Source organism: Musa acuminata, chromosome BXJ1-7 (genome assembly GCF_036884655.1).
Source record: "Musa acuminata AAA Group cultivar baxijiao chromosome BXJ1-7, Cavendish_Baxijiao_AAA, whole genome shotgun sequence".
In the NCBI taxonomy this organism is placed as follows: Eukaryota; Viridiplantae; Streptophyta; class Magnoliopsida; order Zingiberales; family Musaceae; genus Musa; species Musa acuminata.
This window is the reverse complement of record NC_088333.1, coordinates 36622078-36694166: the sequence shown is the minus strand read 5'-3', so window position 1 is coordinate 36694166 and position 72089 is coordinate 36622078. Positions and strand designations below refer to the sequence as shown.

The 72089-nt window shown below is 35.9% G+C and overlaps 3 protein-coding genes across 3 annotated transcripts; all 3 read right to left on the bottom strand.

The window, feature by feature from the left end:
* Positions 1-37555: 37555 nt before the first annotated feature.
* Positions 37556-48377, bottom strand: LOC135679722 (alpha-humulene synthase-like). The gene is made up of 7 exons (XM_065193704.1): positions 48268-48377; positions 40664-40967; positions 39575-39969; positions 39176-39394; positions 38842-38977; positions 38407-38655; positions 37556-37926 (listed from the first exon to the last, which is right to left on the bottom strand). The coding sequence occupies exons 1-7, from the start codon at positions 48375-48377 to the stop codon at positions 37633-37635; spliced, it is 1707 nt and encodes a 568-aa protein (XP_065049776.1). The 3' UTR covers positions 37556-37632.
* A 6374-nt stretch (positions 48378-54751) lies between these two features.
* On the bottom strand, positions 54752-56452 carry LOC103992319 (premnaspirodiene oxygenase-like). The gene is made up of 2 exons (XM_065193991.1): positions 55538-56452; positions 54752-55439 (listed from the first exon to the last, which is right to left on the bottom strand). The coding sequence occupies exons 1-2, from the start codon at positions 56438-56440 to the stop codon at positions 55353-55355; spliced, it is 990 nt and encodes a 329-aa protein (XP_065050063.1). The 5' UTR covers positions 56441-56452; the 3' UTR covers positions 54752-55352.
* On the bottom strand, positions 54816-55334 carry LOC135679721 (cytochrome P450 CYP71D312-like). The gene has a single exon (XM_065193703.1). The coding sequence runs from the start codon at positions 55332-55334 to the stop codon at positions 54816-54818; it is 519 nt and encodes a 172-aa protein (XP_065049775.1).
* Positions 56453-72089: the final 15637 nt, after the last annotated feature.

Below are 72089 nucleotides of genomic sequence, written 5' to 3'. Positions count from 1 at the left end.
CAACACTTTTATGCAAAAAGGGGTGGGGTATTTATAGGCCCCAATGACTTTAAAAATATAGCCAAAAAGTATCTCATCCCGGGTTTCTAGGATACTAGTGGTACCACTATCATTATTGAGTAGTACCATTGCCCAATCTAGGTGGCATGATTACTTGATAGAGCATCGGAGACCGGGCTCAAGCAGTACAATTGCCTGGCAGCATTAACTTTTGATAGTACCACCGCCCAGATCACCTAAGAGGCTGAGCATCAAGCGGTACCACCACCCAATCTGGGCAGTACCATTGCCTAGTCTGGGCGATGTCATCGCTTGATGTAGCTCCAAGTGGCCGAATGGGCCATCCAATCGGCCCAATTCAACCTTGTTAAAGGCCCGATTGGCTCTATTTGAGTTAGTATGATTTATCCAAAAAATAACTCAATTTTAGGTCCTAACTATGATAATTAAGGCTAAAATAATTAAAATACAAGCAACCTAATTTGTCTGGCACATCAATTGTTTAGTCGAACTTTCGATGAACTTCCGACGAACTCCTAACGAACTTCTAGTGAGCTTTCACTGCATCGTCCGATCCTTCAGTGTATCTCCCAATTCATCCGGCCCGATGGCCCGATCATTGACTCTGGCCTAACTTTGATTCTTCTTTAATCATTTTTGTCTTTCTTACGATCGTAGTTAGTCTTGCATCACTTATCTCAACACATGTATTATATCATTAATTCACCAATCGATTTTATCATCAAAATCCGAGATTCAACATATTTCACTTTATCATCTCACCCATGATTAAGTTAGATATAAGAACTATCCTCATCATAATAACTTTTTAGATTATGGACCACTTAGTTAGAACTATTTATAACATAGTCAGAACTATTTATAATATAACAACTATAGAGATAACTACTTATGAATCAATTCTCAACACTTTCTCTTGATTCATAATAACATACACTGATTTGAGATATGAAATAAACATGCTTCTAAAATATAAGTGATGGTGAGAATATATGTAACTTGTTCATTTGTGCTATAATACTTCACTATTATGACTCTACTTGCTACAAAATCTCGGATGAAATGATAATCTCTATATGCTTTATTTTTTCATGAAAGGTTGGATTCTTCGTTATTGCAATTGTGGCTTTGTTGTCACAAAATATTTTAGTTGCATCTTTTTATTCTTGATGAAGTTCTTTAAAAAGTCTTCTAAACCATATTGCTTAATAAGCTGTTGATGTTGCAATTACATATTTTGCTTCCGATGATAATAGTGTAGTTGTTACTTGCTACTTTGAACTCTAAGATATGGCTAATAATCTAAGGCTAAAAATATTGCCTAAAATAGTTATAAATATACTACTTTGCCTTTCTATAAGTGTCTTGAATTTTTAAAAATTATTAAATATTTTATATTTTAATTTAAGAAAATATACCCAACTCATGTGGCTATAATCATATATAAACAATAAAAAATATTAATTTTTACCAAATAATTTTATATTCATAAATCCATATAAATCAGCATGAATTAATTTAAGATAATTAGATGCTCTCCATGCTTTTTCAATAGGAAATGGTTTCTTACTTTGTTTATTATAAATGTATCATTCATATATATCTAGTGTATTAATTTTAGACAATAAAAAAATTATTATTATTTATTTAATAATCTTAAACCCTTAATGTTAATATGTCCATATCTTAAATGCTATAAATTAAACTCTTTCTTTTGAGTTATAATAAGAGCATTCATTTCAATATTTGAAATATTAAGTGTAAACATGTTGTTTTATATCATACAAGCATTTACTATAATCAAACTAGATTTTTTAACTTTAATAGTATATAAACCATCATCAAATATAATTAAATATCTATTATCTATCAATTATCCAACACTCAACAAGTTATGTGATAAATTAGAAAAAAAATATATTATCAATGTGTTTTACCTTCCTTTGACTTATCGTCACTTCAATTATTTCTTTCCTTTCCACTTGGATTTGCTTGTTATCTTCAAGTCTAACTTTTAACTAGTGAGTTTTATCAATAGCTTTAAACATTGATCTTATACCTGACATATAATTAAAATATCTACTATCCACAAACCAAATATAATTTGAGATATTATTAACTTGTGAATTTATCATGAACAACTTATTATTTTCTTTATTTTATAGTTTATTTGATTTTCTCTTTTCCAACAATCATTTTATTGTTATCAAACTTTTTATAATAATGACATTGAATTCCACTATTATATTTTTTTTTTTCAAGTGACTTGTTTAACTTTGCTTTATGTTCTTATTAGTTCATCAAATGAAATGGTAAATAATTCTTTTAACTCCTCAATTACAATAATAACATTATCAAAATTTGGAGTTAAGCTTCTCAAAACTTTTGTAATAATTATATGATCATGAAGATGTTCAATATAAGATTTCATTTGACTAGCAATTTCAATCACTCAAGAAAGAAAATATAATATCGATTCATTGCTTTTTATAAACAAAATTTTAAACTCATAATAAAGGGATTAAAGTTTTATCCAACCTAGTTTCTTCATCTCGATCTGCATATTCATTCTCTATTCCCAAAGATCATGAGACTTGAATAGAGTCTTCATCTTGATATACCAAAATTTATAGCATTTGTCCGAAAAATTTGGGAATAAGAGGTTGAGACATAGAATTGTTATTGAAAGCCATAATACCTAGTTTAGATTGAACTTAGCTTTGATACTACAAACGTTAGGGATGAAGGAGCAGGAAAATAATAAAAAAAGAATACTATGATGTAATTAAAAGAGAATACATTCAATCATAAAAACCAAAGTAGCATTAACAAGAGGTAAAACTAAGAATACTTGCAAAACATTCCCAAGTGCACACACCTTACTTCATTAACCACGATGCTATTTATGGGACCTAACGATAACTACCTCACCTATAATTAAATTAGGTGAAGGAATTACCCCTATGATAATAACTTTTTAGATCATGGGATACTTAGGTAGAACTACCTAGAACATAATTAGAACTATCTAAAACATGACAACTACTTAGATAATTACCTATGAATTAATTATCAACACCAGGACTCAATCCCCCCATATTAGAGTTGAGGATTTAAAGTAATATTAGTATAAGAATTAGAGTTGAATAAATATACAAGCAAAACATCATTGGCAAACCTAAAGTGTGAAGCAATAATATCTTTGATTTTGAAGAAGGTAAGTTGGCTCTGGAAACAAAAGATCCAATCAAAATAGAGAACACTTGTTGTGTGACGATGAAGAGATAGAAAGAAAGAGGCTCTCTTTGTCTGACACACCTCCTCCCTTTAAACCAAGAGAGAACTTACCGTTAATGAAGCAAGAGAACGAATGATATAGGATACAGGCAGAGATTCAGTTGATGAATTTGGATAGAAAAATTATTTTCCAAAGGATAAGAATGATGCTTCCAAGGAGATTGAGTCCAAATCATTTTTCCAAGTTAAATTTTAGGAGAACGAGAGGAGTCTTTCCTTATTGACTAGAACTTGGATATTATTTTGCAAATGATACTACAAAGGATAAAGGGTCTATGATCTATGATCATGGTGGCATTGATATTTTTGGGAATGAAGGTTTTCTCCCAACTGGGTGAAATGTAACAACCATTGTGAAAGCTAGAAAATACCTATTGAATCAAGAATTTTAATTCATTCTAGAACCCATGGTATATTTTTTGTTTGGTCACTCTTGCCGAGGCCAATTGGTTGAGAGCAATAATAATCTCATCCAATAATATAGGAAAAAGATGAGATAAAGTTAGTTTTGCATCCATCCTAGTAATAGAAACTATAAATCATGTATATATTCGTATATTAAATTTTATTATAAACTCTAAATAGTGTCAAACTCATCGTATCAGACAAAGTCTACTCACTCTCAAACAATAAATAATATTATATAAACTTTAGTTTAACTTTCAACATTGTTTTCCATGCATGTGTTAATCAAACTCTCTTTTAATTTAAAGGGTTAAATTTCTTTCAAAATCTATCTACATATTCTGGTAGAAGTGATTCAAGATAAAAAGAATAGAAGATAAGAAGAATTATTGAAGAAGCTTTATTGAAGTAGCTTTAGCTTAAATAGTCCCTCTCCTATTTATACAGATTAGGAGGAAGGATTTCCCTCAACAGAATAGAGATTTTCCTTAACAGAATAAAGAGATTTCCTTGTATAGTTGGGGAAATCTTATTTTCTATCAAAGATGAAAAAGAAACCAATATAATTACTACTGAAGATGATATTATTATTATTATTTGTGATAACGGTTGTGTCAATCTTGCAGCTCAAGGCAATAATTGGATAATTGACTCTGGTGTTTCATTTCATATTACTTCTCATTATAATTATTTTAGATTTTACACTACTGGTGATTTTGGTAATGTCAGAATGGAAAATAGTGGTACATTTAAGATTGTGGGTATAAGAGATATTTGCTTGGAGACTAGTAATGAGAGCAAATTGATACTCAAATACGTCATACATGTTCCAGATATTCGTTAACTTGATATCTATAGGCACACTTGTTGATGAGAGATTTATACACTATTTTGGTGAAAGCAAATGGAAACTCACTAGTTCTCTAATTATAACGAAAGGAAAGAAGCTAAACTCTTTCTATGTCATGGAAGCTAAACTACACAAAAAAAGAGATCAATACAATTCAAAAGGGTGAAAGCATAAATCTTTGGCACAAGAGACTTGGTCATATCAGTGAGAAGAGACTTCAAACTCTTGCTAGAAATCAGTTCTTACTGGAATGACAAGGTACATCTTATAAATCTTGTGGTCATTGCTTAGTTGAAAAAACTCTTTGAGATGCTCTTTATTTTATTATTTTCAATGATAACCATTCTAGAAAAGTTTAGGCTTTTGCTTTGAAATTTAAAGACTAGGTACTCAATATTTTTAAAGAATTTCATGTTAGTGTTGAAAAAGAAACTAGCAGAAAACTAAAGTATATTCGAATAGATAATGGTGGCAAGTATAGGGGTCCTTTTGAAAATTATTACAGGTTTCATGGTATTAGGCCTGAGAAAAAAGTTCCTAAAACTCCTCTACAAAACAGTATGGTAAAAAGGATGAATAGAACCATTGAAGAAATGATTAGGTATATGTTTTCCCTTGCTAAGTTACCTAATTTATTTTGGGCGGAGGCTATGAGAACTACAATTGTCTTGATAAATCTTTCTCTATCAGTTCTTCTGAAAGATGATGTTCCAGAGAGAGAATGATAAAGCAAAAATGTATCTTATAATTATTTGAGAGTCTTTGGATATAAAATATTTGTTCATATTTCCAAAGATGAGAGATTCAAGCTTTAAATATGGCAAAAGAATGTATTTTCTTGGGGTATAGTCATAAAGAGTTTGAGTACATATTATGAGATCCAGTAAATAAGAAGATTATTAGAAGCAAGGATGTTGTGTTTCTTGAAGACCAATTGTTTGATGAAAGTGACAATGTTGAGAAGCCAAAAATCTCTATTTATATTCCTTAGAGTTTGGGTCCAATCCCTTCACCTGTAGTTTATGATAATTGTGGGAGAGATGAATAAGAAGATTATGGTGAGAATGTTAATGATGATGCTCCTACAATTGATGATGTTGAATCAACTAAATAAGAACTTTCACTACTAATTAAGATTCCAATGAGAAGATCCACAAGAGACCGACAACCATTTACTAGATATTCTCCATATGAGTATGTTATACTTATTGATGGGGGAGAGCTAGAAACTTACTAAGAAATATTCTACATGAGCACAAGAATGAGTGGGCTAAAGCCATGCAAAAAGAGATGAGATCCTTATTTAAAAATCACACATATGACTTGGTAAAGTTACCCAAAGGAATGAATGCTCTAAAAAATAAATAAGTTTACAAATTGAAGATTGAAAATAATAGCTCACAACAAAGATACAAGTCACGACTAGTTGTGAAAGGATTTAGTCAAAAGAAAGATATTGACTTTTAAGAAATATTGTTTGCCCACTTGAATTTAGAAGTTGAGCAACTTGATGTGAAAACAGCATTTCTTCATGGTGGCTTAGAAGAAAAAATTTACATGGTACAACCAGATGATTTCAAAATCAAAGAAAATCTAGTGTGCAATTTTAGGAAAACCTTATATGGACTCAAACAAGCACCTACACAGTGGTACAAGAAGTTTGATTCCTTTATAATTAGTCAAGGGTACAATAGAATCACATCTGATCATTGTGTGTATACAAAGAAGTTTTCAGATAATGATTTTATTATTCTCCTACTATATATTGATTATATGCTGATTGTTGGTCATGATACTAGTAAAATTGAGAAGCTTAAAAGAGAGCTAAGCATTTTGCCATGAAAGATTTAGGATCAACAAAATAAATACTTAGAATGAAGATTATTCGTGATAAGAAGAAAGGAAAGATCTGGTTATCTTAGGAGACTTAAATTGAAAAGGTTTTTGAAAGATTCAACATAAGTAAAGCCAACACAGTTTATTCTCCATTTATAGGTCATTTCAAGTTTAGTTCAAAATAATATCCTACAAGTGAGAAAGAAAAAGAAGAAATGTCCAAAGTATCTTACTCATCTGCAATAGGTAATTTGATGTATGCTATGGTTTGTACTAGGCCAGATATTGCTCATGCAGTTGGAGTTGTCAACCAATTTCTCTCTAATCCCGATAAAGAACATTGGGCAATAATGAAATGGATATTAAGATATCTAAGAGGTACTTCCAAATTATGTTTATGTTTTGGCAGTGATAAACTTGTGCTAAAATGGTACACAGATATAGAAATGGTAGATGATATTGATTCTAGGAAGTCCACATCATGATTTTTGATGACGTTTGCAGAGGAGTGGTCTCTTGGTAGTCTAAGTTATAGAATTGTATTGCTCTATCAACCATAGAAGCATAATATATAGTAATTACTGAAGCTTGAAAAGAAGCTTTGTGGGTGAAAAAGTTTTTATATGAATTGAGCTTGAAGCAAAAAGGATATACTATTTACTGTGACAGTTAGTGTCATTCACCTCTTTAAGAATTCAATATACCATTCAAGATCCAAACATATTGATGTAAGATATCACTAAATTCATGAAGTGCTTGAGATGAAAAAATTACACTCGGAAAAAATGCATACTAATGAGAATGAATCAGACATGTTGACAATGTTTACCTAAGGAAAAGCTTATAGCATGTAAACGAAGAGCAGCCTTAATACAGCCCACCATATGAGTTGGAGGGAAAGAATTGTTGGGTCCAGCCCATATGTGGGTTTAGATTAGATGATTTGGGCATTAAGCCTAAATCTAATATATATAAAAAAGAAATAAAAAGGGAAATAAAATAGATGCATGAAGCGAGGGCTCTGGAGAGAGAGGTGTGCGTGCAACGAATAGTGGCGATACTGAGAAAAGGATAAAAAGTTAAGGTTTTAAAGTTTTTGCTAGATGATCAAGCAGTTAAACTTTAATGATTTTGGCTCAAATTTTATGTGAAGAATCTTTGCAAAATCTCTACAATCTTAATAGTATATATTTGCAGTTTATTCTCTCTAAGGTGCTTTCCTGCTATACCCACTTTGTGAGATCTAAAATTTCTTTTTTGATGAAATCCATATATGGTGATGATAATATACTAATGTTGAGTCATATTCTTGATGTTATTATGATCCTCTAGTTATTTTGAAGAAGACTTACTATAAATCTATTGTCATTATTGGTGATAGTGGAAGTTTGAGGTGGACTACGGTCCTGTGATTTTTCCCGTATTGGATTTTCTACGTAAAAATTTAGTGTCTTACTTTGTGATTTATTTATTTTTCTATTGTTTATATTGTTTTGGTTAATATTTACTTTTGATAATAAGTTGATATTTTGAAGAAGAACTCATTTTGATACACAAAGAAGGGAAAAAATTATTCAATTATAATATTTTTTCCCAACATCCCCGTGTATCCTTAGATAAGTCTCACTATATAGACTTAGTAGTACCTTTACGTCACCCTTCAAGGAAGACATGAAGCTCCCTTGCTCATCCTTAAACTTGTTAAAAGCATCTGCATTATGTACCAAGTTGATGCCCACAACGAATTATGTTATTGGATTAATTATAGTTCGTCATCTTTAGACTTGGTAGTGCTAGGAAGACATGAACTTCTGAGTACAAGCCAAGTGATAATGTCCATTCTTGGATTAATTATAGTTCGTGAAGGGTAAGGATACTATGGCCGATATGATAACCTCAAAAAAAAAAAAAAATGGTGACGATCGAACTATTTAACACTTCTATGTTCTTATAGTTTCTCACTTTTAAAGATCGAAGAATATTACCTGGAAATATGTTATACCCATGTTGTCTAAGTAGTTGCTCGTAGAGACCATAGTTGCTAAAATCTGCATCATAGACTCTGCTTAATGCTTCGTTATCTCCTTCTCAAAGTGATAATCCACTTCAAGAAGTTGGATGGCATCAATCAACTGCATGGCTTGCAGTAAAAGCTGATGTTGTCTATGAGATGTGTTTCGAATGTCTAATGTACATTGGATCGATTGTAATCAACAATACAGTGACTGGCCATATTGATTGCAGATTCTAGTTGAGTACATGAGTGAGATAGCTCAATACCCATCGTCATGTTTCATATTTCTAGGTAAGTTAATGTCACAAACAACATTCACTGAGATAGCCCTATTGCCCTCCATGTGAGAACTTACAGCAGAGAGAACTTACCATTAATGAAGTAAGAGAAAGAATGATATAGGATAGATCCCATCGAATGAATTTTGATAGAAAATTTTATTTTCCAAAGGATAAGAATGATGCTTCCAAAGAGATTGGGTCAAAATCCTTCTTCCCAGTTAAATTTTAGGAGTCTTTCCTTATTGGCTAGAACTTGGAAATTATTTATTTTGCAAATGATGTTACAAAGGGTGAAGGGTCTATGATCTATGATCATGGTGGCATTGATATTTTTGGGAATGAGGGTTTTCTCCCAACGGGGTGAAATGTAGTAATCATTGTGAAAGCTAGATAATGCCTAATGAATCAGGACTTTTAATTCATTCTAGAACTAAAATTTGACAATGAAACTGTTTGGTCCGAGACTTTTGGTGAGGCCTATTGGTTGGGAGCAACAATAATCTCATCCAATGAGAATGGTTTATGAAGGCTGATATGATTAGTAGAGAAAATACTTGGATATTAGGACAAGTCTGCCATTAGAGAGGACAGACGTGTTAATAGAAGTCCAAAGGTTGGTGTACCAACAAGAAGCAAAAGAAGAGAGAATCAGTGTTTGACTTCATTCCAGTCATGGTTAATAATATGGTGGATAGAGTTCCTCTCCTTCTTGAGGTTGAAAATTTTATCGTGGATAGAATTCCTCATCTCCTTGAGGTTGAATATTTTATGAAAAATTTAGAGTTGAGTAACGAAGTTGTCTGTTTAGGATTATGCGCTTATTACATAGTAAAGTGAGTTTAGACCCTTCCTGAGAGAGGGAAAGAGAGGCATCCTTGGCTTCAAGAGTAGTGATCTCTTGGGAGTTAGATTTTATGAGGTTTTCCGCCTTGTTGTAATAATGATGTCAGCTATAGTTGCTCCACGATTATTTTGATACATGACAAAAACTTTTAATCTGACAACATCAAAATATTATGGTTTGGCGACTAAAAAATAGAGTCATAATAGTTTTTTGATGTCACTGCTAAAATACTTCCATTCTTTGATCATAAATTTCAAAAAATTTAAATCATTTTGGTATATATTAAATTATATCATAGTTGCTGATATTTGATGGTGGAATTGAGAATGAAAAGGATTGAGAATGTGCCGGTCTTCCTTCTTGACAATACTTCCCAACGATTCGTGATCATAAAAATTGGACTATTCCATTTAGGCTCGTGACACATTCGATCTGATTTATTTTGCAAAAAGAACAATATGGCTTTATACATCAAATAATAAGAATAATAGTGAAATATAAGTGTATCCGATTAGGAAAACAACATAACTTATATGAATAAAATATAAAATTTTTAATCCGACAACACATGTTCTGATCAAATTATTATGGTTTGGTAACTAAAAAAATAGTCATAACATGTCATGTTTTCGATGTCACCGCTAAAATAATTCCGGTCATCAAAACAATGTCTTCGATACGTATAGATATGCTACTGCCAAGTTGGATTGAATAAATGGTGACAACAAAGTTCAAATTTTCTGTGAGACAAAGGTAAAATACAATTATCAGGTCAAAACATACAAATTCAACTACTTAAGGAAATGAACATGTTACCGGGGGAGATATAATCGATAGTAGATCATGATAAAAGATCATAGAGATATATGAAAATCTAATATTTAAGAATAAATCATATATTTGAGTAACTGATTTAATTACATGATTTGAATGCATGTTCTTCTTCACTGGTGAAGCCTTCTCTTTCTTGTCGTTCGACGAGCAGTTCCTCATTGTTGGGCTGGCAACCCACAGATTCAGCCCATAGTAGGCTTGGGCAGTCCACAGCCCCCACACCATCTTAATCTAACCCTAATTAACATTAGGAGGGGTGTGGTGGCTGCATTTTGGAGGCAGAAAAAGACATAAATAGGGCAGCAACGTGGGAGAAGAAAACAGCCACGGGATTCCACAAAAAAGGAAGAAAACAAGACAGAAAAGGAAGAGAAAGAAAGGGAAGAAGACAAGGACAACACAGAGAGGCTGTTCTCAATCATTTAGCAGTGTTCTCATCTCAGGTTAGATCAAATCTACAGTAGACTCTTGCTGTGATTACTTGGGGAGGTTTTAGATATTATGGGCAGTGACGTGATCCTTGTATCTCAGTTGTTCTCTTATGATTGTTGCTAGGGTTTAGGGCAAGAGATTGAGATTTATACATTCATTATTCTCATAGTGGATTATCTCTAGTTTGTCCCGTGGTTTTTATCCTTCACATTGGAGGGGTTTTCCACGTATATCTTGGTGTTCTGTCTGATTGTGCTTCCATTTAATTCCGCTGCATATTATGGTATTCTAGTATTTGTTCATATACAAAGGTTATTCCTGGTTTATATCACCATCAACTAGTATCAGAGCAAAGGGGTTTTGGTGATTTAATTTTGTATTTGAACATGGAGGCTAGTAATGTTTCTCGCATGATTAGTTTAAATGGAAACAATTAGATGATATGAAAACCAAGAATGAAAGATCTCTTGTATTGCAAAGATTTGTATGGACCTTTGCAGGGGGACAGTGCAAAACCCAAAACTATGACAAATGATGAGTGGAAGAGGTTAGATTGAAAAACAATTAGGTTTATTCAACGGTGGCTTGATGATAGTGTCTTTAACCAAGTTTCTACTCAAATTTCTGCATATTCTCTTTGGAAAAAGTTGAAAAGTCTCTATGAAAGAAAAACAGTTGGCAACAAAGCTTTTTTGATAAAAAAAACTTGTGAACCTAAAATATAGAGAGGGTGCTTTTATTGCTGAATATTTGAATGAAATGCAAAGTATTACTAACCAGTTATCCTTTATGAAAATGTCTCTTGATGATAAGTTGCAGGCACTGTTACTTCTCAGTTCATTACCAGAAAGTTGGGAGACACTGGTGGTTTCTCTTAGTAATTCTGTACTAGATGGTGTTGTCACTATAAGTCAAGTAACAAGCAGTTTGTTGAATGAGGAGTTGAGAAGAAAGAGTTCGGCAACATCTCAGAATGATTCACAAGCACTTATCTCAGAGAACAAAGGAAGGTCAAAGTCTAGAAGCAGTTCACGCATGGGTAGAAGCAAGTCAAGATCAAGAAAAGATATTGTTTGCTATAACTGTGGTAAGAAAGGACATTACAAGAACCAATGTAAGCAACCTAAGAAGAATAAGAAAAAGGGAAAAGAAGTTGAGTCTACAGAGTCAAAAGATAATACTACAACTACAATGCAGGGTGGTGATTATTTGATTTTATCTCCTTCTGATGATATTTTTTCTTATTTGTGTCAGGATCTTGAGTGGGTGATTGACACAGGTGCTTTTTATCATGCTACACCATGGAGGGAGATTTTTGCTACATACAGGTCTGAAAATTTTGGTGTTGTCAAGATGGGCAACTATGGCACAGCAAACATCATAGGCATGGGTGATATTCATTTAAAGACCAACCTTGGCTGCAAGTTGGTGCTTAAGGATATGAGGCATGTGGTTGACTTGAGGCTGAATCTAATTTCAATTAGAAGGCTAGATGATGAAGACTATGATAGCAGATTTCACAAAGGGCAATGAAAGCTTAGTAAGGGTTCTCTTGTTATAGCTAATGAAAAGAAATGTCATACTTTGTACAGGTTGCAGGCTAAAGCTTATAGTGAACAGTTAAATGCTACAGAAAAAGACTTCAGCATGGAGTTGTGGCATAGGCGATTGGTACACATGAACGAGAAGGGGCTGCAAGCTCTTTCCAAGAGAGAGGTATTACCAGAAATTAGAGGTATACATCTGAACCTTTATATTGATTGTTTAGCAGGTAAACAACATAGAGTTTCATTTGCTAGTTCTGCTTTGTCTAGAAAAATGCATACCTTAGACTGTGTTTATATAGATGTATGTGGTCCTTTGAGGACAAAAACTCATGGTGGATCTATTGATGTTCTTGGAATAAGTGGTGCACTTTATTTTGTCACTTTTATAGATGATTTTTTCATGAAAGTTTAGGCTTATGCTTTAAAGACCAAAGATCAGGTTATTAATGTCTTCAAAGAGTTTCATGCTAGGGTTAAAAGGGAGACAGAAAGGAAATTGAAATGCATAAGATCAGATAATGGTGGTGAGTATACAGGATTATTTAATGACTATTATAGGTCACATGAGATCCAACATGAGATGACAGTTCCTAGTACACCTCAGCATAATGCAATTGCAGAGAGGATGAATCGCACCATCATGGAAAAGATCAGATGTATGCTTTCACTAGCCAAGCTACCCAAAAGGTTTTGGGATGAAGCTTTGAGGATTGCAGTTGATATGATCAATTTATCACCATGTACAACCCTAGATGGTGATATTGCAGAGCATGTATGGTCAGGGAAAGATATTTCCTACAAGCATTTGAGAGTGTTTGGTTGTCGTGCATTTGCACATGTTCCAGATAATGAGAGGTCCAAGCTGAATAGTAAGTTTAAACAATGTATTTTTCTTGGCTACTCACATGATCATTTTGGTTACAGACTTTGGGATCCAGAAAAGCAGAAGGTGTTTAGAAGCAGAGATGTAGTCTTCTTTTAGGATCAAACTTTTGAAGATTTGAAGAAGAAGACACCAGCTAATACTTCTGTAGAAGGATTAGCAGATTGTGACCCAGTTATTCCTCCAGTATATCAGGGTGATGGGGGAGATGTACAGGAAAATGATGTAGAGCTTGATGTTAATCTACCTGCAGGACATGTTGAGCAAAAAGAAGTAGGAGAGCAAGTTCCAACAGAACCTCAATTGAGAAGATCTTCTAGACAATGTCAACCTTCCAGAAGATACTCTACAGATGAGTATGTGATGCTTACTGATGCAGGTGAACTAGAGAGTTACTAGGAAGCAGTTGAAAGTGAGCAGAAAGAGAAGTGGTTAGTTGCTATGCAAGAAGAGATGGATGCTCTTCAGAAGAACCACACTTATGATTTGGTACTGCTACCAAATGGAATGAAGACCTTACTAAAAGAAAGGCAGGAGATATGCCGACAATTGGTCGGTATGGCTTCACATTGAGGAGTCATGGGACAGCCTCCTTTATGGGCTGAAGGGGGAAGTTGTTGGGCTGGCAGTCCACAGATTCAGCTCATAGTGGGCTTGGCCAGCCCACAGCCCACACCCCCTCTTAACCTAACCCTAATTAACATTATGAGGGGAGTGGTGGCTGCGTTTTGGAGGCAGAAAAAGGCATAAATAGGGTAGCAACGTGGGAGAAGAAAACAACCATGGGATTCCAAAGAAAAAGGAAGAAAACAAGGCAGAAAAGGAAGAGAAAGAAAGGGAAGAAGACAAGGACAACGCAGAGAGGCTGTTTTCAATCATCTAGCAGTGTTCTCATCTCAGGTTAGATCAAATCTACAGTGGACTCTTGCTGTGATTGCTTGGGGAGGTTTTAGATATTGTGGGTAGTGACGTGATCCTTGTATCCCAGTTGTTCTCTTGTGATTGCCGCTAGGGTTTAGGGCAAGAGATTGAGATTTGTACATTCATTATTCTCATAGTGGATTATCTCAAGTTTGCCCCGTGGTTTTTACCCTTCACATTGGAGGGGTTTTCCACGTATATCTTGGTGTTCTGTCTGATTGTGCTTCCATTTAATTCCGCTGCATATTATGGTCTTCTAGTATTTGTTCATATACAAAGGTTATTCCTAATTTATATCCCCATCACTCATCTCCGAGTATCCTCCTCTCGGCGAAGTGCTCTCCTTCTTTCTTTAGTATCTCTTCTCTACCACCATCGATCCTCCTCATCGGCAAAGAGCCTACCTGTTCTTCCTCATTGGTGAAGCGCTCTCTATCCCGAATTGCTCGCTGTCCGACGATAGCAATCCCTCCTCTCTTGGCTATTGGTTTTCTCTCGGTGGTCCATCTACTCGAACAAGACTTCCCTTCTTCGTTGTCTGGAGACTGCAATCGTCTTCTCCAGCTACTATCCTCACAAATCTATAGTTGTCAACATAGTGTTCCCTGATTTGATCAATTCTTCAGCAAACTACCACCTCCGGTGACGTTGATCAGATCAACGTTTCCCATTCTTCCTAAGTGACTGCTACCGCTCTTTGCCCTGCATCGAGTGTGGCGTTGGCTGCCTCGTAGCGTCCACTGCACCCTCCTCCTCCCAACTCTTTGCTTTAGGCATTGTCACATCTCTCCCTCCTCCTCCCTGCTCTAACAACTATTGCTGTAACATCCTTGATTAGTCATATTGGAAGTGGGTAAGATTGAGATTGACTTATAAGGATCTGATGAGTGTATTATTATTAACTTTAGCTTAAACATTTTGATCAGTAATTTATACCAAATGAAGTTGATAGGCCAACTAACCCATTAAACCCGGGTCATGACAGTTGCTATTGCCACTCCAAAAATCAAGAAAATCCACAGCATCTGCCTGCCATCTTCCTCAAAATAGATTTAAGCGTGCCCATCACTATTAATTTGAACATATGATTGAGTATATAAGAATCTCTCTCTCATATAAATACTCGTCTTCTCATGAATAAAATTGAAGCTGGATTGAATCGACCAAATTCATAGTTTGCAAGATGTCAGTAGGATCCGCAGCTCTCTCTTTTATCCTTGTATCACACTCCTGCAATAGACGAGAAAGGGGAGATTTTTCATGGTACTGAAACCGCAGGAAACCCCAACTATGTCGACGAAGGACCAGTTTAAGCATGAGTGCTATTTAGCTGGAGCTAAATTATCAACACCCCTCTTTCCAGGTGACCTTCTTGCTGAAAATTGGAAACATCTTTGGCAAATAGGATGGCCGGGTTACATACCGATGTTGGAGTGACGGACTGGCCATGTTGGATAAAGTAGTCGGCCCAAACGTTCGGACGATAGCTTACAGACTTGCGAACCATCAGCTCATCATCTGGAACAAGTGATCGCAGACTCAGACTCTCCTTCTTATTTTATGTGAAGACTAATTAAACATGCGAGGTGGCGGAAAGCCTGCTGCCTTGTGTTGGAATTTATGAGGACACAACATCTTCGTCTGTCGAGGAGGAAGACAAATATGAGCCACGACTCTCCTCCACTTTGTGGAGATTACCTATTAAACCAAATTTCACACGACGCGAAAGAGAAAAGATATTATCATCATATATCTCTACTCACAGTTCATACTATCAAAATTGAACTCGGCTGTATCTGTTCTAACAAAAATAAATAGCAACTTCGTGGTGATAGGGAAGCGACGCAAGGATTACAAATGTATCAATTTGGCCACCGACAAAAGATATGTATTGGAACAATCTTAATGAAGTCATTTACCTAAAGTATGGAGCAATCTTAATGAATAGTCATTGACTTCGATTTGATATGAAGAGCTTTTTACAATGGGTTTAACCTGGGCTGGGCTGTCACATGTGAGTATGTATTGGAACAAATATTACCCCTATCACATAGCATGACCTAGATATGTGACTCTCAAGTGATTTGGAGCACAAGATGCAGCTTACGTGACTCTTGGATGGATAATGATATTTGGAACAACATTATTAGCAATCCTAGATACTTTCTGGGTCGATTGTGATTCTTCCAAGGGTATGCATATTCTATCATGGGATTGGGATAATGATATTCTTTCTAGATATGCTAGGTCTTGGGACTGATAATCTTTCTTATGAAATATACACTTGAAGCTCAACAGAGGCCAATATCTTTCCATCATTGATAATACATTAGATAAATTGGTTAGAACTAAATATGCTGTGATTTATCCTTGGAATATTCAAAATTATTAAGGCAAAGCTAGAATCGGGTTTGTTTCTTCTCGCTCTTTAACGTTTAAGAGGAGAGTTCACTAAATTTGTTGGTGATATTTCTATTATTGATGTTTTCAAAGATAACTATATTTTAGATTCTCGTAGTCCATTCAAGCATGCTTTCAGCAATATACATGCTAGTGATAGATCTTTGGTGGTTCTAATCTCATTGTTAATCCATATATCACATGAACATTTTTAGTTTTAGAAGCTAGATAATAAGAGGGTTTGTTCTGCTAAGTCTGCCTATCATTTTCTTACTTCTCAGTTGGGACGGTTGATCCTAACGTGGACTGGTTGTATTGTTTGTGGAAGCTTCCCGTGTTGCCTCGGGTTAAATTTTTTTGTTGGAAACTTTTGCACCGCCACCTCTCATTGTCGGATTGATCGTCTCAACTAAGAGTGTGCAGTAATGCTACTACTTGTCCCTTTTGTCAATCTAAAGCAGAAACCATTAATCACTTCTTTCTGTGCGTCTTTCCTATTAAATTATGGCAACTCTTTAAGTCTTAACAAGATATTCAATTTTTAATGAGGGGGTGCAGTGTCCCAATTCTGATGGCCAACCCTTGTGGGTTATAAATGATATTGGTCTTCGGTGAATATGGAGGGCTACGAATGATCTTGTTTACAACCCCATTGCTTGTTCTGTTTACAAGTTTTTCATAAGATAGTAGAATTTGTTCTCTCTAATGACAAGGCCAAATCTTCTGATAGCCTGGTGCATGAAATATGTCCATATCCTATTTGTTGGGTTAAATCTTTTGAAGGATGAGTGAAGATGAATCGTGATAGCATTTCCAACAAGCTACATTGTGGGGATTAGAGTGATACTCGTGACCCACATTAGAAGTGATACTCAAGACCCAATTTTGATTGGATGTAGGTACCTTGCGGATCGTGATATCATATGTTGTGAAGTTGAGGCAATTCGGGAGGTTTTGATAGCTGCATCAGTGGATGTTCAAAAGATTTATAGTTAATTTGATTATATGTGTATTGTTTCTATGATACACTACAAACATGATATTTTCTGGATGAGGACTCTTGTGAATTGCATCATTAAAAGGGATGTGGATTTATGTAAATCTAATAGTGTGGACTCACACCCATGCATAAAGAATATCCTAATGAGCCACAAAAAAGCAATTAAAAAAATTCTAGTACCCTTACTTTCATCTTATTCATTTTTGAACTTAACGAACAAATCGATCATCCCTCTTTGGGAGTATTCTATCTAAAGTTGTTTTGGCTTCCGAATCTTTAGATTAAGGTTTCATTTTGTGTAATTCTGCTTATTAATATTTTGTGTAATACGCCTGTGCCCTCACAGCAACAGCAATCACAGCAACAACAGCGATCTTTGTAGTTTTAAAGTGGTTCGGTCAAAATGACCTACATCCACTTGCGAAGCCTTCTTCAAAAAGACTCTCAACTTCCACTAACAAATCTCTTTGTAGAGGAAGGATTAATACCCCTCTTACAACTTTTACAAGTGGTTCACACTCTTACAATTCTTTTCAACAAGATGAGAGGAGGTGAATACTCAAGAAATTTGAAAAACAAGACTTGCTAAGACTTTTCTAAGGCTCTTATCCCAAACTATTGCTTTGCAAATGGTGTATTCTCTACTGAGAATTGAGGGATATTTATAGGTCCCAAGAGGATCAAAATTTGGGCTCCAAATTTTGAATTCTCTTGGGTATCCGAGACTGGCGGTGCCACCGCCTGTCAATGCCTGTCAATGTCTTGTCAATAATGATGTCAGCTATATTTTCTCCATGATTATTTTGATACATGATAAAACTATTTAATCCGACAACACATGTTCTGATCAAAATATTATGGTTTGGTGACTAAAAAATAGCATCGTAACATTTTTGTGATGTCACCGCTAAAATATTTTCATTCTTTGATCATAAATTTCAAAATTTCTAAATCATTTTAGTATATATTAGACTATAACGATTTCAAATATTGAGAATGTGTAGGTCTTCCTTCTTGTACTCAAAACATGTTGAATTTTATTTGACTCAAATTCAAATAAATACATGTTTCTATAAACTGACGACTAGTTGTTTTGGACATCAATTTGTGAGTATGTTTTCGTGTTTGATGCCTTTCAATGAACACGTGGCTGTGCTCATCTCTTATCGATAGTGAATGATTAGTGTCTGATGATCGACCCAAAAAAGACTAGAACCGGGTGGGATGCCCAACATTGTCCCTCCGACACTCACGTTAGGGTTGAAGTGGAAAATGGAGTGATAGATAAACAGTAACTATAGACACTTCAAAAGTTTATGTTCATTCAAGATGAGACATGGATGCTTCTTGGGTCCTGATGTGGATTTAGATGTGTGCTCCATGTCCAACCTACGCGAAGGCTGAAGTTGGGTAGATTTTTTCATCCAATCCCTTCAATGCTCAAGTTGTCAGTGCTACCGAGGGTTAGTATATTTTGTTGGTAATTTCTTCATTATTGCCTCCCCATCACCAATAGATTTGCCCAGCTGAATGTGTGATACTTGTATCCTCTTTACTTTTTGGAACTTGAATCGATCTCTCATTCTTTCACTTCTCTTTTGAATGGAACCTGTGAAATTTGATAGAGCAGAAACTTAATGTGTGTTTCAGCTATTTTCCTAGAGGGTGATTGGATTAATGTAGGCATGCAGACAAGGGGAGATACTAGGTTACTCTTTCGAGTTATCGTTACCACTATTCTATGGTGACTATGGAGGGTTAGGAATGAATTATTTTTAAGCATAAGTCAGCATCTGTATGTGGCATCTTCTATAAGGTAGTTGCATTGGTGATGACTCATGACATGGCCAAACACTCATATTGTACTATGCATAGTGGAGTTCATTGGCAAGTGTCTTAAAGAAGACCTCATGTGGGATGAGCGAACCTTAACTATGATGGTTCGGTTAAGATCAAAAATCAAGAAGTTATAATAAATCATATAGGTGAACCTCTATTTGGTGGGTGTAAGGGAAGTATTCTTTATTGTGAAATAGTTATTATCATGGATAATTTACAAATCGCTATTTAAGATTGAGTCGAGATGATTTACATAAATTCAGAATAAGAGCTATTGGTATAAATAATATGCAAGACCATTCTTACCCCTTGGGCGATAAGAAATTTGATTGAAGATATTTGATATCTTCTTGGATATTTTGATTCATTTTTTGTAATGCATGTATATAGAGAAGGGAATGAAACTGTGAACTGGCTAGCTTCACGTACTTGGGGACACGTAATATCCTTGTTGTCTAAGCAGCCGAAACCAGAGAGCAGTGTGGTAAAGACCATGGTCGTCAATATTAGCATCATGGATCCGACTTAATGCTTCAGTTATTTCCTTCTGAAAGTGATAATCCAATCCAAGAAGCTGGATTGAATCAATCAATTCCATGATTTGCAGCAGATCAGTAGTATCCTTAAACATGCTTGTTACTTGCCCCCTCAGTTCTTCAGCTCTCTCTTTCATACTTGCATCACACTTGTGCATCATTCACGAACAAAATTAAGTAATGAATGCACATATATGAACTCGGAATTGTCCCTTCTTGCTAAGAACTTGAGCATTTCTGATACATGCATGTGTATATGCTTAAAGATGTGGTGGCGTCATTTACTAGACAACAATTATTGTAAAAAAAGAAACTACGTTGGAGAGATTTTTTTAGAATGGTTAGCGTTATATCCATATCCAATCAGATTCTAAAATGATACACGATATCTTTATTAGATAATCTCCTCCCATTGAAGAATTTTAAATATTGTTAGAGACATGTTTCAACTTATATTTGTTTTAGATAATTATAAAACAACATATGTATTCTGAGAAGGAATTCATGTTACTAATTGGTTGGCCAATCATGCTAGAGCCAACAAACTTTCTGATCTTCGGAGGAATTCATTTCTCCCGGTCTTAGATCTTTTAGTTCGTGCTGTCACAGGTCATTATCTTTCGTCAATAATTTTTTTTTTCTTTTTTGAAAAAAAGAAGAAGAATATGGTGGCGGCGTTACATGCCTATGTTTGAGGGGACGAGTGTAGGATAAAGTAGTCACCCCACACGCTCGGATGAAAGCCGGCAGACTTGCGAACCACAATCTCATCACCTGGAGCAAGTGACAACAAATCCATAGTCTCCATTTTTTAAGTGGAAAAAAAAACTCAAGCTGGCAGATGGCAAGAGCATGTCCCCTTGTGTTGGAATTTATAAGGAATTCCAACACAAGGGACTATGGATTCCCATGGCAACAGCATGTTCACTTTGTGGAGGCTATGCTCCTCCTTGTCATCCATCAATCGTTTGTCAATTTCCTATAATGAAAAATGGCTGCAATCTATAGGGTCAAGTTCTTTCGTAGGGACTCTCAGGTTGTATTCCTCGTGGTGGTCCACGAATAACATTTCAACCACTCTCTTGATGATAGTAGCCCCATCAGTCTCCATCGAACTGTGATGGATAAGTGGGAGGGGATGGGAGTTTATGATTGTGTTCCTCGTACTGGTCCATTAATAATGATTTAACTTCCTATAAATAAATAAATCTATCACATTATATAACTCGATTGTGACATAGCAATGGGATAAATTGAATTTTAATAAAAAAATATGCACTCAAATCTAATTTGAATATTCAAATAATTATTAGTTAGACTTAAATAATAATAAAAAAACTCTCACCAATGTGGGATCATTTTCCTGACATAAATCTTAGACTCAAATTTAAATAAGCTTAAATTATATTTAAAATATTTAAATAAAATAAAACATGTTGGAATTTAACTTGAAGATCAGATTTGCATTTTACTTAATATAGAAAAATTGTACTCAAAACATGTTGGATTTTACTTGACTCAAATTCAAATAAATACATGTTTCCATCAACCGACGACGAGTTGTTTTGGGCGTCAGGTCTTTGTTAAAGAGTCTGTTTTTCTATTTGACGCCTTTCGGCGAACACGTGGCTGTGCTTATCTCTTCGCTGTGGTGGATAATCAGCTCCGGGAGTACATTACGGTGGGTGACCTGTAACTGCAGCCTCAAATGGGACGTATATTTGGACTTAATGTCAGCTGCAGCTACAGTTTGTTTTTGTTTTTCGAAAAAAGGAATGCATTAGCACTTAAGAAAGAGTGTTGCGGCTGCTAGGCAAGGCTGTCGCATCAGCCTTCCCAAAATAAAGATGATTGTGAGCAGAAGTGTTAAGTTGTGTGGGGGATGAAGATGAACTCGACAACCTTCAGCCTCATACAAAGAGTAGCATTATTAAAGACTGCAGAATCCATATCTTGCTTAAGCCCTCCTGCGCTGTAAAATATTTAGGGTTTCAAGTTGCTATTCCTTCCGCTATTACAGTATTGTGTGCTTTAATTGCAGCACAGTCAACAGCTCTGACCGATCTGTTGGTAGCTGACTATCAACTTAAGAGTATTCCAGATATTAAACATATATATATTATTAAAAAATTCTAGAAATAAAAGATTCTTTTTGACAAAAGTTTTAAAAAAAAGTTCTTTCGAAAATCTATCCAATTATGCTTAAATGAATAGGCAAAAACAACATGTCGGTGGATTTTTCTTAATATATATTCGAAGAAAATTATTGAAATTCATATCTATGATGGGACCTCCAAATATTAAAGAGTGCTTATGGAATGTTCCGAACCCCACGGACATGATGGGACGTCTCGTGCCACAATCTATTTCATGGAGAGCTTTTCCATCAGTCGGCCGATGAGTCTGTCCTCGTGTTTCAAGCCTTCCGGCGAACATGTGGCTGTGCTTATTCCCTTCTCTGTGGTGGATGATCAGTTCCACGACTTGGAAGTTATCTAGAACTGCAGCCTGACATGAGACGCATGTTATATTTGGACCTAGAAAAAGGAAACGCATTAGCACCTAAAAGAAAAGAGATTAGGAATTAAACTTGTTCAAGTAGATTCATTTCATTAAAATTAAGATTGATTGTATTTATTACATCAAGAAAAAAAAAATAGATTAAATATCTATGAAAGGATAAGTCAAATTGATTATTAATTTTTGAAAAGGTTTCTTGAAAGAGAATGATTCATCTTGAATACAATTAATGTAATGTATCTTTGGAGACTATATAAACTCTATATGTTAGGTCATGAAAGATATAAAGTTTCTGAAATTGTAAAGAGTTTTCTTGAGAGAAATATAGAAGATTGAAACTTGTCCGACTCTTCTTCTGTTTGATAACTCTATCCCTTCTTCCTATCAAGATCAATATTTGGTATCAGAGTATAGGGTAAGGTATGACCTCTTCCTTAAGTAACATCTAACTCTAGATCCCCATATTGACAAAAAAAAACAATGACATATAGTGCATCCAAATGAATGTTCTTCTAGGCTCCCAAGATGTATGAGAGTTTGTAGAAGATAGATTTGCTAAACAAAGCAGAAAAAGGAGCAATGAATGTAGAAGGAAAAAAACAACTCAAAGAAAGAAGTAAGAAGGAGAAAAAAACTTTGCTCACGATTTACCAAGTGTTTGATGATACTATATATGAGGTTTATATAGTTCCCAAATATATATTACATTAATTATATTCAAAATGAATCATTTTCTTTCAAGAAACATTTCAAGTACTAATAACCAATTTGACTTGTCCTTTCATAGATATTTAATTTATTTTTTCTCTTGATATAATGAATCTCACTCATGATACAATGAACCTTTTTTTTGATAAAATTAATCTCTTTATAATACTTGAATAAGTTTAAATCCAAAAGAGAGTTCACTAAATTTATTTATTGGTGATACTTCTATATATCACATGATGTTTTCAAAGATAACTATATTTTAGATTCTCGTATTCCATTTAAGCATGCTTTCAGCAATATACATACTTGTGATAGATCTTTGGTGGTTATAATCTCATTGTTAATCCATATATCACATGATCATTTTTCGTTTTAGAAGCTAGATAATAAGAGGGTTTGTTCTGCTATGTCTGCCTATCATTTTCTTGCTTCTCAGTTGGGATGGTTGATCCTAACGTGGACTAGTTTTATTGTTTGTGGAAGCTTCCCGTGCTGCCTCAGGTTAAATTTTTTTGTTGGAAACTTTTGCACCGCCACCTCTCATTGATCGTCTCAACTAAGAGTGTGCAGTAATGCTACTACTTGTCCCTTTTGTCAATCTAAAGAAGAAACCATTAATCACTTCTTTCTGTGCGTCTTTCCTATTAAATTATGGCAACTCTTTAAATCTTAACTAGATATTCAATTTTTAATGAGGGGGTGCAGTGTCCCAATTCTGATGGTCAAACCTTGTGGGTTCTAAATGATATTGGTCTTTGGTGAATATGGAGGGCTATGAATTATCTTGTTTTCGACCCCATTGCTTGTTCTGTTTACAAGATTTTCATGAGATAGTAGCATTTGTTCTCGCTAATGACATGGCCAAATCTTCTGATAGTGTCCAACATATGATATCACTAACTTATCCAAAATGTAGCTTGAATATATATGTTTCCGAATTGTAATCATCCCAAACTTAACTAAGAAGTATCTTGATATCTGATGTACGCATCTACAAAACCCAACCTCACCGTCCCTACACTATATTTAGCATAGCAGCTTCAAGAGCCTTTCTCAAGTTGGTAGGACTGAAAAGAGTGAAAATTGCAAATAGCTAATATAATTTTGTAACACAGACCAGCAACTTGCAAATTGCTTTGAACTACAGTCAAGCAAGGATTTCTGTTTTCCATAGATAATAGTGGCTTGAGCTTCCCAGGGCTAGTACAGTATACGTTCGTTTACAAAGGCTTAAATATATTTCACAATAAAGGATTCATAGAAGAAGCAAGCATAGTACAATACACATTCATTTACAAAGGTATACATATATTTCAGAATAAAGGATTCATAGAAGAAGCAAGCATAGTACAATACATATTCATTTACAAAGGCTTACATATATTTCAGAATAAAGGATTCATAGAAGAAGCAAGCATAATACAATACACGTTCATTTACAAAGGCTTACATATATTTCAGAATAAAGGATTCAAAGAAGAAGCAAGCATCATCATACAATCAAAGTGGAACAGGATGTACAAGTAACAAAGAGATATATTCCTTCGTCTTCATAGAGGAGTTGGTATATCCATCGATGTACTTATATAAATTTTCAATCATTCGTGAAAAATTAACAATCCTTTGAAGTAAAGCAACGGGGAATGCAGTTTGATTGAGGCACTCTTCGTTTATATCCTTCCATGCATCGTCAACTAGAACTTGGAGCTTCTTACATGCCACATGCACATTTGTTCCTTATTCTTTCATGCAGCATTGGACAGTGGAGGCAACATGTTCCCTACTTTGTTCCAACTGTAAATTTCATGAAAAAAGAGGATTAATGATCTACAAACTGGATTCTAAGGGATCCTTTCAGGATTTACATGTTCATTATATTAAAACAAATTGATAGACTATTATCAATAATGTGTAGATGAAAGGAATTTGGGAATCTACAGATGTGGAAGCTTACGAATGGGAGTTTTTTTGTTTGTACTAGATTCTTAATATAAAATCATTTAAGGAGTTCAGCAAAACTTTGATAATGCAATTGAGTGACACAAGAAATGCTTTAGAGGGGATAAATAATGATTTACATGCTTTTGAGGGTCAAGTTCTTCCATCGCGGAGTCTGAGGTCGTATTCCTCGTGTTGGTCCATGACTAACATATAAGGTTCTCTCTTGATGATGGTTGTCCATGACTAACTGTGATGGTTACGTGGAAGGGGACCGGTCTTGTGTTCCTCCTACTGGTCCATCAATAATGATGAAATAAATCTATCTCACTATATAACTCAATTGTGATTTAGCGATGAGATGGTAAGGAAAAAGTGTTGGGGATGAAACTGAGCTTAACAACCTTCAGCCTTATGCGAAGGATAGCAATGCTAAAGACAATGCCATCTAGGAATCAGGGAGCGTATTTATAGCCGTTTACACAATTGACCATGTTAGCTGAAGCATTACAGTATTACAGTATCATGTGCTTTAATTGTGGTACAATAAATTTCTCAGCCACCCGTTTTCTTTAAAAAAAAATACTATTCAGTATTAGAAATAAGAGTAAACATTTTACAAGAGTCTCAAGACATGTTGTATTTAAAAGAAGAAGATTGGGAATCAGTTCCCCCTTATTAGAGTTGAGGAATTGAAGTAATATTAGCATAAGATATAAAGCTAAACAAAAATGCAAGCAAAACATTTGTTGTATAATGATCCGGGAAATAAAAGATCCAATAAAACTAGAGAACGTTTGTTGTATAATGATGAAGAGATAGAAAGAAAGAGGCTCTCATTGTCTCACACCCCTCCTCCCTTTAGAGGGAAAGTTTACCATTAATTAAGTAAGAGAAAGAAGGAGATAGGATACAAGCCTAGATCCAATCGCTGAATTTGGATGGAAAATTTCTTTTCCAAAGGGTAAGAATGATGCTTCCCAGGAGAATGTGTCAAAATCTTTTTTCCAAATTAATCTTTAGGAGAACGAGAGGAGCCTTTCCTTAAGTCTATTGGCTAGAACTTAGATATTATTTTCCAATTATGATACTGCTTATACGTTGGCTTAGATAATTGGGCTTATTGAATCCAAATCACTAAGGGCAGCCCAAATCACTAATTGAGGGTTGGGTTTGGTGGAGTGAGCGTGTGCGGGCACAGTGAACGTGTGCGTGCAGCGTGCAGCGTGCAGCGAGCGACGACACACATAGAGAAAAGAAGAGAGAAAGTAAGGTTTTAGATATTTCTGCTTGATGATCGGTGGTAAAACGTTGTCAGTTTTGGCCCAGATCTTATGTGGAGAATCCTTGCAGTAAACTCTACAATCCTAATGGTGTTGATCTATACTTTACCCTCTCTAAGGTACTTTCCTACTATATCCACTTTGTGAGACCTAAAATTTCCTTACAAGGAGATGCATATAGGTGACGAAAATATCTGAGCTAAGATCTATGATCTTGATGTAATTGTGATCCTTTGATTATTCTAGAGAAGATCGATTATAAATCTATTATCATTACTATTGATAGTGAAAGTTTGAGGTGGACTACGGTCCCGTGATTTTTCTCACATTGGGTTTTCCACGTTAAAAAGAATTGGTCTCGCTGTGTGATTGATTTTTGCTCTATTGTTTATGCTGTGCTGGTTGATATTTTCATTTGGATATCAAGTTGGTATTTTAATGAGGAACCCATTTTGATACATAAAGAGGGAAAAGAATATTCCGCTTTAATAGGTTTTTCCCAACAAATGGTATCAGAGCAATAGGTTGTTTGGTACTAGTTTTTCTTGTGTGATTGAAATGGAGCAGTCAGATGATATGATTAAATTGAACTCATCAAATTATTCTACTTGGAGGCATCTGATGGAAGATTTGCTCTATTACAAAGATTTGTATAAGCCTATCAAGGTTAAAGATAAACCTTGTACTATGGACGATGAAGAATGGGAAGTTCAACATAGAAAAGTCATTGCCTATATTAGAAGATAGATGGATATAAACATACATGAGCATATTTCAGATGAAACCAGAGTTGATGTTGTTTGGCAAAGGTTAGAAAATCTCTTTGCGAAAAATACTATGGGAAATAGAATTTCTCTCCTCGGAAGGCTTGTAAATTTGAAGTATAAAGATGGTAGTAATAACATTATTGAGCACATAAGCCTATTTCAGAGTCTTGCAAAAAAGTTGGTTGCTATGAAAATGAATATAGATGACGAGATACAAGGATTATTACTTCTCAGCTCTTTACCAGAAAGATAGGAAACGTATGTGGTGACTATTTGCAACTCCACGCCAGAGGGAACTCTAATTATAGATATGGTTAAAGATAGTTTGCTAAATGAAGATGCTAGAAGGAAAGAACAGGGTGAATTTTCTTCTGGGGCATTTGTTACTAAAAACAAGAAAGACGTGGAAGAAGTCATAGCAGAAATCCATATGGTTATAGAGGAAGATCAAGTCTAGAAGGGATATCAAATGTTTTCACTGTAAATGGCCAAGTGACATGAAGAAAGAGTAAAGGTTTTGGAAGCGAGAACAGAATGAAATAAAGAAAAATGAGGAAGAGACAAATACAGTTACTGCTGAAGGTAATATCACTATTGTCTATGATGAAGGTTGTGTTAGTCTTGTAGCTCAGGACAGTAATTGGGTAATTGACTCTGGTACTTCATTTCATGTTACTTCTCATGGTGATTTCTTTAGATCTTACACTGCTGGTGATTTTGGTAATGTTAGAATGGGAAACAGTGGTACATCTAAGATTGTGGGTATTGGAGATATTTGCTTAGAGACCAGTATTGGGAGCAAATTGATACTTAAAGATATAAGACATTTTTCAGATATTAGTCTTAACTTGATATCTACAGGTAGACTTGATGATGAGGGCTTTGCACACTATTTTGGTGAAAGCAAATGGAAACTCACTAAAGGTTCTCTGATTGTGGCAAGAGGAAAGAAACTTAACTCATTTTATGTCATGGAAGCTAAGCTACATAAAGGAGAGATTAATGCAATTCAAAAAGGTGAAAGTATAGATCTTTGGCATAAGAGGCTTGAACATGTTAGCGAGAAGGGACTTCAAACTCTTGCTAGAAAGCAGTTCTTACCAGAGTTGCAAGGTACATCTCTTAAATTTTGTGATTATTGCTTAGCTGGAAAAACACATCGAGTTGTATTTCAGACATATCCATCATCTAGAAGATCAGATGCTATTGATTTAGTTCATACTGATGTTTATACTATGCAAACTAAAACTCTTGGAGGTACACTTTATTTTGTTACTTTTATTGATGACCATTCTAGAAAAGTGTGGGCTTTTGCTTTGAAATCTAAAGACTAGGTACTCGATGTTTTCAAAGAGTTTCATGTCAGTGTTGAAAGAGAAACTGGTAGAAAGCTAAAGTGTATCCGATCAGATAATGGTGGTGAGTACAGGGGTCCTTTTGAGAATTATTACAGGTTCTATGGTATCAGGCTTAAGAAAACAATTCTCCTCAACAGAATGGTGTGGCAGAAAGGATGAATAGAACCATTGAAGAAATGATTAGGTGTATGCTTTCTCATGCCAAGTTACCAAAGTCATTTTGGGGGGAGGTTATGAGAACTGTAGTTGATCTGATAAATCTTTCTCCATCAGTTCCTCTGAAAGGTGATGTTCCAGAGAGAGTATGAAGAGGAAAAGATATATCTTATAATCACTTAAGAGTCTTTGGGTGTAAAGCATTTGTTCATATTCCTAAAGATGAGAGGTCCAAGCTTGATAGTAGAGCAAAAGCATGTATCTTCTTGGGATATAGTCATTAAGAGTTTGGGTACAGATTATGGGATCCAGTGAACAAAAAGACTATTAGAAGCAGAGATGTTGTATTTCTTGAAGACCAAATGTTTGATGATTTTGATAATATTGAGAAGCCAGAAACTTCTATTTATATTCCTTAGAGTCTGGGTCTAGTTCCTTCACTTGTAGTTCATGATGATCATGGGGGAGATGAACAAGAAGATTGTGGTGAGAATACCAATGATGATACACCTATAGTTGATGATGCTGAACCAATTAAACAAGCACCTCCACCACCAGCTGAGATTCCATTGAGAAGATCCACTAGAGAGCGACAACCATCTACTAGATATCCTCCACATGAGTATGTTATGCTTACTGACGGGGGAGAGCTAGAAACTTACTAAGAAGCTATTCTACAAAAGAATAAGAATGAGTGAGTTAAAGTCATGCAAGAAGAGATGAGATCCTTGCTTGAGAACCACACCTATGACTTAGTAAAGTTGCCTAAAAAGAAGAAAGCTCTCAAGAATAAGTGGGTTTACAAATTGAAGACCGAAAATAATAGCTCACAACAAAGATAAAAGGTACGACTAGTTGTGAAAGGATTGACTTTGAAGAAATATTTTCTTCAGTTATGAAAATATCCTCTATCTGAGTTGTTCTTGGTTTAGCTGCCCGCTGGAATTTAGAAGTTGAGCAACTTGATGTAAAAATAACATTTCTTCATGGTGATTTGGAAGAAGAAATTTACATAAAGCAACCAGAAGGTTTCAAAGTTAAGGAAAAAGAAAATCTAGTGTGTAAGCTTAAGAAAAGCTTATATAGACTCAAACAGGCACCCAGATAGTGGTACAAGAAGTTTGATTCCTTTATGATGAGCCAAGGGTATAATAGAACCACATATGATCATTGTGTGTTTATGAAGAAATTTTCAGATGATGATTTTATTATTTTACTACTATATGTGGATGATATGCTGATTGTTGGTCATGATGTTGGAAAAATTGGAAAACTTAAAAGAGAGCTAAGTAAGGTTTTTGCCATGAAAGACTTTGGGATCGGTGAAACAAATACTTGGCATAAAGATTCTTCGTGATAGGAAGAATAGGAAGATTTGGCTATCTCATGAGACTTATATTGAAAAGGTTCTTGAAAGATTCAACATGAATAAAGCCAAAGCAGTTTGTTCTCTATTTGCAGGTCATTTCAAGCTTAATTCGAAACAATGTCCTACAAGCGAGAAAGAAAAAGAAGAAATGTCCAGAGTGCCTTACTCATCTGCAGTAGGCAGTTTGATTTATACTATGGTTTGTACTAGGGCAGATATAGCTCATGCAGTTGGAGTTGTCAAACGATTTCTCTCTAATCTTGGAAAGGAACATTGGGCAGTAGTGAAATGGATATTAAGATATCTAAGAGGTACTTCCAGGTTGTGTTTATGTTTTGGCAGTGATGAACCTGTGTTAGAAAGTTACACAAATGCAGACATGACAGGTGATACTGATTCCAAGAAATCCACTTCGGGATTCTTGATGACATTTGCAGGAGGAGCAGTCTCTTGGCAGTCTAAGTTACAGAAGTGTGTTGCTCTATCAACCACAGTAGCAGAATACATAGTAATTACTGAAGCCTGCAAGAAAGCTTTATGGATGAAAAAGTTTCTACAGGAATTGGGCTTGAAACAGGAAGGATATACTGTTTACTGTGACAGTCAGAGTGTCATTCACCTCTCCAAGAATTCATAATATCATTTTAGATCAAAGCATATTGACGTAAGATATCACTAGATTCTTGATGTGCTTGAGTTGAAAGAATTACAGTTGAAAAAAGTGCATACCAATGAGAATGGTTCAGATATGTTGACTAAGTCTTTGCCTAAAGAGAAGTTTGAAGCATGTAGGTAAAAAACGGGCTTAGTATAGCCCACCATATGAGTTGGAGGGGGAGAATTGTTGGGTCCAACCCATATGTGGGCTTGGACAATTGGGCTTATTGAGCCCAAATCACTAATTGAAAGAAAGGGCAAAAGGCGTAAAAGGTGAGGGTAGCAAAATTAGAGAGTGCATCGTGCAGTGTGCGCGTGTGTGCATGTGTACGTGCAGTGCGGCGGTGTGCAGAGAAAAAGTGGAGAGAGAAAATAAAGTTTCTGAGTTTTCTGCTTGACGATAGGTGGCCAAACGATGTCAGTTTTGGCCCAAATTTTATGTGGAGAATTCTCGCAGCAAACTCTATAATCCTAATGGTGTTGATCTACATTTTAGCCTCTCTGAGGTACTTTCTTACTATATCAACTTTGTGAGATAGAATTCTTTTATGAGGAGATCCACCCTATGTGATGAAGATATACTATTGTTGAGCCAAGATCTATGATTTTGATGTTATTGTAATCATCTGATTATTCTATAGAAGATCAATTGTAAATCTGTTATCATTACTATTGATAGTGGAAGTTTGAGGTGGACTACGGTCTCGTGGTTTTTCCCATATTGGGTTTTTCACGTTAAAATATTTGGTCTCACTGTGTGATTGATTATTTGCTCTATTGTTTATGCTATACTGGTTGATATTTTTATTTGAATATTAAGTTGGTATTTTGATGAGGAACCCATTTTGATACACAAAGAGAAAAAAGAATATTCCGCTTTAACATGTTTTTTCCCAACAAGATATAATATATATCCTTGTTGTCAAAGAACATGGTCGTCAATATGGGCATCATGGATATGGTTTAAGCGCTTCACTTATTTCCTTCTTGAAGCGATAATCCAATCCAAGAAGCTGGATTGAATCGACCAAATTCATAGTTTGCAAGATGTCAGTATGATCATTGGACATGCTTCTTATCCGCTCCATCAGTTGGACATGCTTCTTATCTGCTCCATCAGTTCCGCAGCTCTCTCTTTTATCCTTGTATCACACTCCTGCAATAGACGAGAAAAGGGAGTTTTTTCACGGTACTGAAACCGCAGGAAACCCCAACTATGTCGATGAAGGACCAGTTTAAGCATGAGTGCTATTTAGCTGGAGCTAAATTATCAACACCGCTCTTTACAGGTGACCTTCTTGCTGAAAGCTGGAAACATCTTTGGCAAATAGGATGGCCGGGTTACATACCGATGTTGGAGTGACGGACTGGCCATGTTGGATAAAGCAGTCTGCCCCAACCCTCGGACGATAGCTTACAGACTTGCGAACCATCAGCTCATCATCTGGAACAAGTGATTGCAGACTCGGACTCTCCATTCTTATTTTATGTGAAGACTAATTAAACATGCGAGGTGGCGACGGAGAGCCTGCTGGTTTGTGTTGGAATTTATGAGGACACAACATCTTCGTCTGTTCAGGAGGAAGACAAATACGAGCCACGACTCTCCTCCACTTTGTGGAGATTACCTATTAAACCAAGTTTCACACGACGCGAAAGAGCAAAGATATTATCATCATATATCTCTGCTCACAGTTCATACTATCAAAATTGAAGTCGGCTGTATCTGTTCTAACAAAAATAAATATCAACTTCATGATGATAGGGAAGCGACGCAAGAATTACAAATGTGTCAATTTGGTTTCCATAGCCACCGACAAAAGATATGAAGAGACGTTAGCGTTACAAATGCCAATTGGTTTCCATCATCGACGTAAGATATGAAGAGACGTAAGGATAAAAAATGTGCAGGTCTTTTTGTGTTTTGTTGCTTCGGTCTATAATCTTTGATCATGGTGGCATTGATGTTGTAAAGGAGACGCATGTTACAAAAGATATGAAGAGGCGTAAGCGTTACAAATGCCAATTGGTTTCCATGCATGGGCGCCATCGACATGAGATATGAAGAGACGCAAGGATTCCAAATGTGCAGGTCTTTTTGTGGTTTATTGCCTCTTGTGTCGCTCTCTGTTATTCATGTTTTTTATCTGCCATATCAATTGTTCCATATTTGGTTTGAGTGACTCGATGGCAACAAATCCGAATTGTGATGCCATGGTCCATTTGATGAGACTAGCATAAATCCGGCTTCGCCTGTGGCAGTTACTGTGGGCATTTCAAAGGTCTAATTTGGTTGACGAAAGACTTGGACGCTCCTCAAGTCCTACAGTGGATTCGAATGCATGCTTCCTGATCAATCGGTACAAAGATTAAGGTTGGGTGGATTTCTCGATCTGATCCTTCTGACATGTACAAAGATTAAGGTTAGATGAATTTCTCGACCTGATCCTTCTGACACTCAAACTATTTACCTACAAGCATGGAGTAATCTTAGTGAATAGTCATTGACTTTGATTTCTTCTTATATGGAGGGCTTTTTATAATGGAGTAAGGTTGGGCTGTCACATGTTGAGTATGTATTGGAACAAATATTACCCCTATCACATAGCATGACCACAAGATGAGTGATTTAGACCACAAGATACAGCTTAAGCGACTCTTGGATGGATAATGATATTTTGAATAATATTATTAGCAATGCTAGATACTTTCTGTGTCGATTGTGGATCTTCCTTTCTTATGAAATATACACTTCAAGCTCAACAAAAGGAGATAAAATGGTTAGAACTAAATATGCTATGATTTATCCTTGGAATATTCAAAATTATTAAGGCAAACCTGGAATCGGGTTGGTTTCTTCTCGCTCTTGAAAGTTTATAAGAGTGTTGAACTTGATAGGAAAAAGGGATAGAATTATCAAACAGAGAAAAAGTAGGACAAGCTTCAATCTTCTATATTTTTCTAAAAAAACTCTTTACAGAAACTCTATATATTTCATGACTTAACATATGAGGTTTATATAGTTCCAAAAATATATTACATTAATTGTATTCAAAATGAATCATTCTCTTTTAAGAAAATTTTCAAGTATCAATAACCAATTTGACTTATCCTTCCATAAATATTTAATCTATTTTTTCCTCTTGATGTAATGAATCTCTCGTGATGCAATGAACATTTCTTTTGATAAAATTAATAGCTTTATGATACTTGAATAAGTTTAATTCCAACATTCTCTCCCCTTAAACTTATTTCATCTAACATGCCAAATTTCTTTCTAAGTTATTGAAATATTTTAAATTTAAGAGGTTTTATAAGTATATCGGCCACTTGTTCACTTGTCTTAACATGATGTAGCTCCACTTCTTTATTTTTGATATGATCTCTTATAAAATAAAATCTTGTATCGATATGTTTCGATCTTTTATGATTGACTGAATTCTTAACTAAAGCAATAGCTAATTTGTTATCAACGTAAATCCTAGTTGACTTCTCATATGGCATATGAAATTCTTGGAGTAATCTTTTTAGCTAGATTGCATGATAAATACTAGAAGAAACTGTTTTATAATCTGCTTCACAATTTGATAGAGCAACGATCTGTTGCTTTTTTGAAGACCAAGTGAATGTAGCTTCACCAAACTAAAATAAAAATCTAATTGTACTTTTTTTATCATTATAACTTCTGGCCCAATCACTGTCACTATATCCGATGAGCTCCAACCTTTTAAATGATGAATAGAACATTCCATACTCAATTGTTCCTTTAATATATCATAAAATTCTTTTAACGATATTTAAATGAGATGTCTTAGGAACTTTCATATTTCTACTTATTAAACTAACTCCAAATAGTATATTAGGTCAAGTGCATGTCAAATACCTTAAACATCTAACTAGACTTTTATAATAAGTTAGATTAACGTATTTACCTTTACCTTCCTTGATTAACTTGGTGTCATATTCAACAGGTGTATTTGTAGGATGACAATCTTCCATAGAAAACTTCTTTAGAACCTCATTTGTATAATTTTCTTGTGAGATAAAAATTCCTCTATTGTCTTATATAACTTTAAAATCGAGGAAATAAGTCATTAAGCTCAAATCGGTTATATCCATTAGAGTTAGATTTCGTATATAGAGCATATTTATGTGGACATTTAAAAAAATTATTTTGAATAAAATAAGCATCTATTCAAGAATTCCATGCTTGTGGGGCTTGTTTAAGCCAATAAAAAGCTCTCTTTAACTTATATATTTTGTCTTCTTATTCATAAATAATAAAACTAGGGGGTTGTTGAATATATACCTTTTCTTCAAGAACTTCATTAAGAAATGCTGATTATGCTAGTCATAGGTGCCCAGCAAGCCAATCACGTGAGTGATGGCACGTGTGACTTGACACGAATCTTTTTGCTTATTATATTTTGGTATTTATCACTTTATATTGATTATTGCATATATGCATGTATAAATTGTGATGTCCTTGGATCCATGCAATGAGAATCGGATCGTGATGAGATCACAATAATGAGACCGATTCACCTTTAAACACATATCCTAAATAATCCCGGTCATAACTTACTCGAGAGGAATATCGTGATAACTAGATAGACTGATGTGCTATATATCCATCCATATAATGGATGCAGCTGGTCTCATAGCTGCTCGTGTGAGGACACTAGGGATATAGTACAGGTGCTCATTGGAGAATGAGTTCACTGATTGATCCGCTTTTGGAATGCTAGATGGTTGAAGATGTCTTATTGTCAAATAGTAATTCTATAATCCTAGTGGTTTATTTAGTCCTTAGACTTGAGACACTAATGATGTCTTGTATGAGTGCTCCACTCTTTGATACCAGACTTATAGGTTTTGATGTCTCAAATCTAGTACAACTGGTCATTGGGAGTGGCAGTCGACCTTACGAGGGCTATTGAGTATCGATAAAGGATCACTCACTCTCGACGTCATAATAGGAATATCCCATGTGTTCTTGCTCAGACAAATCCCTGGCTATGGTCATTCAGGTTGAGAGAGAAAGAGTTCTCTGGGAGAATCCAATTAGAGTGAGACTCAAGTAGAAACCGTATGGGTCTGGCAGCACAATGCTCGATATACGGTCTCTAGGATATTAGATAGATGAGGGACTATAGGTACATGATAACTGAGGACAAATAGGTCTAATGGATTGGATTCCCCTGTATCGTTTGGGGACTACGGCGTAGTAGCCTAGTACGTTCGTAGTTAATGAGTCAAGTGAATTATTATAGAGATAATAATATAATAATTCACTAAGTTAGAAGGAGTTCTGACAGGTATGACTCATGGTCAGCTCGATATTGGGCCTAGAGGGTCACACACATTTGGTAAGCATTGCGATGAGTAGAGGTTCGGATATAAGATATCCGCTAGAGCCCTTGTCTTATTAGATATCTAATAAGCCCCTAAATTTTTGGATCCCATGGACGAGATCTAATAAGAGCCCATGAGAGATTATTGGATAGAGATCCACTAATCTTAAAGGCTTGGGTAATTGGATGCAGATCGAATACCCACTAAGGGAGGATCCATTAGGTTTTAATAGGGGGCCTCTATAAATAGGAGGGATTCAGAGCCTCATAGGTTAAAGCCTTTGCTTGCCTCTCCTATTCTCCTCCCCCTCTCTACCTTAGAGCAGGCCTAGAGTTTTGAGGAACATTGTCGCAGCCCTGCTGTGTGGATCATCGCTAGAGAGGAGGACGCTTGAACTCCTTCAACCTCTCCTAAAGATCTACAAGGAAACAGAGATATACGATCTCCCTAGGTAACACAATCTACTCTATATGCAGTTTTAAGTTTCGTAGATTTTGCATATCAATCTTTGCACGACGACGAACATCTCTTTGGAAATAGGAGATTTTATTTTTCTTGTTCTTCCGCTATGCATGTGATGTCACCCCTAAGATTTCCCAATAGATTTGATATTTATTTGTAAAATTTTTCATTTCATTTGAGCTTCTAGAGAGATAAGTAATATTACTATCTCCAATCGAGCAACTGGTGCAAATACTTCATGCTCAATCCTATATTGTTGTTTATATACCTTTGCAACCAATCGGACCATGTATTTCTCCACCTCTCCTTTTGTATTTCGTTTTTTTTTAAGATCCACTTAACATCGATAGCTTGGTAGTCTTCTGGAAGTGTAGTAAGCTCCTATGTATTATTTTTGTTAATGGCACGAATCTCCTCATTCATAACTTGTCGCCATTTTTCTTCTCTATAAGCTTCTTTGAAGGTTAATGAATGCAAAATGATAAAATAAAGATAGTTCATCATTGTTAGTATCAATTATTCGAGTCACATCATATAGCTCCTAAATTGGTCTTATCCTTTTTATAATCAGACTTCTTGAATCATGTGACCTAGCTGATCTAGGTGATGATTCTGGTAAAGCCACTTCAGTGCTTGTTTGTATTATATCATCTTCTTCTGAAGTTATAGCTTTCTTATACTTTTCTAGTTTTAAATATGTTGTTCTTGATATCTGATGTAGGCATCTACAAATACTCTTGATATCTGATATAGGCATCTACAAAACCCAACCTCACCATCCCTACACTCTATTTAGCATAGCAGCTTCAAGAGCCTTTCTTAAGTTGGCAAGACTGAAAAGAGTGAAAATTGCAAATAGCTAATATAATTTTGTAACACATACCAGCAACTTGCAAATTGCTTTGAACTACTGTTAAGCAAAGATTTATGTTTTCCATAGATAATAATAGCTTGAGCTTCCCAGTACAATACACGTTCATTTACAAAGGCTTTCAAATATTTCAGACTAAAGGAACCATAGACGGAGCAAGCATAGTACAATACACGTTCATTTACAAAGGCTTACATATATTTCAGAATAAAGGATTCATAGAAGAAGCAAGCATCGTCATACAATCAAAGTGGAACAGGATGTACAAGTAACAAAGAGATATATTCCTTTGTCTTCGTAGAGGAGTTGGTGTATCCATCGATGTACTTATATATATTTTCCGCCATTCGTGAAAAATTAACAATCCTTTGAAGTAAAGCAACGGGGAATGCAGTTTGATTGAGGCACTCTTCATTTATATCCTTCCATGCATCATCAACTAGAACTTGGAGCTTCTTACATGCCACATGCACATCTGTTCCATATTCTTTCATGTAGCATTGGACTGTGGAGGCAACATGTTCCCTAGTTTGTTCCAACTGTAAATTTCATGAAAAAAGAGGATTAATGATCTACAAATTGAATTCTAACGGATCCTTTCAGGATTTACATGTTCATTATATTAAAACAAATTGATAGACTATTATCAATAATAAGGTGTAGATGAAAGGAATTTGGGAATCTACAGATGTGGAAGCTTACGAATGGGAGTTTTTTTTGTTTGTACTAGATTTCTTAATATAAAATCATTTAAGGAGTTCAGCAAAACTTTGATAATGCAATTGAGTGACACAAGAAATGCTTTTGAGGAGATAAATAGAAGGAATATTGAAGACAACTTTGGAGATTACCTATTAAACCTCAATTATGGTCCATCTCATCTAATTGGAGAATGTATGTTATTTTTTTTTTCTTTTTTTTGTGTTATCATATTTCTACTACGATAGAAATCAGTGCAAAATTTACTATAAAAAATGTTTATATTATATAAAACATAGGAGATTATATTATGACCATACCTCATGTGAAGTAATGTCATTCATGATACGACCAATTATTGCAGAAGCTTGGACAATCTTTGGGAAACTAGTAATCCACTTAAATACCTCCTCAGTTGCTATTTCTCCCATTCCAACGAAAGAGGCACATTCGAGCATAGGACATGCTGAACTTATGAGGGAAACATGTAGATGTTCTTCCAAAGTTGGTACGTAATGTTGATCTCTCCATTTGGATTCCTCAAAATAAACTTCAGATAAAACTTTCATCTGTACCCAAGTAAAACAAAACCATTCCTTAATGTTTGTAATGCATGAGTAGCGTCTACAAGTGGGACAATCTAAGTTCAATACTGTGAAATGCTTATTCTTTGTATTGGCCGATTCATTTATTGTTTATGTAATGCTAATTAATAAAAATGAAAATAAGAAGAACCTTATAATCTCATCACTCACCGCTTCCTTTAGATAGGTTATGCGATATTTCTCACCGGAAGCCAATAAATCTTCAAACTCTTCAAAGGTGTGGATTAGCTTTAGATAACAATCCTTCATGTACTCTGGTAATTGATGAACAACCTTCGCATCCCACCTGCATATGTATTAGTTTCACCATCTTTAGAAAAATAGAACATAAACATACATGTTGTTATTTTGCTATACACAATGACTAAAACTATTATGCGATCTTTTATTTTCTTATGTGATATTATCAGTGGCACCTTTTGTTATCATCTATTGAGCCATGATAGTAAAAGGTAATCTGTCCATCGATATAAGATTTACGAACCTTTGAATTGCCTCAGTTAGTCGGTGACTCTCCTCCAATGTGCTATAGACATCATATATGTCGTCCAGAATTGAAATAAGGGCAGTCACCTTGGTCGTTATCACTCGTGCACGAGAATAATAGGGTTGAAAGTATACTCCCAAGATCCAGAAATAGCATTCCACCAATCTATCTCGAGCAAAACTGAGATTTTTTGAGGAGACTAAATCATTCCACCACCTTCAAGTCGTTCACAAATCAAAATGGCATTACATATCAATTAAAATTTTGATGGGAGGAGGAACCAAGCTCAGCAATTAGCCTTCACTTTACATTTGCAACATGATTGTATCTTTCATTCTTTATAAAAATCCAGAAGAAATATAGCTCCAAGGAATTCAGAAGTGAGGAGGAGCTTACTTGGTGATGTTCTCAAGCTCCTCGCGATGAAGAGATTGCAACAAATTGAAGTCCAACTTTGCAAGCTCCAGGATGGCATCATCTCGTGTGGCATCCTCTTGGTATATAGATATGTATTCTCTTGCCAAGAGCCTTCTAATTCTCCTACAGAGAGGTGTCTCGAGGTCAAGAGACACTTGCGTTGTTAATGGTGGTTTAAGATCAGCTAATGCAGACACTAGGCTATTCCTCGTAAAAGAGATGGCTTCATCAAGAATGATCTCCCCATGAGTCCCAAGATAGGCTGCGTTGTACAAGCTCAACAGTCCTTTCACATCACTCCCCAAGGTAGACATGAAACTCCCTCCCTCATCTTTGAACTTGTTAAAGACAACTACAGAAATACATAAGATTTTCTGTTTTGAGAAAAAAACAAACAGTCATATTATCAAAATTAATTTACCGTTTTAAGTGATTACGTGATAATCAATACAATGACTTTTGTGTGTGATTTTTATGTCTATTTTACCGAAGAAAATATTTTTGGTACTGCCAACGTCTATGAGTGAATTAAAAAAAAGATGATTAAAGAAGATCGTATTGTTTTGGAATTAATATATATATATATATGTATTTATATATATATGTATTTATATATATATATATACATACATATATATATGTATATACTTATATATATATATATATATACATATATGTATATACTTATATATATATATATATACATATATGTATATATATGTATATATTTACACACACAGATATATATATATATATATATATATATATATATATAGAGAGAGAGAGAGAGAGAGAGAGAGCGAGAGAGAGAGAGAACAAAGTACATCTTTTTAATATAGTTGTTATAGGAGATCAAAACGTTTTGAGAAGTGTGAGGTCATTCATGTACAGAGAAGAAATTATGCAGCAAAATGACCAGCTAATATTGTTAGAAGCCATCGGATTGATTGTTCAGTGACTTCTTTTTTGATGGGCTGATTAAGTTGTCTTCTTAAAACAAAAATCCTCCTTCATTTCTAAAATACAAATTAAATTACTTTTGAAAACATAATTATAGATAAAACATACAAATACATCTACTCCAATGAAACGTAAGAGCATATTACCAGGGGTCACATGATACCCTTGTTGTCTCAGCAGGCGAAACCGGAGAGCAGTATCGTAGAGACCATGATCGTTAAAATCGGCATCATGGACTCGGTTTAATGCTTCACTTATTTCTTTCTCGAAGTGATAACTCAATCCAAGAAGCTGGATTGAATCGACCAAGTCCATAGTTTGCAAGATGTCGGTAGTGTCCTTGAACATGCTTCTTACCTGCTCCATCAGTTCTGCAGCTCTCTCTTGCATCCTTGCATCGCACTCCTGCATCCTCCAAGCATAGCAATTAATTGTTCAACCAACAAAACCGAAAGAAAGTAGCAAGCGCACATTTTTCATTTTAATGAAACATTAACACCATTCGTTCTCGGAGAGTTTCTTGCCTAAAACTTAGAACATATGTGAGATATATGTGTATATACATGCCTGTGTACTGGGGGAGGACTCGGCCTGTAAGATAAAGTAATCACCCCAAACGGTGGGAGGTAGCTTACAGACTTGCGAATCACCACTTCATCACCTGGAACGTGTGGCTGCGAAATTACGTTCTCCATTCTGATCTGGATGCAAGTGATGAGAGGATGGCGAGAGCCTGCAACCTTGTGTAGCAATTTATAGTCTTAAATCTGGTTTGGTTTCGTAAGTAACACGTTTTATGAGAAAGAAGATAACGAATGGGCCGTCAGGGACTGTACGCTCCTTTTTGCTTGCCTTATGTTGTAGCTTATCCATAATATGAGAAAGAAGATAACATGTTTTAGCTTATCCATCTTTAATTGGCGTCCACCAGAATATCTTAAAATTGGTATGATTAGATTTGCATCCAATAATATAGGGGAAAGACGAGATATAATTAGTTTTGCATCCATCAGCCTTGCTCTCACTCTCGTAATAGAAACTATAAATCATGTATATAATCGTATATTAACTTAATTTTTATTATAAACTCTAAACAGTGTCAAACTCATCATATCAGAAAAAGTCTACTCACTCTCAAACTATAAATAATATTATATATACTATAGTTTAACTTTCAACATTTTTTGCATGTGTGTATCAATCGAACTCTCTTTTAATTTAAAGTGTTAAATTTCTTTCAAAATCTACCTACATATTCTTGTAGGAGTGATCCACTCATACACTCATGCGTTGGTTCATTTTGGGATGCTGCATCTTCATTCAATCATCAAAACTCCAATTTGATTAGTTACCAAATCATCTCTGCAAGGTAACTCCAATTTGATCAGAGTGAACATAAATTGGATGCTTGAACTTATATTATATATGAATTGACTCAGATTCGTAACATGAGTAGGTTATATGCTATTCGAACGCATACTAGACTAAATTCTTAGATTTTTGAATTCACATAATCCGAATTGGAAACATTCTTTTAATATGAATTTCATCCATTAAAATTATAGTTTTATTACCGAACAATTATGGTTTCATCCATTAAAATTATCGTTTTACCTTTATAAACTCTTTTAATTTCAGTCAACATCCTTAACAGCTTTGCCCTTTAAAAATCAGATATTTTCACTACATATTTTGAAAAATTATATTTTTTGCCTTTTGAATCAAATATTTTTTACTTAGATAATCAAATCATAGTAAACTTACAAATATAATTTATCATATTAATTTAGAAATGTAACTAAAACATGGGCCAATTATATCATGTGCCTTATATAGGGATGAAATAAGAAAACAATATAATAATTTCATAGGACTATAATATATTGTTCTTGAAAGTCGAGTTAAACAAAACTGGTCTTAGAAAACATTGTTTGTTAATATATGAAAACATTTTTGTCACGTCTCACTCCTTTCCTTTCCCATTCCAACTCTCTCTCAAGGTGATTAATTCTACAAGCGGCACCATGATTAGTACTTTAGGTTCCAAAATACAAAAAACTTTCTTTGTAAAATTGCTAATAGATTTTTTATAATTTCACACCCCAAAATATAAAGGACTCTTCTTTATAATAACTAGGAACACATGTTATCTACTGTTACATGAACACATGCTTTCACACACAGATATACACATGAATATGCGTATGTACACATGCATACACATAGCCGTAAACACATAGCAAAAGTATTATCTAAGATATTCTATAGTCAGACATATATTTTGGCCATAGAATCGTAATATGATTAAATCGGAATATGATTAAGATATTATCCATTCTACTTTAATACCATTTTAGAAAACATAACAAGTACTAATATAAAATTTAATATACCACACATCTCATTGAATTTAAATCTCATATATAGAGATTTGGTTTTCTTTACTACAAAGAGAAAGGATGTACAATGGCATCTAATATTCTGTATTACCGAGCAAAACAATTATTTTAATTTCTCATAATTAATTTTTTCTATGATTGCATTAGTTGGATCATGTAGATCTACATGTTAATTGAAAGTGATTCATTGTACGATTGTCCTTTGGATTGGTTCGACAACGTGTTGGGATTGTCAAGGAAGATAGTAGCCAATTTTATCCTGATTTCTTTTATCTCTAATGACAATGCATGTATAATTACATCAGTGTAATCTCCTTTCTCTAACTATCACATCAATCTAATTTCTATAGAAGAAAATAAAAAATATTATAAGCCTTCCCATCATCCACATTGCTTGTATGATTCAATTAATCTATATCCCCATCAGCTGGATCAGCTCTACATAGCTGAGTGTGATTCATTGGACGTTGTTGTCCAACATTTGTACTAGGTTTCTTAATATAGTATCGAGTTCAGCAAACCTTTGATAATGCAATTGAGTGACACATGAAATGCTTTTGAGGTGATAAATAGAAGGAATATTGAAGACAACCTTTAGAGATTATCTATTAATTTTCATTTATGTTTCATCTCATATAATGGATGAAGGTATGCTATTTTTCTTATGCTATCGTATTTCTACTATAAGAGAAATCAATGCAAAATTTACTTGAAAAATATTTATATGATATAAAATACAAGAGATTATATTATGACCCTAATGGATATAAAGAGAAATAATTTTTTGTATATGAACCAATGCTAACATGCCATAACACACAACGGAATTAAATAGAATCACAATCAAATATAATACCAAGATTTACGTGGTAAACCCCTCCAATGTGAAGGGTAAAAATCACGAGAAAAACTAGAGATAATCCACTATAAGAATAATGAGTATACAAATATCAATCTCTTGTCCAAAACCCTAGCAACAATCACAAAAGAATAATTGGGATATAAGGATCACGTCACTGTGCATAATATCTAAATTCTCCCCAAGTAATCACAGCATGAATCTACTATAGATATGATCTAATATGAGATGAAAATACTACTAGATGATTGAGAATGGTCTCTCTACATTATACTTATTTTCTTCCCTTTCTTTCTCTTATTTTTCTCCTTTTTGAATCAAGTTGGTGCAACAATTTCGTTATTGCTACTATAGATATGATAAGAAGTACCTATGTCAATCACTTACTCATGATCTTGACACACACAAGAAAAAATATCATCTAAATGAGACAAAATCAAATAATCACCACCCTGCATTGTAGTTGTAGTATTATCATTTGACTCTGTAGACTCTACTTATTTTCCTTTTTTCTTGCTCTTCTTAGGTTGCTTATATTGATTCTTGTAATGTCTTTTTTCACTACAGTTATAGCAAACAATATCTTTTCTTAATCTTGACTTTCTTCTACCTATGCGTGAACTGCTTCTATACTTTAACCTTCCTTTATTCTCTAAGATAAGTGCACATGAATCATTCTGAGATGTTGATGAATTCTTTCTTCTCAACTTCTCATTTAATAAACTGTTTATTACTTGACTCATAATGACAACACCATCTGGTGCAGAATTACTAAGGGAAACCACTAGTGTCTCTCAACTTTTTGGCAATAAACTGAGAAGTAACAATGCTTGTAACTCATCATCAAGAGACATTTTCATAGAGGATAACTAGTTAGTGATACTCTATATTTCATTCAAATGCTCAGCAATAAAAGCACCCTCTCTATATTTTAGGTTCACAAGTTTTCTGATAAAAAAAGCTTTGTTGCGAGCTATTTTTCTTTCATAGAAGCTTTCTAACTTTTTTCAAAGAGAATATGCATAACTTTCAGTAGAAACATGGTGAAAGACACTATCATCAAGCCACTATCGAATAAACTCAATTATTTTTCGATTTAACATCTTCCACTCATCATCTGTCATAGTTGTAGGTTTTACAGTATCCTCTTGCAAAGGTTCATACAAATCGATGCAATATAAGAGATATTCTATTCTTAGCTTCTATATCATCCAATTGTTTCCATTCAAGCTAATCATGCGAGAAACATTACTAGCCTCCATATTCAAATACAAAATTAAATCACCAAAACCCTGCTCTAATATCAATTGATGGGATATAAAGAGAAATAAACTTTTGTATATGAACAAATACTAGCAGGCCATAACACGTAGCGGAATACTAAGATTTACGTGGAAAACCTCTCCAATGTGAAGGGTAAAAACCCTAAGATAAATTAGAGATAATCTACTATAAGAATAATGAGTATACAAATTTCAATCTCCTACCTAAAATCCTAGCAACAATCACAAGAGAATAACTGAGATACAAGGATCACGTCACTGTGCACAATATCTAAATTCTCCCTAAGTAATCATAGCAAGAATCTATTGTAGATCTGATCTAACATGAGATGATAACATTATTAGATGATTGAGAACAGTCTCTCTACGTTATCCTTATTTTTTTTTATTTCTTTCTCTTATTTTTCTCCTCGTTTTTGAATCAAGTTACTATAGCTATTTTCATCCTTGTTGCTCCTTTTTTCTGTCTTAAAAACGTAGCCATCGTACCCTCTTAATATAAATATAGGGTTTAGAGAAAATGAAAGTGGATTGTGGGCTGTTAAAGCTTACTGTAGGCTGAATCTAGTGAGCTGTCAGCTCAACACATACCTTATGTGAAGTAATGTCATTCATGAGATGATCAATTATTGCAGCAGCTTGGACAATCTTTGGGAAACTAGTAATCCACTCAAATGCCTCCTTAGTTGCTATTTCTCCCATTCTAACTAAAGAAACACATTCGAGTATAGGATATGCTGAACTTATAAGGGAAATAGGTAGATGTTCTTCGAAAGTTGACACGCAATGTTGAACACTATTTAGATTCCTCAAAATAAGCTTCAGATAAATGTTTCATGAGTACCCAAGTAAAACAAAATTATTTCTTAATGATTGTAATTTATGAGTAGTGTCTATGAGTAGGATAATCTAAGTTTGACAATCTAAGTTCAATACTATGGCATCTGAAAAGTGAAAATAATAAGAATAAGAAGAATATTAAAATAATAAAAATAGGTTATGTAATATTTCTCACTAGACGTCAATAAATCTTCAAACTCTTGATTAGATTTAGATAATAATCCTTCGTATACTCTAATAATTGATGAACAACCTTCGGCGTCCCACCTGCATGCATATGTATTAGTTTCACCATCTTTAGAAAAACATAATATAAACATAGATGTTATTATTTTGCTATACACGATGAGTAAAACTATTTTGTGATATTTTATTTTCTTATGTGATATTATAAGTGGCACCTTTTTTTATCATATGATGAGCCATGATAGCAAAAGGTAATCTATCCATCGATATGAAATTTGTAAACCTTTGAATTGCTTGAGCCAGTTGTTAACTCTCCTCCGCTATAAATATCATATATGTCGTCTAGAATTGAAATAAAGGCAATCACCTTGGTCATTATCACTCGTGCACGAGAATAGTAAAGTTCAAAGAATACTCCCAGGATCCAGAAGTAGCATTCCACCGTTCTATCTCGAGCAAAATTGAGATTTTTTGAGGGAGCTAAATCATTCCACCACCTTCAAGTCATTCACAAATCAAAGTATACTCCCATGGCAACAGCATGTTCACTTTGTGGAGGCTATGCTCCTCCTTGTCATCTATCAATCGTCTGTCAATTTTCTGTAATTAAAAAAGGCTGCATTACATACATGGCCCCCGTTGCAATGGCAACAGCCTGGCCTAGTTTGCAATCTATAGGGTTAAATTATTTGAGGTGGTATTCCTCGTGATGCTCCATTAATAATGCTTTAACTTCCTATAAACAAGTATATCTCTCATGCTCTATAACTCAATTGTGATTTAGCAATGGGATCAATTGGATCTTGATAATATATATATATATATATATATATATATATATATATATATATATATATATATACTCAAATCCAATTTGAATATTCAAATAATAATTAGTTAGACGTAAATATTTAAAGATAAGATTATGTGTACTGATTCGTAAGGGTCTTTGGGTACATTCCTTTTTAATTTAAAATATGAGATCTGGAAGATCAGTATACATAATCAAATTCAAATAAATTAAAAATAGATATGTATTCATCTTATGTGCTTAAATTATATTTAAAATATTTAAATAAAAAGAAAACATGTTGGAATTCAACCTATTATAGGAAAATTGTACTTAAAACATCGTGAATTTTATTTGACTCAAATTCAAATAAATACATGTTTCCATCAACCGAAGATGAGTTGTTTTCGACGTCAGGTCTTTGTTAAAGAGTCTGTTTTTGTGTTTGACGCCTTTCCGCGAACATGTGGCTGTGCTTATCTCTTCTCGGTGGTGGATGATCAGCTCCGGGAGTTCATCACGGTGGGTGACTTGTAACTGCAGCCTCAAATCAAATGAGACTTATATTTGGACTTAATGTCAGCTACAGCTACAGTTTTGTTTTTGTTTTTCGAAAAAGGGAATGCATTAGCACTTAAGAAGGAGTGTTCCAAAATAAAGATGATTGTGAGCAGAAGTGTCAAGTTGTGTGGGGATGAAGCTGAACTCGACAACCTTCAGCCTCATACAAAGAGTAGCATTATTAAAGACAGCAGAATCAGATCATATCCATATCTTGCTTAAGCTCTCCTGCTCTGTAAAATATTGGGTTTCAAGTTGCGATTTCTTCCGTTATTACAGTATTGTGTGCTTTAATTGCAACATAGTCAACTGCTCTGACCGATCTGTTGGCAGGTGACTATCAAGTTAAGAGTATTCCAGATATTAAAAATATATATATTATTATTAAAAAATTCTAGAAATAAAAGATTATTTTTGACAAAAACTTATTTCGAAAATCTATCCAATTATGCTTAAATGAATAATTTCTTTCTCGAAGTGACAACTCAATCCGAGAAGCTGGATAGAATCGACCAAGTCCATAGTTTGCAAGATGTCGGTAGTGTCCTTGAACATGCTTCTTACCTGCTCCATCAGTTCTGCAGCTCTCTCTTGCATCCTTGCATCGCACTCCTGCATCCTCCATAGCATAGCAATTAATTGTTCAACCAACAAAACCGAAAGAAAGTAGCATGCGCACATTTTTCATGTTAATGAAACATTAACACCATTCGTTCTCGGAGAGTTTCTTGCCTAAAACTTAGAACATATGTGAGATATATGTGTATATACATGCCTGTGTACTGGGCGAGGACTGGGCCTGTAAGATAAAGTAATCACCCCAAACGGTGGGATGGTAGCTTACAGCCTTGCGAATCACCACTTCATCACCTGGAACGTGTGGCTGCGAAATTACGTTCTCCATTCTGATCTGGATGCAAGTGATGAGAGGATGGCGAGAGCCTGCAGCCTCGTGTAGCAATTTATAGAGTCTTGAATCTGGTTTGGTTTCGTAAGTGTCACGTTTTATGAGAAAGAAGATAACGAATGGGCCATCAGGGACTGTACGCTCCTTTTTTATCGGCTTATGTTTTAGCTTATCCATCATCTTTAATTGACGTCCTATGATTAGTTTTGCTTCTAATAATATAGGAAAAAGACGAGATATAATTAGTTTTGCATCCATCACCCTTGCTCTCACTCTCGTAATAGAAACTATAAATCATGTATATAATCGTATATTAACTTAAGTTTTATTATAAACTCTAAACAGTGTCAAACTCATCATATCAGCAGTCTACTCACTCTCAAACTATAAATAATATTATCTAAACTTTAGTTTAACTTTCAACATTTTTTCCATGTGTGTATTAATCGAACTCTTTTTTACTTTAAAGGATTAATTTTTTTCAAAACCTATCTACATATTCTTGTAGGAGCGATCCACTCATATGAGTTGGTTCTTTTTGGGATGCTTCATCTTTATTCAATCATGAAACCTCCAATTTGATTAGTTCAGCGAAATAATTCTCGTTTTATTCGCATCAATCACCAAGTAAGTTTCTCTTCGTGCCTCGTGACATCTCAAGATGGCTTCCCTCTCGCAAAGATGCTGTCGCAACACCTACTCAAGATGGCTTCCCTCTCACAAAGATGCTGTCGCAACACCTACTCAAGATGGCTTCCCTCTCACAAAGATGCTGCCGCAACACCTACTGCCATGTTCAATGTCAGGATTTTGTCGCCTGACATAGTTATTTATAATATTTAATTACAATCACATTGCGCCATATGCAAGGATATATAAAATAATTAATTAAAAATAACATGGCATAACATAATGAAAAATTAAAACACAAAAGGATTCATGCTAGAGAAGGTGTTTGGGACCAATTTTGAGCATAAGACTGAGTGAGGAATTCCAAATCCTGTCAAAGTAGATATTAAGATCATTTTGATTTGTTGCTAAGATTAAGATATAACCAAGGAATCTATAGATTTTGGTGTTCGGAGTAATCAAGTTTCAGTAATAGAATTCTCAAATATTTTTCCCACATGTGGATGTGTGTGGTTGGTTGCACGGCATAGAACTAAAGCAGCAATGACTCATTTCAAAGAAGGCGCACGAGCGATCGTCTCTTTGACGTAAATATGTTATTAACATACAAAAAAAAAAGTTCACATGAGATTTTTAGATGAAAGGATTTGGAAGTTGATTGCCCACATGTCGATGCTCTCACTTGCTTGGCGAGGCCGACATGGGATAAACTTAAATCTATGAATTATTCGAACCTATAATGATATATTTATGCCATCATTACGAAACCCAAGGATGTATGACCTAAGCAATGTAGATTCAATAGGGTTTTTTTTCTTTCACCATTTGCAAACGGGATTTGATTTCATGGTCGTACTATTAATGATTATCAGCTAATTTATTGTGTACATACCATTCATCGAACGTTTTGGAGATTATCTAAATCTGGGTGTACGTATTGTTAGATCATCTAAATCTGCTGCATATATACTATTCATTGAACATTTTGTTATCAGATCCTCAAGTGGTATAACATGATAAAGCAGTCTCCACACACGCTCGGATGAAAGCCTCAAGACTTGCGAACCACAACCTCATCACCTGGAGCAAGTGACAGCAACTCCATAGTCTCCACTTTTTATGTGGAAAAAAACTAAATCTGGCAGATGGCAAGAGCATGTCCCCTTGTGTTGGAATTTATAAGGAATTCCAACACGAGGGACTATGGATTTCCCATGGCAACAGCATGTTCACTTTGTCGAGGCTATGTTCCTCCTTGTCATCCATCAATCGTTTGTCAAAGGGAATGCATTAGCACTTAAGAAAGAGTGTTGCGGCTGCTAGGCAAGGCTGTCGCATCAGCCTTCCCAAAATAAAGATGATTGTGAGCAGAAGTGTTAAGTTGTGTGGGGGGATGAAGATGAACTCGACAACCTTCAGCCTCATACAAAGAGTAGCATTATTAAAGACTGCAGAATCCATATCTTGCTTAAGCCCTCCTGCGCTGTAAAAAATATAGGGTTTCAAGTTGCTATTCCTTCCGCTATTACAGTATTGTGTGCTTTAATTGCAGCACAGTCAACTGCTCTGACCGATCTGTTGGTAGGTGACTATCAACTTAAGAGTATTCCAGATATTAAACATATATATATATATATATATATATATATATATATATATATAATTAAAAAATTCTAGAAATAAAAAGATTCTTTTTGACAAAAGTTAAAAAAGAAAAACTTCTTTCCAAAATCTATCCAATTATGCTTAAATGAATAGGCAAAAACAACATGTTGGCGGATTTTCTTAATATATATTAGAAGAAAATTATTGGAATTCATATCTATGATGGGATCTCCAAATATTAAAGACTGCTTATGGAATGTTCCGAACCCCACGGACATGATGGGACGTCTCGTGCCACAATCTATTTCATGGAGAGCTTTTCCATCAGTCGGCCGATGAGTCTGTCCTCGTGTTTCAAGCCTTCCGGCGAACATGTGGCTGTGCTTATTCCCTTCTCTGTGGTGGATGATCAGCTCCACGACTTGGAAGTTATCTGGAACTACAGCCTGACATGAGACACATGTTATATTTGGACCTAGAAAAAGGAAACGCATTAGCACCCAAGAGAAAAGAGATTACAGTTGGTGGAATTAAACTAGAATCATCAAGAGATTCATTTCATTAAAATTAAGATTCACATTCATTATATCAAGAAGAAAAAATAGATTAAATGTCTAAAAATGAATAAGTTAAATTGATTATTAGTTTTTGAAATGATTTCTTAAAATAGAATGATTCATCTTGAATATAATTAATGTAATGTATATTTGAGGACTATATAAACCTCATAGGGTCATGAAAGATATAGAGTTTCTGAAATTATAAAAAAATTTCTTAATAGAAATATAGAAGATTGAAGCTTGTCATACTCTTCCTCTGTTTGATAACTCTATCCCTTCTTCTTATCAAGATCAACATTTGGTATCAGAGTATATGTTAAACTATGACCTCTTCCTCAAGAACCATCTAACTAACTCCAGATCCTAGATTGACAAAAAAAAATTATGACATATAGTGCATCCAAATGAAGGTTCTTCTAGGCTCCCAAGATGTATGGGAGTTTGTAGAAGATGGATTTGCTAAACCAAGTCCAGCATAAGAAGGAGCAATGAATGCAGAAAGAAGAAAACAATTCAAAGAAAGAAGGAAGAAGGAGAAAAAAGCTTTGCTCACGATTTACCAAGGGTTTGATGATACAATGTTCGAGATCATCGCTCCAACAAATACTTCAAAGGAGACTTAGGAAATGTTTCAAAAAGCATTCGGTAGTGTTTATAAGGTAAAGAAATTTTATTTACAAGTTTTACGAGCCGAGTTTAAAAAATTATAGCAAGGTACTTCTGAAACTATTTCTGATTACTTCTCAAAGTGAAACTATTTATAATCTTAACAATCAATGTGATAAGGCAAATTTTGTTGAGGAAGAAAAGAATGAAAATCAAGTTTTGCTAATGAGATATGATAATTTGAATGATAATGAGTCTTTAACATGGTATCTAGATACAAGAGCCTTAAATCATATGTGTGGCATCAAAGAGCTATTTTCAGAAATGAATACAAGTTATTCCGAGAATATTACATTTGGTGATTTGTCTCAAAGACCAATAAGAGGCAAAAGTAAAATTCTCCTTGAACTTAATAATGACAAAGAATTATATATTTCATATGTATATTATATTCCTGATATGAAAAATAATATTCTAAGCTTGGGACAATTATTTGAAAAAGGTTATAATATTGAGATGAAAGATATGGCTCTCTCAATTAGTGACAAGAATAAAACATTGATATCACATGTGAAAATGGCAAAGAATAGAATGTTTCCTTTGCATTTTAGTATTTTTGATCAATCAAATTGTTTTAAAACTGATATTGAGGATATTTCTACACTTTGGCATCTTATTTTAGCTCACTTAAATTTTAAGGTTTTGAAACTTCTAGAGAAGTATAATATGGTAACATGAATGCCAAAAATTAATCGCCCATCAAAATTATGTAAAATATATGTCATGGGTAAGCAAGAAAGAAAGCATTTCAAAGTCAGAAGAACAAAAAGAGCATAGAATCGATTTGATCTGGTGCACTCAGATGTTTGTGACCCTATCAATCTAGTATCACTTAGAGGAAGCAGGTATTTTCTTACCTTTACTAATGATTATAGTAGCAAAACTTGGGTTTACATGTTAAACGAAAAGAAAGAAGTTTTAAACAAATTCAAAGAATTTAAGGATTTGGTTGAAAGACAAAGTTATTATTAGATTAAATATTTAAGAATAGATAGGGTTGGTGAATATATATCAAATGAATTTGAAAGTTTTTATAGAAATAATGTAATTTTACAATAATTCACCATGTCATACACATCTCAATAGAATGGTGTCTCAGAAAGAAAAAATAGGACTATCATTAATATGGTATGATGCATGTTAAAGGAAAGAAAAATTCCTAAAGAATTTTGGGGAGATGTTGTTGCTTGTATAGTTTATTTGCTTAACAGGTTTCCGACGAAACAAATTAGTAATGTTACACCAGAAGAAGCATGGAGCTTATAAAAACAAAGAGTTAATCATTTGAGAATTTTTGGAAGTATTGTATTTACTAAAATACTAGAAGAAAAGAGAACAAAATTAGAAGATAAAAGTCAAAAATATATTTTGTTAGGTTATCCAGAGAATTTCAGTTGTTACAAACTCTACGATCCTATCACTTGGGATACTGTAGCACTCCCAGATGTGGCTGAACAATTCCTCAATCACAACATAGTCAAAATCATGTAATGACTTTGAAACTTGAAGGGCTCGCCCGGTCCTCTCATTCAACGAGGAAATACTGGTCTCTAAGAAAACATTATGTTGTTCTAGTGGTCGATCGTCTATTAGTGCCAAGTTTCCAAATGCAGCATTTTAGGAATACCAATCTTAGATATTTGCTCATACATTAGATATTAGCACCATACGTATCACTGATTTTATTTTTATTCCAAGTACCAATTTGAATTAACTTTGAACTAAAGTAATACTCAGAATAAGTGTTAATATTAAGAAATGCAGGCTTCAAGTAAAAGGTATATCAAACAACGACCCTTATGATTAAAGGGGGAAGGGTGGTACGAGGTTTTTGGTTAGAGATGCTAGTCACTATATTATAGTTGATGATTTGACTCTATCTAAAACCTTGTACAATAACGAAGAACCTCATTAGCGTATCTTAAAATTTCGAGAAGTGATTGAAACCACCTCTATAGGTGCTCCGAAAAACCAAGCACATTATATAGTTTTGTAATGAAAACCCACACTTGATGACTTATCTCACTGATTGTAAAATTTTGCATATATTCTACGAAGAACATTCTAACATATTTTGTCTATGTCAATTTTGTTAGGCTTACGGTTCATTGGTTTAACTCATAGTGGGCTTTAATAGCTTACAGCCCACTTTAGCCTCAACTCTCTCTTCTCTTTTAATCTAAATCTGGATCTAAAAAGGAGTTAGGGGTGGCTGTGAAAAGGGTCGAAAAACTATAACAACGTGATTTAAAAAAAGAGAAGGAAAAGGTAGAAAAACAAGATAAAAAGGAAAGAGAAGAAAATAAGGACAACATAGAGACTGTTCTCATCATAGGTTCGATCAAATTTATAGTGGATTTTTACTGTGATCACTTGGGAAGATTTTGGATATTGTGCACAATGACATAACTCTTATCTCAGTTATTCTTCGTATGATTATTGCTTGAGTTTTAGGCAAGAGATTATGAGATTTATATATTCATTATTCTTATAGTGAATTTTCTCTAGCTTGTTCCGTGATTTTTACCCTTCATGTTAAATGGGTTTTTCACGTAAATCTTGGTGTCTTATTTGATTATGATTTTTATTTAATTCCATTGTGTATTATGCCTTGTTTGTATTTGTTTGTATAAAAAGTTTCATCGTTTTATCCCATCAAAATTTTCCTCTTGTGCCTAATTTGATGACATAATCTTGATATTTTGATTCATACTAATGCGAATGATTTAAAGATTATTTTTTTCCTTTCCTTTTATAGAAAAAGCTTTTACTTGCATTTATTAGGACTCGATCAAGTAGTGAGAGAAAACAAGAAGTTACTTACACAGAGAAAACGTATTCTTCAGAAAACCTGCAATAAGTTTCACATATCCGCACATAAGCACACACCTATATACATAATTTTGAAGATACGGTAGTGGGATACATGTCCCGTTTGGTTCACATGCAACATCCTTTAAACACACTGTAATACTTAAACAGTAGAAGGGATAGGAATACGAGGAGTTGCTAACAGCTTCAGCTCAGTTTTCCTTGTTACAGTAACTCCGTAGGTCTCGCTCATGTCCAACTCCTCTGGTTTCTTGCCATCCGGCAGTTTCCAGTCGAAGTAGAGGAGGAGCTGCGCCAAGGATAGGTGTACGGTGGCGAGCCCAAACTCCGTTCCAGGGCATTTCCGTCTTCCAGCACCGAACGGCAAGTACTCGAGGTTACCTCCTTTGAAATCAACGGATTTGCCTTCGAACCTCTCCGGCATGAAGCTCTCGGCCTCTTCCCAGTACTCTGGATCTCTGTTGATTGCCCATGAATTGACCAAGACTGGAGTGCCGGCTTCTATCTCGTAGCCGAGCACCTCACACGTCTTCCTACACATTCTTAGTATCAGGCTGATAGGTGGGTGAAGCCTTAGTGTCTCCTTAACGATCGACTTGAGGTAGTTCAGCTCCACGATGTCGGTCTCTTGTATCCTGTTCTTTCCCTTCAGCTCTTCCATCACCTCCTTCTGTGCTTTCTACATTATCTTGGGGTTCCTCATCAGCTCCGACATGGCCCATTCGATCACTACAGATGAGTTCTCGGTCCCTCCGAGTAACATGTCCTATAGATAGAATTATGGAATCGAAAGAGTTAGATGACGGAACACTGGTTTCATGTACATTGTGGACACTAACGACTATCACAGGAAGTAGCACTCACAAGGATCACAGCCTTTATTCCGTCCATGGTCATCGGAACTTCTAGTTCGGATTCGTCTTTAAGCCTTAGTAGCGCATCGACTATGTCCTCCTCCACTTCGGCTACTTGTCGGACTTTGTTCATCTTGGCCTTAACCTCATGCTCCTTAACTATGTCATCAAAGATCTTATCAAGCCTCCGGCGTATCCTCTGCAACTTGAACTTGGCACCTGACAGGACGTGGATGAGCTTCAGCAACGGAAACATGTCGACGGCATAGAGCCGTCCAAACACGTCGTTGGCCTCCCTGGTGACCAAAATGAACGTCTCCTGGTGCTTGCTTCGTGCGCCAATCGCCGCCCTTGATATGATGGCGTTGGACATTCTGAGGAGCTTCTCTCTCAAGCTGATCGGTTGTGTTGCCATGGAGATTTCTCGGATAAAGTTAAGGGTCTCTTCCTCCCTGATGGAGGCGGAAGACCGGATGCGCTTGGTTCCGAGCAGCTCCATGAAGCAGATGTAGCGCAGTTGCTTCCAGTAGGGGCCGTAGGAGGAGAAGATAACGTCGGAGCAACCGTAGAAGACGATATCTCCTACGACGAGCTCCGGCCGCGCGGCGAAGTTGGGGTCTTGGTTCTTCAAGATCTCTTGAGCGGTTTCCCGGGAGGAGGCCACCGCGAAGTCTACCCGGCCAATTCTGACAAGCATGAGAGGCCCGTAGGTGAGAGAGAGGCGGCGGAATGCGCGGAAGGGGATTTGGCCGGCCAAGTGGTGCATGCATCCGATGATGGGCAACCTCCACGGACCAGGGGGAGGTCGCGGATATTGGGCTTCGGACTTGCTGAATACTTTCTTGATGAAGATGATCAAGAAGAGCATGGTGGCTACCACAATGGGGACGGAAGCCAAGAGAAGATGCTCCATGGAAATGACGCAAAAAACTTGGCTATTCGCTAGTACGTTGGCCATCGGCCGAAGCTCTAATATATAGATGCACGCTTATGTTTGGCAGGAAACCCTCCACGTGCGGCACGTGCAAGTGCTGAATAAGACAGTAAGGTCAATTAATCCACCTGTAGTTTGTCTCTCCACTACATGTTGATAAGGGTTGGGAACCAAATGGATAAGGTTTTATTATTTTTATTTTTATTTTCTCAGAGTTGAAGAGTTTTAAACAAGATAGGAGTTCTTGTGATAGCTGAAGTAAAAGTATAGATTAACCTCTCTTTAGACGGATAGTAAATTTATTTAAAAAACAACTCTAATAGGAGATATAGCTGAAGTTAAAGTATAGATTAATGTCTCTTTAGAGAGACAGTGAATTTATTTGAAAAACAACTCTAACAGAAGAGATGAGATAGATCCAAGAGAGTAGTCGGAAGATATACATAATTTTAGAGATTATAAATTACTAGGCTTAATATTTTTTTGTTTTTCCTCTATCTAAAAATTGGGAATTAATCATACATGGTTAGAACAAGATCAATAGGTAAGTTTCATTATCATATTGCAAATCATGCTTGTCTATCTTGGACATCTAGAATTCTTGGTTCTTTCTTTTTCGAACAAATAAAGAAAGGAAAAGGAAGATGTATCTACTGGATATATATATATATATATATATATATATATATATATATATATATATATATATATATATATATATATATATATATAATTATTTTGCCTTCATGCTCTCTGTAATTATTTTGCCTCATTCACGGATTGGACCCAGCTCACATGTTATGTCACTAACAAAAACTTAATAAAGGTTTTATCCTTTCATAAATATTACTTTTAATACTTTTCACCACTGTGATTGTGCCTATAGAATCTCATAAGTTTAACTTCTAACATATTGTTTAACTTATTGATCATTTGTAAGGGGGTAAATCTTTCTCCTCAAAATGAATATACTTCTTCCTATAATATACATGATCCACACACTTTCTTATATTTATTTTAGTGTGCACACATATCTTCAATTAGTCAATTCATAGTTTAGCCAATTTGGTATTGCCATCTCATTTTGATAAATTGATTTATTAGTTTTATTTGGCTTGAGTGATTTAACTAAGTTTTACTGTTTAGAAACTAGACCATCCAAGTAAAAATATATCAATTTACTTTAATACCATTTTAGTAAATATGATAACTACTAATATAAAATTTTATTTACTAGCCATCTCATTTAATTTAAATCTCATATATAAAGACTATGATTTTGGTTCTTTTTTACTTAAAAGAGAAGATGTACAATAGCATCAATCTAATATTTGTTTAACAGAGTATGTCGTCCTTATTTCTGGACAATGTGTTGAGAGTGATTCATCATATTATATTATTAGGTATTGTTCTTTCGATTTGTTGGATTACGTGTTGAAAGTGATTCATTGTACTACATCACTAGTATAAAATCATGTAAATCTATATAAAATTTGAGTAATTAATTGTACTATATATTGTCCTTTAGATTCATTGGATGACGTGTTGAGAGTGATTCATTGTACTATATCACTAGTAGGATCATATAGAACTATATAAAAATTGAGTGATTAATTGTACTGTGTATTGTCCTTCGGATTCGTTGGATGGAGTATTAATAAAGGTAAAACTTCAAACCCTCCGTCGTGGGTTTGAAATTTTGTTCATGAAAACTAATGAATCAGTGCAAGATTTTCTTTCTCGAGTGACTGAAATTGTTAGTCAAATGAAATCTTACGGTGAACATTTTTCGAATCATATAATTGTTACAAAAGTTTTGAGAAGTTTAACTTCGAAATTTGATTATGTTGTTGCCGCAATTGAGGAGTCAAAAGATTTATCTACATATTCATTTGATGAACTAATAGGTTCGCACATAAAATAAGGTTGAATAGGTCACCTGAAAAAAGTGAGGAAAAAGCATTTCAGGTTAAGGGGGAGTCTTCTACTTCAAAAGAAGACAAAAAATCAGCAGGAAGAGGATGTGGCAGAGGAGAATTTCATGGTAGAGGAAATGGAAGAGGAAAAGGACACTTTGATGGACATAATGAACAAAGGCAATCAAATTATTGTAAAAAATTACAAGAGTGGAATTCAATGTCACTATTGTAAAAAATTTAGTCACATGAAGGCAGATTGCTGGAAAAGAGAAAAGCAAGCAAGCTATGTGGAGGAAAATGAAGAAAATAGTAAGTTGTTTATGACTCATTCACAAGTTCATGATATCTCAAATGATATTTGGTTTCTGAATAGTGGATGTTCTAATAATATGTCAAGCATAAAATCAATATTTAGAGATATTGATGAAACTCATAAGTTGAAAGTTAGACTTGGAGATAGCAAGCAAATCCAAGTGGAAGGGAAAGGAACAATTGAGGTGAAGACAAATTAAGGGAAGGTAAAATACCTTGATAATATTTTCTTTTTTCCTACTTTATCACATAACTTGTTGAGTGTTGGACAATTGATAGACGAAGGATATTCAGTAATATTTGATAATTGTTCATGCACTATTAAAGATAAAAAATCTGATTTGATTATAGTAAATGTTTGCATGACACAAAATAAGATGTTTCCACTTGATGTGTCAAATATTGAAAGGCATGAGCTTGTCACAACTCATAAGAATGAGTCTATTTTATGACATTTAAGATATGGACACCTTCACATTAAGGGTTTAAGGTTGTTAAGTCAAAAAGGATTGGTTTTCGGATTGCCCAAGATTAATACACTTGATGTATGTGAAGGATGCATTTATGGCAAACAAAGTAAAAAACCATTTCCTATTGGAAAAGCATGGAGAGCATCTAATTGTCTTGAATTAATTCATGTTGACTTATGTGGACCTATGAATACAAAATCATTTGGTAGAAGTCAATATTTTCTATTGTTTACGGATGATTATAGTCGCATGAGTTGGGTATATTTTTTTAGACTGAAATCTGAAACATTTGATAATTTTCAAAAATTCAAGTTGAAATTGGAAATCTGCACCATTTTGCTCTGGTGTATATGGTGCTGTCAATTCTTTATGAATACCATTTTTTTCATAAAAAGAATTAAACTCATTAGATAAAAATCCACCACCTCTATCCGTCCAAAGTGTCTTTATTTTTGAAATTTGATTATGTTGTTGCCGCAATTGAGGAGTCAAAAGGTATATTTTCATCTATATTTTTTGAAATTGAAATCTGAAACATTTGATAATTTTTGAAAGTTTAAGGCACTTGTAAAAAGACAAAGTGGTAGATATATAAAGACACTTCGGACAGATAGAGGTTGTGAAGAAAATGGTATTCATAGAGAATTGACAGCACCATATACACCAGAGCAAAATGGTGCAGCTGAGCGTAAGAATCGGACTGTCGTTGAAATGGCAAGAAGTTTGCTTAAAGGAAAACATCTTCCAAATTAGTTTTGGGCAGAAGCAATTGCAATAGCAATTTATTTGTTGAATATTTCACCTACAAAGGCTGTTATGAATCGAACTCCTTTTGAGGCTTGGTTTGGTATGAAACCAAGTGTTAGACATCTAAGAATTTTTGGATGTATTGCTTATGCTTTGATGAATTCACAAAATCATCACAAACTTGATGAAAATCTGAAAAATGCATCTTAATTGGTTATTCCTTACGATCGAAAGCATATCGATTATATAACCCTATTAGTGGCAAAGTTATTATTAATAGAAATGTTATATTTGATGAAAGGGCAAGTTGGAATTAGGAGACCAATAAAGGTGGAACACAAATGCAGATTCCAGTAGAACTAGACACTCCGTAGACTCAAGTGACAAATCCTGCTCCAACAAGTTCATCGTCAACCTTACCCAATAGCAGTTCAAATTCTGATTCCTCAGATGAAACTCCTCCAAGAAATTTCAGATTACTAACAGAAATTTATAACTCAGCATTTGCTTTGTTTATTTCAGATCCAACAAATTTTGAGGAAGCAGTTAAAAAAGAGGAATGGAGAAAAGCAATGAAGGAGGAAATCAAGTCAATTAAGAAGAATGAAACTTGGGAGCTAATAGATCTATCGAAAGAAAAGAAAGCGATTGAATTAAAATGGGTATTCAAAACAAAGTTTAAATGCAAATTATTTGGTTTCACTGATAGTGATTGGACAGGAGCTTTAGATGATCGAAAGAGTACTTCAAGCAAGTGGGGCCATAACAATGAAGTATTGTGGAACATATGAACAAGTTGCGGATATCCTCACCAAATCGCTTCCGGTTCAAAAGCATGTTTATTTTATGTCGCAAATCGGTGTATGCAACTATGAATCAAGGGGGAGTGATTTTATGTCGTAAATCGGTGTATGCAACTATGAATCAAGGGGGAGTGTTTGAGATTTGATTCATAGTTATCTATCTAGATAGTTATCATGATTTAGTGATTATAGAATGATTTCAATAACTACCTCAATCATGATCTAGTAGTTATAAGGTGGTTTCAATAACTATCCCATCTAGTAGTTATAGGGTAGTTATCACTAGGTCCTATAAATAGGACCATAGTTCATGAAGTAAGGAGATAGAGAGTGTGTGCACTTGGAAAAATGTTGTAAGTGTTCTTATGAATCCTCCTATTTTTAAATACTACATTAGTTTTGTTCAATCAAAAGGATTCTTTTACTTGCATCGTAGTATTCTATTATTTCCTTATCTCGAGGTCGAGAGACACTTGCGTTGTTAATGGTGGTTTAAGATCGGCTGATGCAGACACTAGGTAATTCCTCGTAAAAGAGATGGCTTCATCAAGAATGATCTCCCCATGAGTCCCAAGATAGGCTGCGTTGTACAAGCTTAACAGTCCTTTCACATCACTCCCCAAGGTAGACATGAAACTCCCTCCCTCATCTTTGAACTTGTTAAAGACAACTACAGAAATAAATAAGATTTTTTGTTTTGAGAAAAAAAACATACAGTCATATTATCAAAATTAATTTACCGTTTTAAGTGATTACGTAATAATCAATACAATGACTTTTGTGTGTGATTTTTATGTCTATTTTACCGGAGAAAATATTTTTGGTACTGCCAACGTCTATGAGTGAATTAAAAAAAAGATGATTAAAGAAGATCGTATTGTTTTGGATCACACATACAAATACTGTTAATATCCGCATCATGGATTTGACTTAATGCGTCGCTTATTCCCGTTTGAAAGTGATAATCCAATCCAAGTAGTATGATTGAACATGCTCTTTACTTGCCCCCTCAGCTCTTCAGCTCTCTATTTCATCCTTGCATCACACCTCTGCATCATCAATGAATATATATATATATATATATATATAGCAAAAGTATTATCTAAGATATTCTATAGCCAGACATATATTTTGGCCATAGAATCGTAATATGATTAAATCAGAATATTATTAAGATATTAGCCATTCTATTTTAATACCATTTTAGAAAACATAACAAGTACTAATATAAAATTTTATATACCACACATCTCATTGAATTTAAATCTCAGATACAGAGATTTGGTTTTCTTTACTACAAAGAGAAAGGATGTACGATGGCATCTAATATTCTGTATTACAAAGTAAAACAATTATATTAATTTCTCATAATTATTTTTTTCTATGATTGCATTAGTTGGATCATGTAGATCTACATGTTAATTGAAAGTGATTCATTGTTCGATTGTCCTTTGGATTGGTGGGACAACGTGTTGGGATTGTCAAGGAAGATAGTAGCCAATTTGATCTTGATTTCTTTTATCTCTAATGACAATGCATGTATAATTACATCAGTGTAATCTCCTTTCTCTAACTATCACATCAATCTAATTTCTATAGAAGAAAATAAAAAATATTATAAGCCTTCCCATCATCCACATTGCTTGCATGATTCAATTAATCTATGTCCCCATCAGCTGGATCAGCTCTACATAGCTGAGTGTGATTCATTGGACGTGCTGTCCAACATTTGTACTAGATTTCTTAATATAGTATCATTTAAGGAGTTCAGCAAAACTTTGATAATGCAATTGAGTGACACATGAAATGCTTTTGAGGTGATAAATAGAAGGAATATTGAAGACAACCTTTAGAGATTATCTATTAAATTTCATTTATGTTCCATCTCATATAATGGAAGAACGTATGCTATTTTTTTTATGTTATCCTAATCCTACTATGAGAGAACTCAATGCAAAATTTACTATGAAAAATGTTTATATGATAGAAAATACAGGAGATTATATTATGACCATACCTAATGTCATTCATGATATGACCAATTATTGCAGCAGCTTGGACAATCTTTGGGAAACTAGTAATCCACTTAAATGCCTCCTTAGTTGCTATTTCTCCCATTCCAACGAAAGAAGCACATTCCAGTATAGGATATGTTGAACTTATGAGGGAAATAGGTAGATATTTTTCCAAAGTTGGCACGCAATGTTGAGCACTCAATTTGGATTCCTCAAAATAAGCTTCAGATAAATCTTTCATCTGTACCCAAGTAAAACAAAACAATTCCTTAATGTTTGTAATTTATGAGTAGTGTCTACGAGTAGGACAATCTAAGTTTAATACTTCGCATCTGAAAAGTGAAAATAAGAAAAATATTATAATCTCATCACTCATCACTTCCTTTAGATAGGTTATGCGATATTTCTCACTAGAAGTCAATAAATCTTCAAACTCTTCAAAGGTGTGGATTAGATTTAGATAATAATCCTCATGTACTCTAGTAATTGATGAACAACCTTCGCGTCCCACCTGTATTGGTTTCACTATCTTTAGAAAAACATAACATAAACATAGATGTTGTTATTTTGCTATACATGATGAGTAAAATTATTATGCGATATTTTATTTTATTATGTGATATTATTAGTGGCACTTTTTGTTATCATATTTTGAGCCATGATAGTAAAAGGTAATCTGTCCATCGATATGAGATTTGCGAACCTTTGAATTGCCTTAGTGAGTTGTTGACTCTCCTCCAATGTGCTATAGACATCGTATATGTCATCCAGAATTGAAATAAGGGCAATCACCTTGGTCGTTATCACTGGTGCACGAGAATAGTAAAGTTCAAAGAATACCCCAGGATCCAGAAGTAGCATTCCACCAATCTATCTCGAGCAAAATTGAGATTTTTTGAGGGAGCTAAATCATTCCACCACCTTCAAGTCAATTCACAAATCAAAGTATACTCCCATGGCAACAGCATGCTCATTTTGTGGAGGCTATGCTCCTCCTCGTCATCCATCAATCATCTGTCAATTTCCTGTAATGAAAAATGGCTGCAATCTATAGGGTCAAGTTTTTTCATAGGGTCAGGTTGTATTCCTCGTGGTGGTCCATGAATAACATTTCAACCACTCTCTTGATGATAGTAGCCCCATCAATCTCCATGAAACTGTGACGGATACGTGGGAGGGGATCGGATTGAGCGAGTTTATGGTTGTGTTCCTCCTACTGGTCCATTAATAATGATTTAACTTCCTATAAAGAAATAAATCTATCACATTATATAACTCGATTGTGATTTAGCAATGGGATAAATTGAATTTTAATAAAAAAAATATGCACTCAAATCTAATTTGAATATTCAAATAATAATTAGTTAGACTTAAATAAAAAAAAAAGACTCTCGTGGGATCATTTTCCTGACATAAATCTTAGACTCAAATTTAAATAAGCTTAAATTATACTTAACATATTTAAATAAAAGAAAACATGTTGGAATTTAACTTGAAGATCAGATTTGGATTTTACTTAATATAGAAAAATTGTACTCAAAACATGTTGGATTTTACTTGACTCAAATTCAAATAAATACATGTTTCCATCAACCGACGACGAGTTGTTTTCGGCGACAGGTCTTTGTGAGTCTGTTTTCGTATTTGACGCCTTTCGGCGAACACGTGGCTGTGCTTATCTCTTCGCTGTGGTGGATAATCACCTCCGGGAGTTCATTACGGTGGGTGACCTGTAACTACTGCAGCCTCAAATGGGACGTATATTTGGACTTAATGTCAGCTACAGCTACCGTTTTGTTTTTGTTTTTCGAAAAAGGGGATGCATTAGCACTTACGAAAGAGTGTCGCGGCTGCTAGGCAAGGCTGTCGCATCAGCCTTCCCAAAATAAAGATGATTGTGAGCAGAAGTGTTAAGTTGTGTGGGGATGAAGCTGAGCTCCACAACCTTTCAGCCTCATACAAAGAGTAGCATTATTAAGTGCTCGAGTCGCTGTACTCAGCACCATCAATCGTTGAGTGCCTGAGTCGTCCAACTCGACACCATCAGTCTCCAAGTGCTCGAGTTGCTATACTCGGCACCATCAGTCCTCAAAGTGCCCAAGTCACTGTACTCAACACCATTAGTCCTCAATTGCCCGAGTCGCCCCACTCGGCACCATCAGTCTTCAAAGTGCCCGAGTAGTTGTACTCGGCACCATCAGCCTTCAAAGTGCCCGAGTCACTGTACTCGGCACCACCAATCCTCAAGTGCCCGAGTCACCCCACTCAGCACCATCAACCTTCAAAGTGCCTGAGTCACTGTACTCGGCACCATCAGTCGTCAAGTGCCCGAGTCGCTCGACTCAGCACCTTCAGTCTCCGAGTACTCGAGTTACTCTACTCAGCACCATCAGTCTCCAAATGCCTAAGTCGTTATACTCAACATCACCCGCCTTCAATAAATATCCAAGTCGCTGGTTTTGGCACTATCAAACCTTAAGGGACCAAGTTGATAAACCACGGGGCTTCAAAGCATTCGGTCAACAGTGCCAAAGCTGCTCAGTTTTCAAACAACATAGCCTACCTAGGCATGCAATCCGCTATCACGTGCCGCCAATGGGTTCCGCTTCCAATAAACACTGCCCGAAAGTCACACCACCTATACAGCCCCGCACTAGTCAAGGAACAAAACCACGCCTCGAGAGAATCGATGCATGGTCCTCTCCAGGGGGAGAGAATGATAGAGCGTATTTTAGCATACTTGTCATGACTGCATCTATGGCAGCACGGCCAACCAGACCCCACCACCTCATCCTCCGATTGGGCTGGGGTCGTCGGGTACAACCCCAACCAAGGAACCCATGTTGACGTCGTCAAGTACAAAAGCTGATCCTGAAAACTCAGGACAACACCATCAAGTACAAAGTAACCCCGGGAACTCGAGACAGCACCGCCAAGTACAAAACCGCCCCGATGCAGACATTGACCGCACAGAAGGTATGAGCTAGCTGCCTGGAGGGGTCGACAGTAATTAAACAAACCCTGTATTATCAACTCTCGTGCGCAGGTATAAGAGCCAACTACCTGGCTACGCCAAGGGGGGCTTTTCCTAAATAGTTTGGGAGAGGACTTTGAGTGAGATCCAACTCTACTAACTTGACCTTCGAAAGGTCGAGTCAGAAAAACATCCCCCTGAATTTGACTTGTGTGCAAGGCCCAATGACAAGGAAAAGGACGATGACCTGCTCTGCTCGACCTGACCCGATGACCGACCCAGAGTCTTCGTGAGCATCTCCTTGGACATCTAGAGCCGAACCAAGCCGTGCTGACTCCTTGGCCATGGTATAAAGTTCACTTACATTTTGGTGCTAAAAGGAGGGACCGAAGCTTGCACCTCGGCTGAGCAAACTCGCTCCCGAGCTGTGCACCTTAGTTATAAGAACTTAGCTCCCCTACAGATGGGAACAGTAATAAGGTCATTTAGTCCCATATTGGTTGAAGAGTATGAGAACCAAGGGTTCATAAGTCCGCCAGGTCTCCCTTACCCTTAGAGGCTTTTTTTGGAGCTCACATGCTACAAAAAGGATAAAATTGTGTGGGGTACACCCATCGCCCAATTCCTCGTGAGCCTATGGGTCGTGGGCCGACCAAATGTTCCCTTATCATATATGATTTTTTAGGATCCTTCGTAATCTTGTCATGAATTTTGGGATCATGTTCCCAAAACGAACTCCAACATTAAAAAAAAAAAAAAGGTGGTGGTTAGATAGGCATTAGCCTAGAGGGTATGGTGAGTGCGACGTACACCGACCTGTAATCCCTTCACCATCAAGAGCGGGAGGTGGGTGGTCGCTGCTATGACCTGTGTGTAGGGCCATCGCTTCAACTTGTGTGTAGGGCCCAACGACGAGGAAGCGGACGATGACTTGCTCTGCTCGAGCCGACCCGACGACTGACCCAGAGTCTTCATGGGCGTCTCCTTGGACATCCGGAGCCGAACCAAGCCATGCTGACTTCCTGGCCATGGTATAAAGTTCACTTACATTTTGGCGCTAAAAGGAGGGCCCGAGGCCTGCACCTCGGCCGAGCAATCTTGCACCCGAGCCGTGCACCTTAGTTATGAGCCCTTGGCTCCCCATGGGAGGGAGCACAGATAAGGTCATTTTGTCCAATATTGGTTGAGGAGTATGAGAACCAAGGGCTCATAAGTTTGCCAGGTCTCTTTTACCCTTAGAAGCATTTTTTGGATCTCACATGCTCCAAAAAGGATAAAACTATGTGGGGGTACACCCATCGCCCAATTCCTTGTGAGCCTACGGGTCGTGGGTCGACCAAATGATCCTTTATCATATATGATTTTTTGGGATCCTTCATAATCTCGTCATGAATTTTTGGATCATGTTCCCACAACGAACTCCAACATAAAAAAAAGGTGGTGGTTAGATAGGCGTTAGCCCGGAGGGTATAGTGAGTGCGGCGTACACCGGCCTGTTATCCCTCCACTGTCAAGAGCGGGAGGTGGGTGGTCACTGCTATGACCTGTGTGCAGGGCCATGACTTCAACTTGTGTGCAGGGCCCAATGACGAGGAAGCGGACGATGACCTGCTTTGCTCGACCCGACCCGAAGATTGACCCAGAGTCTTCATGGGCGTCTCCTTGGACATCCAGAGCCGAACAAAGTCATGCTGACTCCCTGGCCATGGTATAAAGTTCACTAACATTTTGGCGCTAAAAGGAGGGCCCGAGGCCTGCACCTTGGCCGAGCAATCTCGCTCCCGAGCCGTGCACCTTAGTTATGAGCCCTTGGCTCCCCTACAGGAGGGAGCACTGATAAGGTCATTTAGTCCCATATTGGTTGAGGAGTATGAGAACCAAGGGCTCATAAGTCCGCCAAGTCTCCCTTACCCCTAAAGGCATTTTTTAGAGCTCACATGCTTCGAAAAGGATAAAACTGTGCGAGGTACGCCCATTGCCCAATTCCTCGCGAGCCTATGAGTCACAGGTCGACCAAATGGTCCCCTATCATATATGATTTTTTGGGATCCTTCGTAATCTCGTCATGAATTTTGGAATCATGTTCCCACAACGAACTCCAACATAAAAAAAAAGGTGGTGGTTTGATAGGCGTTAGCCCGAAGGGTATGGTGAGTGCAGCGTACACCGGCCTGTTATCCCACCACCGTAAAGAGTAGGAGGTGGGTGGTCGTTGCTATGACCTATGTGCAGGGCCCTGACTTCGACTTGTGTGCAGGGCCCTGACTTCGACTTGTGTGCAGGGCCCAATGACGAGGAAGCTGACGATGACCTGCTCTACTCAACCCGACCCGACGACCGACCCAGAGTCTTCGTGGGCGTCTCCTTGAACATTCGGAACCGAACTGAGCCATGCTGACTCCTTGGCCATGGTATAAAGTTCACTAACATTTTGGTGCTAAAAGGAGGGCCCGAGGCTTGCACCTTGGCTGAGCAATCTCACTCCTGAGTCATGCACCTTAGTTATGAGCCCTTGGCTCCCCTACAGGAGGGAGCACTGATAAGGTCATTTAGTCCCATATTGGTTGAGGAGTATGAGAACCAATGGCTCATAAGTCCGCCAGGTCTCCCTTACCCTTAGAGGCATTTTTTTTAGCTCACATGCTCTGAAAAGGATAAAACTGTGTGGGGTACGCCCATCGCCCAATTCCTTGCGAGCCTATGGGTCGCAGGCCGACCAAATGGTCTCTTATTATATATGATTTTTTGGGATCCTTTGTAATCTCATCATGAATTTTGGAATCATGTTCCCACAATGAACTCCAACATTAAAAAAAAAAGGTGGTGGTTTGATAGGCGTTAGCCCGAAGGGTATGGTGAGTGCAGCGTCCACCGACCTGTTATCCCTCCACCGTCAAGAGCGGGAGGTGGGTGGTCGCTGCTATGACCTATGTGCAGGGCCTTGACTTCGACTTGTGTGCAGGGCACAACGACGAGGAAGCGGACGATGACCTGCTCTGCTTAACCCGACCCGACGACCAACCCAGAGTCTTCGTGGGCGTCTCCTTGAACATCCGGAGCTGAACTGAGCCATGCTAACTCCCTGGCCATGGTATAAAGTTCACTAATATTTTGGTGCTAAAAGGAGGGCCCGAGGCCTGCACCTTGGCCGAGCAATCTCGCTCCCGAGTCGTGCACCTTTGTTATGAGCCCTTAGCTCCCTTACAAGCGGGAGCACTGGCAAGGTCATTTAGTCCCATATTGGTTGAGGAGTATGAGAACCAATGGCTCATAAGTCCGCCAGGTCTCCCTTACCCTTAGAGGCATTTTTTGGAGCTCACATGCTCCGAAAAGGATAAAACTATGTGGGGTACACCCATCGGCCAATTCCTTGCGAGCCTATGGGTCGCAGGCCGACCAAATGGTCTCTTATCATATATGATTTTTTGGGATCCTTTGTAATCTCATCATGAATTTTGGGATCATATTCCCACAACGAACTCCAACATCAAAAAAAAAAAGGTGGTGGTTTGATAGGAGTTAGCCTGGAGGGTATGGTGAGTGCGACATACACCGGCCTGTTATCCCTCCACCGTCAAGAGCGGGAGGTGGGTGGTCGCTGCTATGACATATGTGCAGGGCCCTGAGTTCGACTTGTATCCAGGGCCCAACGACAAGGAAGCGGACGATGACTGCTCTGCTCAACTCGACCCGACGACCTGTTGAATCTCAAATTTTGATGATGAAATCAATTGTCATTTGTTTATCTAATCTATATATTGAGAAAAGTGTATAGAATTAACTATGATGGCTGTAAGTCATGCAGTAGGTGTTGAGATAGAGTCAAGATTAAGATCACGTTGGGAGTATGAGAGTTCGTCGAAAGTCCAGACGTTCATCGGAAGTCCAGACGTTCGTCGGAAGTTCTGCGAGAACCATTCGAGAAGTCTAGGAGCTTGCCATAGAAGCTCATCGGAACTCACTAAGAAGATCATCGCGAAGTCTAAGAGCTTGCTGGGAGTCCGCCGGAGCATCGCTGAGGGTTCGTCGGATGTTCATTGGAAGTTCGCCGGAAGAGCGATTGACGCACCGAAACATGAATTACAGTAATCATGTCGTAATTATCGTAGTTAGAGTATAGATTAAGTTAGGATTGGGAGGTAATCCCACTAACTTATTAGGGGCCAATCGAGCCCTTAACAAACCCAAATTAGGCCGAATGGAACGGCCCATTCGACCCCTGAAATCCTGGCCAGCGGTGGCACCACCTGGGAGACTCGGTCTCCCAGGATTTTTGGGCGGTGGTACTGCCCTTATCAGGCAGTGGTACCATTGGCAGTTATTGCTGCCAGAGGTGGTACTGCCCCAGTCAGGCGGTGGTACCGCTAGAGCTCGGTCTCTGAGCTCTATTAGGTGGTAATACCGCCTAGTAATGGCGGTGGTACCACCAGGACCCCGGAAATCTGGGAATGGACACTTTTAGGCTCCATTTTTGAACTCATTGGAGTCTATATAAACCCCACCCTTTCCTGCATGAAAGGGCACCGAAATATTGAAATACTCAAGTCATTGAGGCCTTAAAAGTGTTGTAAAAGAGCTAGAGTTCTCCTCCCTTCTTTTTAATTGTTTAGATCATTCAAGAGAGGAGTGAAAACTTGTAAAGGTTGTCTCCTAAGCCCGGAAAAAGGAGAAAAGCTGTAAAAGGGTGGTTGGCCTTCGTTTATTGAAGAAAGGCCTCTAGTGGACGCTGGTGACCTCGTCGGAGGAGGAAGCTGATAGTGGATGTAGGTCACGTTGACCGACTCTAAAATCTCGGTTTGCATTTACTTTGAGTATCTTTTTCCTTTATAGTAAACTGCCTCTCCTCCTTACTCTACTTTAATGACGTTTACATACGCTTTGACGTAAACATATTCCGAAATCAGTTTTACTCATATGAAGTTCTTACAAAACCAACTCTTTTCATTTGTGCACTTTACTTTGCTACAATTCACCTTAGTCTTCTCTTGCCCTTTCACAAAAGGTTTCAAGTTCAAAGTTCTTCTGAAAAGGATTAAGTTGAAACCATTCTTATTGAATCGGGTTTAATCGAAATAAGTTTTCTGAAATTGTAAAAGTTTTTCACTGTACTAATTCACCCCCCCCCCCCCCTCTTAGTGCATTCTTGATTTTAACAATTGGTATTAGAGCAATGTTCACTCTCAGTTGGATTAAAACCCAAGAGAGATGACATTTGCTGGGAACTAAGAGGGTCACTCAATTACACGTCCGCCTATGTTCAATGGGACGGATTACACCTATTAGAAGACTTGAATGAGGATCTTCCTTATTTCTATAGATTTTGAGTTTTGGAACATTGTTAAAAATGGTTTCTAAAAGTTTTCTCTTCTAATGAATGATTGGAATGAGTTGGAGAAGAAGACTTTCACGTTAAACACCAAGGCTATGAATGCCTTGTTTTATTCATTAGATAAAAACGAGTTCAATCGTGTTTTGATTTGTGAAACGACTTTTGATATTTGGCATAAACTCGAAGTGACCCATGAAGACACAAGTAGAGTGAAAGAGTAAAAAATCAACCTTTTAGTACATTCTTATGAACTATTTCGAATGAAACCAAGTGAGACCATAGGAGACATATACACCCGTTTTACGGATGTTGTCAATGGTCTGAAAGGACTCGGTAAAGGGTTTTTGGATTTCGAGCTCGTTAATAAAGTTTTAAGATCCCTTCCAAAGAGTTGAGACCCTAAAGTCACGACCATTTAAGAGGCCAAAAATTTAAATAACTTTCCTTTTGAAGAATTAATTGGGTCACTAATGACCTACGAAATGACATGCAAAGCTCATGAAGAGCATGAGGACACCCTTCCAAAGAACAGAAAGGATATGACACTTAGAACTCAAGAAGACTACTTGAGAGAAAACTCAAGTGATGAGGACTTTGACGATGACTTGGCACTTTTAACAAGGAAATTCAAAAAAATTATTAAAATAAATAAATTTAAAAAGGACACTAAAAATAAATTTAAACCCAAGAAAGACCAAGTAATTTGCTATGAATGCAAGAAGCCGGAACACTATAAAAGTATGTCCCCAAGCCAAGAAGAGAACACCAAAGAAAAAGGCGAAGCAATATGGGATGACTCAAGCGCATCCGAAGAAGAGGAGCTCAACACCGAGCAAGTTGCTCACTATGCACTAATGACTATTGGAGAGGAGGTAACAAATTTAATTGATGCAGATTTATCATTTGATGAGTTATTAAATGCTTTTCATGATTTATTTGATGAATGCAAAATAATTAGTAAAAAATATAAATTTTTAAAAAAGGAGCATGATTCTCTTGTTAGTAATTTCGATAAATTAAAAATTAAGCATAATGATAGTTTAGCTTCATGTACAAAAT

Bases quoted from the DNA above. Each gene is read 5' to 3' on its own strand.
- LOC135679722 (XM_065193704.1), bottom strand. From the start codon at position 48,377: ATGGAGAACGTAATTTCGCAGCCACACGTTCCAGGTGATGAAGTGGTG. The intron at 40,968-48,267 runs GTCCTCGCCCAG...CTATGCTTGGAG, and splicing joins TACTTTATCTTACAGGCCCA to GATGCAGGAGTGCGATGCAA. The intron at 39,395-39,574 runs GTAAGCTCCTCC...AACGACTTGAAG, and splicing joins GAGCTTGAGAACATCACCAA to GTGGTGGAATGATTTAGTCT.
- LOC135679721 (XM_065193703.1), bottom strand. From the start codon at position 55,334: ATGGAAGAGCTGAAGGGAAAGAACAGGATACAAGAGACCGACATCGTG.
- LOC103992319 (XM_065193991.1), bottom strand. From the start codon at position 56,440: ATGGAGCATCTTCTCTTGGCTTCCGTCCCCATTGTGGTAGCCACCATG. The intron at 55,440-55,537 runs GTGAGTGCTACT...TTCTATCTATAG, and splicing joins GAATAAAGGCTGTGATCCTT to GACATGTTACTCGGAGGGAC.